This window comes from Lissotriton helveticus, chromosome 11 (assembly GCF_964261635.1).
Source record: "Lissotriton helveticus chromosome 11, aLisHel1.1, whole genome shotgun sequence".
Lineage (NCBI taxonomy): Eukaryota > Metazoa > Chordata > Amphibia > Caudata > Salamandridae > Lissotriton > Lissotriton helveticus.
In genome coordinates, this window is record NC_136072.1 from 567,594,569 (window position 1) to 567,666,657 (window position 72,089).

Consider the following 72,089-nt stretch of genomic DNA (forward strand, 5'->3'; position numbering starts at 1 on the left):
GGGTTAATGGGTTTCACGCTACGTCAAATATATACACTGGCTGTACGAACAAGGTTCATACGAGTTTGGTTGGAGGGTAGTTTCAGTTTACGTTCCTGGTGGTTCGACGGGAACATACCCACCTCGCCGAATGCAGATCCAGACAGAAAAGGGCCGAAGTAGTTGTAAAATCGGGCACAGGGTTCCCGCTCGGGTGCAGCGTATTACTTAGTTGAACGACGGGTGGGGCTAATGGGTTTGCATACGAGGTAGCTTCTGATCTCTGTTGTACGCTCGATTTCTACTACTCCGCCGTGGCACAAAATTTAATCCGGCACGCCCAAAGCTGATTTATTCTGGTAAGTGGCGGTGTCCGAGTCTCATAAGGGTTGAGGATTCAAGAAAATCTCAACAGAGGGAAAAGAAAAACCAGAAAACCAGCAAGGTTTTGTACTTAGATCCATCTCTATCTTTTTGCAGAGATCATTGTTGAGTTTGAGTTATATAATCAATGATTATATAGCTTGGATTTTTATATTGTATATTGTGAGTCAGTTAGGTTATGGGGTTTATGGAAGGGGAGGATGTTGTGGTAATGCGTACACGTTCATATGTTCTATGTTCTATAGGTCTATGTTCTGGAACAGAATGTTAAGTTTGGATCTGAGAGGCTGTTGGTTCATGGTGCTGCTTAACTTGGACGTGGATAAATATTCTTCCGCGAAGATTCTATGGTAATTTGTTTTCACAATACTCTTGACCTTCGCCCCAAGAAAATGGTAGGAAAAGGATCAGTATCCATCCTCAGAAAGGAGAAAATGTTCATTGTAAATCAAGAGGCAGAATATATTTTAAAAATGTAAGCATTGTAGGGAGATGTATTTTTCTCCCAGTTATCCTTCAATCGCTGGCATGTCTGTAAATTAATCAAGCTATTACCTTTTACAAAAATGCACTTTGAAAATTTGAGAAATGTGTTTCAAGAGGGCCTGAGAAGCAGTGAAATGTAAATATAGAACATAATTGAGCACCATTCATGATGTTATCGTGTCTTGCTGTTCTTCTGAATGAGGTTAAATAAGGAAATAAGGAAGCAGTGGTAAACATTTCTAACAGGTAGGGCAGTAGTGATAGGTTTGAGCACTCAATTTAAGCAGGGCACTGAGGGCCAATTTAGGAAAGGTGTACCTTATCTTTTAGGGCACAGATTGTGTAAATAAAAGCCATATTTGCTTGTTAGCAAATTTTCTGAGTTTTTTTCATTTTGCAAATCACAATGCATGTGTGCATAAGAGTGACACAAACATACAGGCTCTGCTAGTATGAGCATGACTCGCCTTCGCTATATCCACATGGCTGGAGCGAGCCAACTGACATTAATGCACTCACTGCTCTAATATACATGGAAGGCCAATCTAAAACATAGGGGTGGTATTGCAGTTGAGGCCTGGCCCCTCCAATGACAATTGTCAATCAGAAACTGCAGGGACTAAAGCTGAGACCACCCGTTATGACCAGCATTTTTGCCACATAAAAATTCATGACTCTAGTTTTGTGAATCGACCTCTGCAGTCCCAGTTCAGTGCTTTTGTCTTCTATATATTTGCTAGGAATACTAAGACAGTTGGTTCAATTGAGGCAAATGAAGTCTATAACAGCTTCCACAATTTACTCTTTGTTAAATGAAGTAAACAAAAAAGCGATGGGTGAAATGTTTAACTCAATCTCAGCCACTTGTATTTATTCAGAGCTGTGTCCCAGTCCATTTGTTTTGCCCACCTTGCCACCTCAGATTAGACCCAGTCTCCTCAGACCTGTTTGTGGTGTAACTGCCTATCTGTGGTATCGATCTGGACTTTCCCTGTTTGCTCATTTGTCTTTGGGCTAAGTGTAACCCCACCTGTGAGCTGTCAATTTGTAGGATTGGGTTTAGTCGCAGGGCCTGTCTAACCACGTATCTCTGCCTTGGGTTGATAGTGAGGTCCTCTCATGTGAATTCAACAGCAATGATACAAGTTTGTTATTACGAGTATAAATAGCATGGCAGTCATTGATATCACATTTACCAATATTCTCATTATTAAACATACATTTGTCATAGCATACATGTACATTGTTTCTACTTGTATTGACATTGCTATGCGTGCATAGATTATGGCGTACATTGACATTGCATTTGCTGGTATTGACGTTGTTATACATGCATTTATCAAGGCGTACGTTGACATCTCATTCACCGATATTAACAAAGTCACAGTCTCTCTCAACCGGAACACAAGCAACCCAAAATAGTTTTCGATTTAGGTGAGGCTCTTCAGTTGGGTGCAGCTTGGTTCCAGTGGCACAGTGAGTATGGTACACATGTCTGGGCATACCTGAGCCCTGTCACTATGAGGGAAATACCTCTGTATGCCTGTCGACTTAGGCAAGGCAGAGTAAAGCACAGTGCAAATGTCACTGCCTAGTGACGGGATCCTTTACTTGGCCTGCGTAAGTTGAAGGGTTACAGAGGGATTTCCCTTGTAGTGACAGGGTCCTCATGCACCAGCAATACAAACCAGCTGCATTGCACTTTTGAGCTAGATTTAGTCCTACATCCAGCAAGTCCCAGTTCCAGGCCCTGATCTTTGAAGGGTGGCTCTAATCTTTACACAAAGGTACACTCAAAGGGTTAGCCTTGTCTCAAGAGGCTCAGTAACAGTACCAATATCAACATGTTGCCCTTAAAGCGAGCGTACCATGTAAGATATATCTACTCATGAGTCACTTATTACCATACCCAAAGAATAGGTTATATTCATCATACCTCTGACCCATGGTATCAAATCGGCTTCATAACTATGGTGCTTCCCAACCACGAATTTCAGCATTTGGCCACTGTACCATCTTGCCATTGCCTGTCCTGTTGAGATCTTAATACTGTAAATGAAGTTGAAATGTCATTAACAAATTGCTATACAAACAACTTTGCATTTGGATGCCCTGACCAATTAAATATATGAAAGCTGTCTTCTTTACATGAATACACATTTTTATAAAAAATTTATTTGAACGTATTATATATTCTCTTCATTTTTGGTGTGTTCTCACCGAGAGCTCAATACACTCTTCACTTTTACTGTAAAATCTTTATTGTATGATTCAGTCTTTACTTGTCCTTGTGTACATAGATGCACCTAATATTTGGATAATCATATGCATAACCTATTGTTCATTCATTGGTATGCATTAAACCGGTGTTTTTCTCATGATGTTCAAGGCTTGACAACACTTTATCTATTTACATTGTTTCTGCATAGTGATATTATTGCCAAGCATTACTGCAATTCAAAATAAGCTAGGGGTGAACCATTGCTCCTGTATATATTTGGAAAAGAAGATGACACAATAAACAAATCATCTAATTTTTTTTAATACTTTTTTTTATTGAGCAGTGTTACAAAGAATCATGCAATATTTACACAATACATCGACGGTAAGAAACAGGTCCAAGATACAAACCAACTAATAGTGAACATCAGTTAACACAACTTATAAAGCAAAATCCAGAAGGTAATCAAACCCCCCCAGAATAAAAAGCCACATACTAAACAATGTTACCTTCAACCATCGTCAATTTAACAATCAGTAAAATATTCCCATATCCGAGAATTTTTTTTATTTGCCTCCACCCGTTTAGCGTAGGCTTCATCGAATTGTTTCGTACGTTTCATTTTAATTACCCATTACTCAAACAAAGGTACTTTCAATGATCTCCAGTTTTGTAAAATTAGAGAGTGAGCAACCAGCATTGAAATAGCAAGAAAATACCCCATAATTTTCGACAGTATATTCTCCCTTCTAGTTATACCAAACAAACCAGCTTCTTCTATAGGTTTATACATTTTTTTTAATTGGCCTGCTAAAATATTCAAATAGTTTTTTCCCAAAACACTATCAACTTAGGGCAAGAAAAAAAAATGGGTCTCCATCCCCCTTCCAATAGGGTGCCACAACGAAAGCAGCTATTTTCCACCTTTGGATAGATTTTATTTAGTGCATTTGGGGTGTAATATGCCATCCAGTGGGCAAGGAATGCCATTCTTTTAAAGTTTGAAGCTCTCAATATCTTGTTTCCTGTAGTTGATATTTTTTGCCATTCTTGATAGGAAAAAACACATTGAGATTCAACTGAAACTTTCTCCGAAAATGTTAAGACCTGAGTGGATTCGTCTAGAGTACGCATTAAACGATACCAGTTACCAACCCCACTCAACTTAGACATATACAGGGCAATAGCTGCATTTGCAGGGGAGCTATTGAATATGAAATTACATTTCTTTAAAAATAAACTAGTTGAATACATTCAAAAAAAGGAGGTTGATTACGACCATGACATCTGGCCTGAACTTCTTACCAGGTAATCATCCTTCCTTGGATAAAAAACCGGTTGACTACCCCCAAGCCAGAATCGTTCCAAATTTTCAGCTGAATGGAATGAATATGTAAACCCAGATCTCTACACTCGATTAATTTTAAGGAAAAAAAAAACAGAAAGTCCATTCTGTTTAAAAACAGTGCAAAGTCTGTTTAAAAAATCCATTACCATTTTGTATTTAGTTTTTTTGGGAGTTTTGAGGTTTTTAGGAATGTGGGCACTTGATTTCCAGCTTCTTGAACCATTTTATTAATAAAAAAATTGTTAATTTCTTTTAGTTTAGATAAGAAGCACGCTATGTAATCAAGGAATGATGATTCATAATACAAACGCATATTTGGAAGTGCTAAACCACCCAACTGAGTATCTAATTGCAAAATCGAAAATTTTACTCTAGCGGCCTTTTTATTCCAAATAAATGATCTAATCATTGAGTCGATCCTTTTAAAAAAGCTAACATTTATCTTGATTGGAATATTGAAAAAAAGAAATATCAATAGAGTTAATATAGACATCTTAATAAGTGCCACATGACCTAATAATGTTAATGGAAGACTGGCCCATTTTCAAGTAAATTCTAAATCTTCATGCTAGCGGCCTCGTAATTCAATTTAACTAGCTTCCCATATTGTCCTGTAACAAAAATCCCCATATACCGTATGGGATCCTTTTTTAACGCCTGTTGTTTCAAATTTTCTGGCAGAAACTCGGGCCCGGTATTTAAAAATATAATTTCAGTTTTACTTGGATAAAAGTTATATCCCCCTATTAATTCGAATTTCCTGAATTCTGCCATTGTTTGCTCCAAATTTAATTTATCAGGAGACAAGTACAGAATGCATCATCAGGGAAAAGATTTATTTTGCCATGCCATCGATCAGAGCTTTAATATTTATATTTGCTCCCCATATACCGTATGGGATCTGTTTTTAACGCCTGTTGTTTCAAATTTTCTGGCAGAAACTCGAGCCCGGTATTTAATAATATAATTTCAGTTTTACTTGGATAAAATTTACATCCCCCTATTAATTCGAATTTCCTGAATTCTGCCATTGTTTGCTCCAAATTTAATTTATCAGGAGACAAGTAGAGAATGACATCATCTGCGAAAAGTTTTAATTTTGCCATGCCATCGATCAGAGCTTTAATATTTATATTTGCTCGCAATCTAATTGCCAAAGGATCAATAAAAAAGGTGAATAGAAGGGGTGATAAGCGGCAGCCTTGCCTGGTCCTGCGATTTATGTCGATTAACCCAGTTCGAGCCCCAATGACTATTAGCTGAGCCTGCGCCCCTTGATAAATATTTTGAAGCATTCTAATTACATTAACCAGAATCCCAAACCTAAAAAGTCCATAAAATAAGGTATCCCAATTAACTAAATCAAAAGCTTTTTCCGTGTCTACCATCATTATAAAGGCTGGTGTCTTATTAACATTAAAATAGTCGAGAGCTTGTATCAAATTACGAGTATTATATGACATAGCACGGCCAGCTACAAACCCCGTTTGATCGATGTGGATTACTTCCTGGGCCCAGATCTTCATAAGAATTTTGTAATCAGCATTTAAAAGATTGACCGGTCTAAATGAAATAACAGTATTAGGTGGTTTACCATTTTTTACAAAACTAATTACTGTCACCCTTTTAAACTCTGAAGATACCATACCACCAGCTTTAATATGATCAAATAATGTCTTCAAAAATGGGGTCAGCTCCTAAACAAAGGTTTTATAAAATTTGATAGGAATTCCATCTTCCCCACAGGCTTTTGCCCCAGCCAAGGATTTAATAACAACCAATATCTCTAATTCTGTAATTTCATTTTGGAGCTGAGTGACTGCACTCTGTGATATTGTTGGTAATTGGAGTGAAGTAAAATACTCATAGACCATGTCCGAATTAGTAGAATATTTAGTAGTATATAATTGTTGAAAATGTTCAACAAAAATTCGAACAATATCAGCTCTGTCAGTTACTATTGCATTGATTTTCGGATCAATTATTTCTAAAATACAGGATGATTCTTGTCGAGCCCTAGTTGACCAAGCCAACATTTTCCCAACCATTTGGCTTTCTTCATACACCTTCTGCATATAAGTCTGAGAGCTATTTATTTCTTCCAAAACAAAAAAGTCTCTGAATGCCTTCTTAGCCTGTTCCCACTGACCCCGTGATTAGGGTCCCAAAAATTTAGAAGAGTTATTCAAAGATTGCTGAAGCTGTGCAATTTTTTCTAACTGTTCTCTAGTTTTTCCCACTGATGCTGCTCTCATCCGTCCTCGGGCCGAAGCCTTAAATCCACCCCAAACTAAAAAAAAAATATCCGCTGTCCCTTCATTAATTTTAAAATACTCCAGTATCCAATGCCTAAACTGTTCAAGGCACAATGGAGCTTGAAAAAGGAGGCGGTCCATCTGCCATTTGGACCTGCTCTTTTTCAAAACACCAATTTCAATGTCAGCCTGAGCATATGAATGATCAGAAAAAGCATTAGCACCGATCCCTGCAGCCCTAGGGACCAGCAAACGTGAACTCAATAAAAAATCAATTTGAGATGCAGTCTGATATTGGCGAGAAGAACAAGTATATTCCTGAGCAGTCTGATTGAGCAAATGCCATGCATCAATTAACTGGAGATCGTCCATGAAAGCATCAAAAACTTTGTTTGTCTTAGGTTTTAATTGTTTCTTACTCCTATTTGTGGTATCTTTTTTCAGATCCTGAATATAGTTAAAATCACCCCCAACACACATTTAACCAGGAACCCCAATAAAACGTTTATGGATTGTAAGTAATGCAGATGTGTCATCGGTTATAGGTCCACAATAATTAATACAATTCAAAACCTGTTTATTTATTTTAACCTGCACCCAGATCCCCCTTCCCTGGGGATCCTGTTGTTCTTGAATGAATTCCAAATCTATTTTGCGAGAGAAATACATTGCAAACCCCCTCATTGCCACCCCTGCTGAAGCAAAAAAAACTCTAGAAATCATTACTGGTATATAGCTTTTAGGGGCATTTGTTTTCAGATGGATTTCTTGAATAAAAAGAATTTGAGCTTTTAGATTAACAAGCCACCTAAATAGTCCTCTACATTTACGTCTATTCAATATACCATTAACATTTATAGAAATGATCTAACATTTGCTCATTCTTCTGAAAAAAAACCATTTTTAACTTCAATTTTTTGCTCACTATGTTCCTGCACACTTTTTCATTTTCCTGAGAGCTACTGCTCTTATTTTCAACTGAACCCAACAATCCCCCACCCACAGCCTCCCCAAAACCTACCCCACCCTCTGGAAATGCGGCCTTCCCCGCTATCCACATTCCCCCCCTCATACAATCCACTGGTGCCCTGCTGGTGCTGCAGCAAGGGTGACCTACCTCCCCAAGCAAAACTCATATCCAATCAAAATCCAGATCACCCTAGGACAAATATACGAAAGAAATAGTCTAATTGCATCCCCCTTATTTTGACAAGATAAAGCATTATTGCAAACAGTACAAATGGCTGCCAGATCAAGTTATTTTCCACCTGAAATTGCCTGAAGCAGCTCCTAAGCTTCTTTAATGCGCGTAAATAGGTGAAACTTCCCCTGCACAAGAACTTTAAGTTTTGAATGTTGCGCAATAGAGGCTTGCGCCCCTTGAGCTTTGAAAAGATACTAAACTTCACAAACTCGTTGCACCTTCTTGCATCCACTACAGACATAGCAGAAAGAAAATCGGCATTTAACTCCATCTTCAATTTCAAATTGTCTCATCTGGAGTTATGAATGGCAGTGATGGGTGTTCCCACTGTGGGGGACTTACTGGTGGTAACAAAAGTGTTTTGTGGCTCCCAACGTACCTCAGCAGCCAAGTGGTTGTCATTCTCCAACCAAAAGTGAGCCAGGAGGCCAGTTTGCAGAGTGGTTGAGATAGGAGGTGTGGCCTCTGATGAGGTCTCAGCAATCCCACTGTGGGTGGCTTACTGATGACAACAGTAGGGGTCCTTGGCCATCACCGACCCTCAGCAGCCAAGGGTACTTTATCCCTCAACCAGTAGTGTGTCGGAGGACCGTTTGTAGAGCGGTTGTGAAAGGGGCAAGGCCTCTGATGAGGTCTCAGCAGTCCCGCTGTGGGGAAATTACCCCTGGCAACTTTAAGGGACCTGGCCTTCAGCAGCCAATGGGATTCATCCCCCACTCAGTAGTGTGGAAGGAGGTGTGTTTGTGAGATGGTTGGAAAGGGTGTGTGGCCTCCAAGGAGGTCTCAGCAAGCCCCCTGTAGGGGTCCTATGGTGGGAACAAAAGGGGTTCTTACCCCCAATGACCCTCGGCAGCCAAGAGGAATTCATCCCCTTGGCTGCTGTGGGTTACATGCCATCATTAAAGTAGTTGGCCACTAGTTCAAAATAAATTGTATTATTTACATCCAAAACACTTGTCAGGCTTAATTATGAATATTCATAAACATTAATGGCTAAGGTAGTTTCTAGCTCATGTCTGATTACTTGCAATTGCCACAAAATGTCCCTTTCATATTGCCATACATAAAACAAATTACTCAAGAATGCTCTTTAAATTGATGTCTTGAAGGGACCGTTCTGTTTGCATATGCAACCAAAGTCTGTCTCTTTATTTCTCTATCTATTTCCTCCTTAGCCTCTCACTCTTTGTACCACTCAATTTGGCTATATCGTGAAAGTAGTAGTATAGTCCTGCTCAAACCTTAAGAATCTATGGAACAGCCATCACACGTGTAACAGGAGTACAATTGCTATATATTTCATGCCGCATGCGAAATGATGGATGTCTGCATGCCGAACACAGCTTAGTATGGACAGCTGTCTCCCAAAGTCTTTGGGGTTTTTTAAGTTGCCCCTATTTCTGATTTTAATCTTTGGTGAATTTGATTGCAGTGTGATGGCCTTTCCCTATATTCTGAACATTTGAGCCGGACTACACTACCACTTTCATGACTCAGTCAAATTGAATCTTAAAAGAAGTACACTTTTGATGATTACCTGTACTTTGCAACATTTTTCTTTTTAGGAACTGATGACAATGCCACAATATACTTTTCTGCCCTGAAGAAGAGTGCAACAAGTCGAAACACATTGGCTGCTTTGGTTTATATCTTATGATTGAAAACCCACTAAAAAAAAGACAAACACAAGCAGGAGACCTACTAATCTTAAATTTACTATTTGTCTTATGTGTACTCTGTTGTGTTGCCTCTTGACTGTGTTTAAATATATCTACTATTTGAATGTCATTTTTAGTTACATTTGCAACAACATTGGCTGATTTGCATCAACAGTTTATAGCAAAAGATCGACGGGGGTCCCCTTCACCAGCCCAGTCTTCATTTGAAGGTTGGGATTGTTCCCGACCCCACTAGATATTAGCAAATTCAAGTGTTCACACCATTCCTCTGCACCAGTTGCTTGTTTACATTTTATTTTCCTTTCCTTTTTTTTCTCATCTCTTATTGGTTGCATTTATACGATATCAATGGCATATCACGACTCAACTTCTGAACAGGCATGCACAAGGTGGGCTGATATGGAGCGACTCCTTAAATATGTTATTGGTGAGATAACCTTGTATGGGTGGAGCTAACACCCTAGAATGTGGATGGTAATAGCAGGTACCATATGTTTTGCCTCCCTTTTCTTTTTTTCTTTTACGTTTCAGTCATTTTTCTTGATTGTGTTAAAATGTTTGATGTTTGCGAAATGCCAATAAAAATGTATTTTTAAAAAACTGTTTATAGCAATAGATTTTGAATTTGTCAGTAAAAAATATATGGTGACATCTAAGATTCTTGGTGGTAAGTTGCACAGTCCTTGATGTTATCACGTTGTTGTATCAAATGTCTTTTTGCTGTTGCAAATGGTGTGTCAGTCAACACAATTGTACACAGTCACACACTGCTGCATGGCTTCTGAACTAAATGTTTTGTTTTCCCTGGGGTCCCCTCCTCACTTTAGGTCATTTTGGATACAGTTTCCTGTCCTCAACTGTTGTATGAGGCCAGGTCATTCTGGATGTTGTTGTCTTGGCTTGCTTCCATTGTACTAATTCGACAAAAACACCTGAAAACAATAATTTATAGATAAAAGGTTCTGAAACGGAAACAGCGTCCATTATGGCCCGTTGTGAGATGGCCTCCATAGTTTTCCCTGACTTTCTGTGTTAATTATATTGTTTAGGTGCATTTTCTGTCTGTGTTTAATGGTAGAATGAGATTATTTTTCCATTGAGAATTGGGGCAGAAGCATACATATTTCATAGTCTTTCCACTACCAAGGAAGACCCTTATCAATGGAAAGTAGAAGCACAATCATGTAGACTTGTACTATTTCTCAAATACCCAGATAAGACAGTGTAGTCCACATGCATCGAGTAAATATCAAAGAAACACCTGAAGCAACAAATAACGTTTCAAGTTTGAATTCAAAATCAGATTTATTGAAAGATTGTTCAAATCACATCAACAATATTGGCATTTTTACAAATTGATCATAACTGAAAGAAACATTGATTTGACACACAGAAACTAAAAGCTATATTAAGATCAATCACCTCCATTCTGGAAATATTGACAGAAAAACATTTGCTAGGTTTCAAGACATATACTCTGTATAATAAACAATCCTAATGGAAATCCTCAAACACTAATAATTACATTTCACTGTTCACTGACTCAGTAATTAAAAGTGAATTTGCTATATTGCGTTTTAAATTGCTGCGTGTCAAGCACTTTAAAAACGGTGTCTTCGTAATCTTCCAGCCAGTATGGGTCCCTGCCCCTCAAGTAGAAATCAATGGTAGCTCTGTACGAAAAAACACTCTCCTTCTTCAAGATGGAGTTAAGCCAATGCTTAGAATCTTTTGTCAAAGCTACACATGTGCAGATAATGAGTTCTAATAACATCTTCAGATATCCACACACTCGTTGGCATGAAGGCCTTTGCTGTGACATACGAACCAACATTCAGCAGCTTATTAATCTTAAGATTCCTCTTTAAAATAGGTATCCCATAGCTGACAAGCATCATAGGTCCATGAGTGATGTAATGCTTCAATTCACATTTTGTCTTTGAATTCTGTAACTTGTAGTCCTATTTTAAAATGGATTAAACAAGACTATGCATCCCAGAATTCAAAGAAAAAAATCTGGACTGGAGCAGCACATCTCGCATGGTTATGAAAAACGTGAAAGGGCTGGGATTCACAATATACCCAGAGTGCTTTCTGCAGAATGAATCCCTGGGACTTTGTCAAGACTTTCTCTTATTTGTTATTCTCAAACACTTTAGTGACCGTTAGCCAACCAAAATAGTTTTAAGAATTTAGCTGGGACCTTTTGTTTATATATATAATATAAATTTCTTTATTCGGCTTTTCACGAAGGAAAACCATAAAAGGAACATTTAAAAATACAATTTACATATTTACACAGAAATACAAATTACAAAAATAAGTTCCAAAGAAATTCATACAGAGACAATTTTATAATTTTAAAAGGAAAATATCAAAACATTTCAGTTCGTCGAAATGAAATTCCAAGGTGCTCTTTACAGGTTTTTCCTATGATTCAAGATACATTTTAAGAAATTAAGGACAATGTAACAAACGGATTCAGATTCCAGCATTGGAGGCGAAGGATTGCAGGCCGACATTGTCTAAGGCCCCAACGCCTCAGTGTTGGTAGTAGCCAGATTTTCCTGTGTGCGTGATGGAATTTACAGAACATGATAACATGTATATTGGACTGGTTAGATTTCCCGTCACAGGGACATAAGGGAAGACTTGCGTCCCAGCTATTATTCGCGGGGAAAGCAACCAGTCTAAAAAAAGTATCCAATCTGAATCTTGTCAACAGCATTCTCTCATGTATGGTGACCTGAAAGGTAAGATACGGCTGAATGTCGTAAGTTGTCTGAACCAGGTTCGCGTGGGGAACCGAAGGTTTTGACGATCTCAGTGTCTCTAAATGACCGAGTGCTAGTTGTTTTAGGGCTCTCTTCGGGAGGTCAACTATGGTCTCTGGATGGAAATAATATTTCTCAAGACCGAGGTCTTTAAAGAAATTTCTGATGTAGCAGAGCCACTTTACTTTTGAGGACTGATCAAGAGCCATTGTATCAGCTACAATTGACTGTGTCAGTGCATTTTTGACAGAAGTCCAAATGCGCCGCCACAGCATCAATGGTTGAATCTTGAGCAAATCCTCTAGGTAAGGAATTCCTAGTTCTAAATGAGAGGCATAGGTTGAAGTGCCTCTCGGGTGGCTAAAAGAAATCTTAGGAAGGTATTTTCTGCTATCTGAAGAGCACTGGTATCTGTGTGTCCCCAGACTCCCGCTCGGTACAGGGCGATGGCCTGGCACTTGGCACTATAGATTTTCAATAGCTCCACTGGTGCCCTCCACCCCAATCTCTGGGAGAAGCTCATCAGGGCCGCTATGCATCTACTGAACAGATGACATCTTGTCTCTACTGCTGGCTTCCATGTCAGTCTTTCGTCTATCATGATTCCAAGGTATGGGTACTGGGGAGTTACCTCTAGTTTTTGGTTGTCGAGATAGATGTCTTATACTCCTTTTTTCCTAGTACCTTTTATCATGACAAACGTTTTTTTGACATTCACTTGTAGATCCAGACCGCCCATAAAAGTTGTGTATCTATTCAGAGACTTCTGCAGTTCGCGCGGTGTACGCGCGAGAATGACAGCATCATCCGCATAGAGAAGAGCGGGAATCAGGCGCTGTTTTACAAGTGGGAGGTCCTGGGCCCCCCTCAACATCTCTGGCTCCAGTCCATTAGTGTACAATGAGAAAAGAAAGGGGCCCAGGACACACCCTTGCCTGACTCCACGCTCTACTCCAAAAGATGCCGTCAGCTCTCCGTTCAGGCCAAAGCGCACTCTTGCCGAGGCGCTAGAATAGTGTTCCCTCAGAAAATCTAAAAGGGGGGGTCCACTCCCATTTGCCTTAAGACCGTCCATAGTTTTGCATGGGAAACGCAATCAAAAGCTGCGGACAGGTCTACGTAGACCATGTAGACCATATTCTTCTTTGCCTGTACGTATTTACCCATAATCAGACTGAGATTAAGGGCCTGCTCTACCGTTCCGAACCCCTCTCGAAAACCAAACTGGAGATCGGAAATAATGCCTCTCTCCTCACCCCATTGCTGAAGTGGCTCAAGGATTACTCTCCCGTCAACCTTGCCAAGCGAGTCCAGCAATGAGATGGGGCGATAGCATTTCACGTCCTGGCGGTCCCCCTTTTTGAAAATGGGGACCATGATAGACTTGGTCCAGGAATTTAGCAGTCCCACATTTGCAGCGGCTGTGCACACTCTGGTAAGAATAGGGGCCCAGAGGTCCAAGTTGTGTTTAAAAAGGTCCACCGGGACCCCATCTGGGCCTGGGGCTTTCCCATTCTTGCTTAATTCCAGAGCCACTAATAAGTCGGGTATGTCAAAGGGCAGCGGAATTGGATATTCTACTTTTGGAAGGATGTTGGCAGACCCAACTGTAATTGAGTTGTTTTTAAAAATATTAGTGAAGTGTGCCACCCATGTTTCTTCGTCTATGGCCACTTCGATCTTAGGACTATTATTATCAGTGAGATAAGGAGATCTAACAGTTCGCCAAAAGGCCTCGCTATTTTTTGAGACGGCGCTTGTGTGCAGGTCTTCCCAGAGTTTCTGTTTCAGTTCTTTAGTTCTTAGTTTACGTTCCCTACTGTATTGGCACCTAAGGAGTTGGATCTGTCCCACGTCTCTGGGTTTATTATGTAGGGGGAGTTTTAGTTTGGAAAGGGCTATGGTGCAGCTATGATTGAACCACCCTTTTTTAATAGGAATCTTGGGCGTCGATTTTGTAGTGAGTAGTCCCTTAATTTTCTCTAAAATTTGTCTAAAATTATTTAGGACTTCTTTGTGGTTTACCGAGAGATCCAAGCATTTAATTATATTGGGGTATGCCGCGTCAACCAGTTTTTTTGTGATTTCATTTGGATTAATTTTTCCCCATTTTATTGTGTAACCATTCTGTTTTCGTAGCTCTAGCTTGTTCTGGGAAAGAGTTTTTGCTATTGCTATATTTTGGGGCTTATACTCAGTTAGATAGAGGTCTATCCTCAGCGCAGAATGGTCGCTCAGTGAGTTGGCAATGACCTGAAAAGCTTTGGCTGTATCTAGCAATCCAGGGGACAGGAAGATGTAATCAACTGTCGTTTGAAAACCTCTGCCCACGCAGGTCGGATGGAGGGAGTTTAGATCCGGACTTGGACGATTAGCTATTACAACATCCAAGTCAGAGAGCAGATTGTTCATAACATTCCCCACCTTGGTGTGAGCAAAGTGCACTAATGGGGCCTCAAAATCATCCACTATCCCACAGCAGTGTGATTTCGCCTGTGGGCATGGATGGAGGTTAAAATCCCCTCCCCATAAAAGATGAGTTGCCCCTTGTCCATCCTTCAACTGATAGAGTTGAGTCAATCTCTCCTGTACGTTGCGCAAAAGAATCAGAAAATGATCTTCCTCTAAGTTGTTATAGGAATTGACCAAAAGAATAGACTCCTTATTCGCAAAGAAAAAAGAGAGAATTTGACAATTTGGATCGGAATGGACAATGGACACTTTTAGATGGTTCAAGGTATTTGCTATGTACGTTATCAGTCCACCTTTGGGCCTACCTATTGAGCCGCGCACAGCTGGGATAAAATAAGTTTTATAGCCCAAGAGGTGAAGTTCTATTGTGGACCATGTCTCTTGAAGACAGATTATTTTACATGGTTCCAGAAAATTCGGGGCCGTCCCGTCCTCAATCTTTGGGCGTAAACCCGCCACGTTCCAATATAGGGTAGGTATGGGCAATGTATCAGCTTTTTTTGCTGCGGCTTCAATGGTTACCGGAGATGTTCTTATTTTAGGGGTCGACTGGGGTGAGCTAGAGTTAATAGATTCAGTTTCCGTTGGTGGTCAATCGACCATTTCAAGGCCGCTAAATCTATTACTCAACGGGATGTTATACCAAGGGTCCCAGCGGGGCGGTTCTCTGTGTACCGTCCTCTGCGTATGTGAAGCCCATTCTTCCCAGCCTCTGCCCTGATAACGCGATCCCACTAAATGCCAAGAATGATCATACTCGTGATAGCGGGGCCCCCGTATTGTCTAGCGTTAGAGAAGTCAACCTGACGGGGGGGTGGTGCAGCCCAGGGAGAGTCATGATCATGATAAAAGCCATTGGGTTGTCTTGAGGGGTAGAAAAAGGAGAGTGGTTTAGTACCTATACCTCCAATTGCATTCGTGTTGTCCCAGGAGCAGATATAATCTGCTACACGGGGGTCTTCGAAAGTAATCACGTTGCAATCTCCTGAAATCGTTTTTCTACCTTTACCCACCCATGGCGTCCTACGTACTGTCAAGATCCTTCCATGCCAAGTTGGAGTCTGTAGCCAATGTTGCGCCTTGTTTTTCAAGGACCACGTAGGTTCAGCGTTATGGTCCGCTAGCTCAGGGGCACCAGTCATTACCACTACGTAAGGTGATGCATCCGGGGGCAAATCTACAGGGAATCTAACCTCACCGGGTCCTCTAGAAACATTTCTATTAGCTACTGGGACCGAAGGATTGGAGGCTAAAGTTTGAGTCACCGGAGTTTTAGCTGTTGCTTTATTTGTTGCCACTGTCTTTGATGCAGGTGTTGTTGTTGACAGGGCATTTCCCTGTAGCGGGGTAGTGGCTGCATTGATAGTTGGATTCAATGTGCTCTTGGTGTTCGTTGATATAGGTGTTACAGCCAGGGATACATTTTTTTGAACAATTGCGGGTTTCGGATGGATATTTACAGGCTTAAGGGAAGGTTGTTTATTATGAGTCTTTCCCCCCGGTTTTTGGGGCCCTACCAGATGGTTATGGTGTGGAAGGTTGAGAAGCTTGGATATCTGAGTCTCCAGCTGCACTAACTTTTGTTCTACTGGTTGAAGACATTGTTTAAGAAGGTCAGCAATCTTGTTTAGAAGCTGTGAGTTGTTACTATCTATTGGAACCTTACTAGTGGAAAGAAAAGTGGGCGATTCCAAATTGATAGGGGTAGGAATGTCATGATCAAAATGGTGGATCAACGCAGGGACTACTATCTGTTCTACTCTAGGGGGTGGGTTCTGTGGGATTCTAGAAGTATGATCAGTCTCATTAGGGGTAGGGTTTTTCTGATCATTCTTTCTTTTACTTATTGCACCCTCCCTCCTCCCCCTTGCTTGGATTCTTTCCTGTGATGACATTTGTGGGAGTAATAGCTCGGGTGTTCTTTCGAGATCTGAACTAATCTGTGAATCTGAAAGCTGGGACGCCGACAAATCCACGTTGTTAGGCAGACTGTGTCTGCCCTCACAGAGCACCCTTGACCCTTCATTATTATTGCCAGGTGCAGGTGTTCTAGCGTCTGCCAAATTACCCAAAGAGGATCTTTTGGCAAATGCTAAGTCCAGAGAAACCCTTTCCTCCATCAGTGAAATGCTTTGGTCTATGAATGTATTAGCCTTTGTAATAAAATCGTCCATAGGACCTAGCAATTTACCCACACTACCAGGGGCCTTAGTTTTGTTTCCTCTAGTCAACACCATGTTACTTAAAAAGTGACAGAAAAGGAAATGAGGTGAAAAATAAAAGGGGTGGCCCAGTCCAGTCTCTCCAGTCCTCGAACGGCCTCAAACGGCCCGCCCTTTGCCCGGGCTTCTCTCCGCGCTTCGACCCGCGTACGCGGGAAATAGGCTGTATATGTACGTGTGTAATGAGGGCGTGTCAACAGGGAGAGCAGGCCAGGTGGTGATTATCGGCCTCGCAGGGACTCCTGGAACTTCGAGTCCCTGCCTTCACGCTCGCAGCCCTGGATTCCTCACAAACCCCCTCGGAGTAAGTAGGTGAAGCGGGACCCGCGAAGCGGGTCCGGCGAACTGTAGCGTACTGCACAACGCTCTTCCCAGCAGTAGAAAACACTGTCCACAGCTCCGTTATTTGGCAACCACAAGCACACAAGACTTTTTGCATTGTTGACTATTTCAGCTCCAAGGAAATTGCAAGGAGAAACATAAGACCTTTGCTCACTGTTAAAGGTTGATATACAAATATCCAATGTATGGGCCTTATTTATGAGACCCCTTATACCGTCATTTCATCGCTTTTTATGATGCTGCGGCATATTTACAATGTGGCGCATCTAGGTAGGTGCATCACTTTGTAAACCCCTGCACTACATTATACCCGAAACAGATTTAATGTATGCAGGGTGGACGTTACTGCCAGCAAAGGTTCGTAGAAGTGTCTCAGTGAAATCTGAGATTTCACTGCGCCACTTCTACTGCCTCACTGTGTCTAATCCTTATGCCTGCTTGAAGCAGGCGTAAGGGGTGATGCAGGCCTTTTCACATGGGACTAGGGACTTGCCCCATGTGAAGTTACACAATGCCGGATTTGGGTGTGTTTCCGGACACACCCCAGAAATGCTCCATTTTTGCTTTAACAGGCAAGTCAGGATTCCTGACGTATCTGTCAATCCTTGCAGAATGGTGCGCCGTACAGTAAATACGGTGACCAGAATTTAACCTACCTAATTAATATTCATTAGGTAGGCCACAAATTGCAACTGACTCCGGTGGGATGCCATCACAGAAATGGTGACCATCAATGGTTAGCAGACCACCAAGTCTATGAGTTCATTTACATGAAGAAGCAATTGAATAAAGAAGGTCTTTTTTGGAAAACAGCCCAATTTTCTTTCAGAAAAAGTGGCTACTTTAATTGTGTTTACATTTTTTTGTAAAAGTTTCTCTGAGAGTGGGCAGTAGTCTAACCACTGCTTCCTCCCCTCGAATTGTTATCAGCAATTCACAAAAATAAAAGGGTCCAAAGACAACCAACTTCCCCTTTGCAAATGAGCTAGACCCTCAACTTTGGTGGACCAATAGTTTTAAAGTCTTTTGTGACCGAAATTCAGATAGCAAAATATTAATACATAGACATCTGAATTGTAATTTGGAAGGGAGACCCCAAAATACTCCTTCCAAATTGCAAATTGGTTCCCATTTCTAAACCCATTTTAGAAACCACCAAATCCTTATCAACTCCTAAAATGGGTTTAAAACATACAAAATCACTTTTAGCAATTACAGCCTCTAAATGTGGAAATCAGAGTCTTAGTGTGTGCTAGAAACTTAGGGGTATATTCACAAAAGCGTGTGCTAAAAATCACTAAAAAATGCCAACCCACCTTTACACATTGCAGCCTATTGCGGGAAAATAACTCAGTGTTAACGTTGAATTCACAATAAGGCGGTAGCATGCGATAGTCTGCCGAAACTGCGGCCAATGTCTGCAATACAACCACGGCAATGGAGCTAAAAACACAAACCCCAATGCATAAAAAGACACGATGTGCCCAAACGCGATAAGAAAACAGTGACAACCAGCGAGAGGCCGGCAATACCCACGCGTAATGCGGGAAAAAGCACAAGAACACCAGACGGAAAGTGCCACTAAAAACGACATCAACTGTGGAGTACCACGAATGCAACCTGACTCACTGCAGAGGACAACATGAACCCCACATTCACCATGGAGGAACACCCAGGAATACAGGGCCTGTGGAAGGCCAATGAGAAGAGGAAGACGGGGTACAGTCACCAGGAAAACCCGATCATTGCCACGGATGAACCAGAACACCACCACCAACTGGACGTCACCTCCAACGTTTTTGGAAAAAGGGGGTGGTGATGGACAGAGTTTCTGAATGATGCAGAATACTCTTACCAAGTCAAGAGATCATGGTTTTAATCCATCTCCTGTTTTTTAGCTCATTGCACCATCCCAGCTCAGAACCTGGCTATATGCAAATTAGTATGTTCCTGTCCCAGTGCATGATGGGAACAGGGCAAACCAAACTACCAAGCCAATTCTTATACTGGGAAGGAAACAAGCTCCCGGGGACCGGTTTCTGTCACCTCCAACGTGTCATTGGCAACAAAGAGGTAAAGATGGCACACCACATCGGAGCATGTGAATACCGTCACATGGCAGAGAAGGACAATGGAAGAGCACAAGAGGCCCTGGACTGATGTGAATGGCAAAACCAAGCAGAAACTCGCTGCCAACACGGAAGCAGTAATGCACCCGCAGGAGGGGGGCCAGGAGAACACCAGGAACTGAATGACAAGGAGAAGTTGGTGGTCACAGTCACCAGGTGGGAGATGGTGACAGGAGTCAGGGATCCGGATACTGTCCAACATGACCCAACACCACATCAACAGGTTGCGCACCGACCAGGGAGTGGGTGGACAGAGGCAGACGGGCCTAATGGCACACATGCACAATTAAGCAGAGCACACTACACACCCACAATGACTCAGGATCAAGTCCCTGATCCCACAGTAACACCTCAGCACACACATAAACACCAAGTAGTCCAACGTACACCATGTGCCCAAAGGGGTATCCACACAACACATCAACAAGCACACAACCAACACATGCAATCGTGCAAAACACAGCAAACATGCATTTTTTAACCCTTTAGGTGCTGCCGTCGGCCAACGGTCGTCACGGGCACTACCTCCCCAGTGCTGCGTGCGACCGCTGGACGTCCAGTTCAGCACTGGATAATGGACAGCGCAGCACTGGGGAGGTTTGTTTACGAAGCTCCTAAGGTGTTAAAAAAAAAATAATTTTAACTCTTTATTCGTGACTGTAACAGGGCGTTATACATTCCAATCCAACATTATATTGCATATCAGTCTTTTTCCATTTTCGTCATCGGCAACGTTTATGTTATATCTTTTTACAATATGTGATGTCTGTCTTACAATACTTCGGATGGTTTCCAGTCACAGCTTTGAAATATCTTATGCATGAGTTACATAATTTGCTAAACCCCAACTCCCCTCCCCCCTCGCCCTCCCTCCCCTCGTCTCCTGGCCATTGTCCTTCGTACACTCTACACGACGGGGCTGGGTGTGTCCGGCTATCCAGAGAGTAGTCTAGTGCGTAGGTCTGGCTTACCCTGCCTGTCCTGAGGTCGCGCTCGTGTGCCGTGGCCATCCCCCTCTATATGTGGGTAGTCACTCCACCGGGTCTTGTGATATGGTTAGGTCCATCTCTTTTACGTCTATCAGCATTACATCCCAGTCTTGTGCTATAGGGTATTTGCGTAGACCCTTCTCCTCCTCCCCCCGCAGCGCCGCAGATTCAGCTTTGCCCCATTTCAACAGATCAGATCGCCACACAGCAAACATGCATATACGTCAGCCACACTGACAATGCAAGAGACACGTTATGACGAGTAGCAAGGCTGTTGTCCTATCACCATGACAATGTACACGGCATGACACTGAGGTGGACTACAACCGGAAAGGAGCAGGTCACACTCGGACACAATCACCTGCACAAACAACCCCTAATGTCAACAACACATCTGTGGACAAACCATGCCCAAGAGTCACAACTCGACAAATAGCATGTTATCCACGTCTGCAGCATCTCAGCACCGTGGAAGCACAGAACTGACAGGCACACCACCTAAAAGGGACCAGTGGCAGACAAATCAGAGCCGCAGAAGTGAATCAACCACTGTGCAGAATACGCACATAAGTATAAGTGCACCTCGACATTGACAACATCCCGGTACAAACAGCAACACCTCCACAGCAGAATACCGGATACTACTGGTGCCGCAAATGTGCACAACATGGCAAATCACATCTGGCACAGCAGGAAACTGTGACATGACAATGAACAAGTACAACCTGTAACCTGTAAATATGTTTTATTTACACGTGCTGTGTTTTTGGACATTTTGTACTGTCCCATGATTGCCAGGGACGGCCACAATGGCATGTGCTCATGAAAAGTAATTGTCAATGATGGTGTTCCTACAGGCCATTCCTGCCGCAGCTGCAGTGGGATGTGGGCCACCTGCCCCACCATCTCCATCATCATCACCCGGTACTTCTGGAACTGGGATCCATGGGGTATTCGTACATACATTTAAAATCTTGCACACAATCTCTGGGCTGTGCAGGAGCTTTCCACCTGTGCCATCCAGGCACCTGAAACATGACTTCAACGCGTCAAATGTGCGTTCAACGATGCCCCTGGAGCGTATGTGGGCCGCATTGTTTCTGCCTCTGGGTGGGTGTGTTCGTTTTCGGAGGGGTGTCATCATCCATGATCAGAGTGCGGAGCAGGTTTCCGTAGATGTAATAGGAGCTCGTCGCAGAGTGTCTCAGCGGACAGTGGAAGGTGTACCCCCAGGGCATGATGCAGAGGGCACATGCCAGCTGTATCCAGCAACATGAAGGATATGAATGCCACAGACTCATGCCAGACACCAAGTTGGTACCTGCCCGTTGCTGATGACAACCTCCAGGCCACAGGTTCAGACACCAACAATGTTCCCCTGGAGGATGACAGTCACTCACGGCGCACAGGGTTAGTGGCACCACATGTCGATGGCTTGCATTGAACAGGGTTAGTGGCACCACGTGTCACCGGCTTGCGTTGAACAGGGTTAGTGGCACCACGTGTCACCGGCCTGCGTTGAACATGGTTAGTGGCACCACATGTCGACTGCCCGCCATATGGAATTATGCCTCGCTGATCGAAGAGAGTCTGGTGCTGTAGCTGCTGCCACAGACTTGGGGTTACTGCCATTCAGGACTCAGGACACAGTTCCACAGGTGGGACCTACTGTGACGACGGGGACGCCAGTGGAGTGTGTCAAAGAGAAAGGAGTACTGTTGGCCATTGTCGTGGAGGCCAGCGATGGTCTGCGGGGGCTGCATAAGTTGCAGGACTAGGGCTTGGAGCTTGCCCTGGCACGTGGCGGGCCCTCGTTGACACACGATGGTGTCGGCAGGTGAGCAGTGCAGCCTTGGGGCGCTGGGGTGGGCAGTACTGGTCTGGGCATCAGCGTTGCTGGCCCCACTGCTCACGGCGTCAGCCTCATGGTGGTCTGCGAGGCACCGCCCTGTCATTGATGTTGGCCTTTCTGGGAGAGAACCGTGCTCCGCGCCACAGGATTTTTGCCCACACCCCTGCGCAGCCCTGGCATACTCAGGGCCCACCCACTATGCTCACCCACACAGGGGGGAGGCAGCGAGCGACATTTCCGCTATCTGAGCCACGGCCTGGTGTGATATAGTTGCATCCACTGTTCACTACTCTCCAGTCACCAGCAGTTGTGGTCTGCATGGACATATCTTCGGTTTGCCCACCCCGGGCCTGTCCTGCACATCCACGCCTCACTTGTCGTTGTGTACATTGTCATTCACGGGTCACCTGCATCCTTTGCACGTGGCTGCATTCCACATCTACACACGTTCAGCTGTTGTGTGGCTGTGGTGTCATAATATGGCTGTATTGTGTGCAGGGGTAGCCCAGGATCACAATGGAGTGGTGTCATGTCTGGTAGGTGGGCATGTTGATTGCTTGTTGAATGTGGTTTGGTCACATGTGCATTCCCACAGTTGTACGTTGTGTGATGGTGGCTTTGATGTGTGTGGTGTGTTGATTTGGCACTTACCAGCGAGCGGTCCAGTTTCACCTGGAAGCGCTGGTTGATGATGGACTGTCGGAAGATGTAGGAACTGTGCACACTGCCGAGATAGTTTGCGACGACATTGCTGAAGAGTCCCCGGTGGTCCACTATTGCCTGCACATTGATGGAATGCGTGTGCTTTCTGTTGCGGTAGTGGTGTGCTGTATCTTCAGGGGGCAAAAGTGGGACATGTGTGCAGTCTATTGCCCCCAGCACAGCCGGGAATCCAGCTACGGCCTTGCTTGGTCTGCTGCTGTTCCTGCGCAGTGTGGGGGGAGTGAAGGTACTGGGGTATGAAGCAGAGTGTGGCATACAGGACAGGTGTAATGAATTTTGATAGGGCTGGCTGTGAGACCCCTCCAACTTTGGTAGTTGTAGGTTGGAAGGTACCAGAGTGCCAACAGGTGTAGCACAGCCAGCAGCCATGTCTGCTGAGGGATTTTGGTTCTCCGCTGTGTTGGGACTGTCATTCTGTGGTCAATGTGGGTCATGATGCGGATGATGGTTGTCCTTTTGAGCCTGTAGTGGGCAATGACTTCCCCGGGTGTGAGGTCTGTGAGACTGGTGCGTTTTCGGACGGTCTGCTGACTTACTCTGTGATGGACCGAAGGGGGATGGGGGGGGTCTGGTCCGGGTACTGGGGGTGGTGGTGGTCCTGGGGGTGGTGGCGGTTGGGGCGCCGAGCTGCATGATGAGTAGCTCCATGGCGTCGTTTGTTCTTTGGGTGTGGCCATGTGTGGTGCTCCGTTGCCTACTGCAGGTAGTCGTCTGCTTTACACCTGTAGGAGGCAGGTGTTAAATACCTGCTGCTACTGCGGCTTATCGTGCGGTTTTGACTCGCATCGCGGATCTGGAATTTCGTTCTGAAAGTGGTGTTGTGGTTTTTTCGTGTGTTTTTGCACTGGAACTCCTACTCTGCATCTCATTAGGGTTAGTTGGTGGTGTCCACCGTGGGGATACATTTTGGGGCAGTTATCATGGGAATACAGGCGATGTCTGCAGTTTGCATCAGCTTGTGAATGTGGTGTTAGATCTATCTCCACGTTTGATGAGTTAAGGCGGGAATAAATCGGAGTTAAGTCCTTGTGAATATCCCCCTTAGATTCATTTGGTCTCAAGTCTGGAATGGAGAGGAAATGAGCTCAGCCCTTAATATTTTAACATTCTTGGTTATTAACATCAGTTCTTTACCAGATCTCCTTCTGACTTCACTCATGGGCTGAGATCAGTAGAAATGCTGTGGGAGGCACCTAGAGGGGCACCTCAAATTATGGTGGGTTGTGTAAATTAATGGGAAATGGTTGGACAGCTGTATACTTTCCACTAACAGTGCAGTGCTGGAACTGTAGACTCAGACAGATTGAGACCCAACGAAAAAGTTATATTGAATAGGGAAAGAATTTGAGATTAATGCATCTTTGCCTTAATAGCCTGTCTGCTTGATTGCTATGTATGATACACCCCTTTGCAAGGCTGTCACGTTTTCAATGTGTCTCTATACTTCGTGACATGTTTGTTGTTTTGCAGTGTAGTTATGATTTTTTTTGTGTCTAATGGATCATAGTCAAATAAGAGGCTTCACCTTGCTCACCGGGAATGTAGTGCCTGAGCACCCCCTTTATGGTTTCCCTATTTGGATGCACAAACATCAATGGACCTCATTTAAGGGTTACCAGGGGTCGCGTTTGTGACCTCTGGCACTATCTATGCAGTCCCTAGCCCCAGAAGTTGCAAAAGGAGTATTGGGCGCAGAAGGTAAACACTACTCAAACTGGGATACAGGAATATAAAATGAGTAAATTCATTAGAGTCGTTATTAAATAAATAACGTGAAACAAAAACATACTTTGTTGAACAATTTATCATTTTCCTTATTCTGAATACATGAAAGATTAGCATATCCATTTGCACCCTGGACTAACCGGACCCTGGAACTTTGTGCTGGGACCAAGTTGCTCCCCTTTGCCTCCTGAGACTGTTTGCCGGACCCGCTCTGCGGGTCCTGCTTCACAAGGGTATTCAGCGGGGTCTGTGGCAGCGCAACAGGGCTGCGAGCGTGATGGCAGGGACTCCATCTACCAGGAGTCCCTGTGTGGCCAATAGTCGACACCTGGCCCGCTCTCCCTGCAAGCCACGCCCCCAGCGCACCGGCTGCCTGAAAGTCAGCCCTCCCTTCCTGTCCTGGTGGGACTCTCCGCATATCCATTTGCACCCTGGACTAACCGGACCCTGGAGCTTTGTGCTGGGACCAAGTTGCTCCATTTTGCCTCCTGAGACTGTTCGCCAGTCCCGCTCCGCGGGTCCCGCTTCACAAGGGTATTCAGCGGGGTCTGTGGCAGCGCAACAGGGCTGCGAGCGTGACGGCAGGGACTCCATCTACCAGGAGTCCCTGCGTGGCCAATATTCGACACCTGGCCCTCTCTCCCTGCAAGCCACGCCCCCAGCGCACACGTACATAATCAGACCTACACCCGCGTACGCGGGACGCGCGCGGAGCGAAGCCCGGGCAAAGGGCGGGCCGTTTGAGGCCGTTCGAGGACGGGAGAGTCCGGGACTGGGCCACCCCCCTTGGTCGGACTTTTTTACCATCCCATCCCCCATAAAGACCGGATCATATGGACGTCGGAATGTGTACCAGGGAAACAAGAAGCAAATCTTTGCTGGTGGCGGCAGGAGCCGCTAAAGGTACCATTGATAACTATTTTGTGAAAGCAGGATCACTTCTGATAGAGGACATTGCTGTGCTTGAGAGACGTATTTCCCAGGAAATCGATTGGGTGAGGAGATCATCAATGGGTCCACTGGCTCTAGCCAAGACTCCTGATGGAAGGCTAGAGGCCAACAACTCTAACAACGGGGCATCGGGGGCCAACCGGTCACTTATTAACCTAGACCTCACAAAGGAGGTCCTAAGTGATCTTGAGGATATGAGCTTAATGACCCTACCGACGGGCCAAATACCACAAACCCCACTTCCAACCTCTGGCCATGACTCGACCATAGCCACCATTAGCGAGAAAGTTTCCGATCTTTTAAGGGGAGCTAGGGAAGGAGCTATCCAAAAAAGGAAGAAAGGGGGGCAAACTAAGGGAGGGAGCAAGGCAAAAACTCCTAAGTCCAATTCCGTAACGGACGCTGCTAGTCCTGGCGATACCAGCTCGGGCCATTCATCCGAGGACAGAGCAGTGGCCCCACCTATTGTCATTGCATCTATGGATATATTATCCCACTCCAACAACACCTCAATGGAATCCTCCAGCGAGGATATCACACTCGCAGACATAGGTGCACTCCTTAGGTCTCTTTTAAGCCCTCTAGAAGCCCGCCTGATAAAGATTGAAGCTAGGCTGGTTAATATTGAAAAATCTACAGTCCAGCTGGCAGATAGCTTGAAATCAGAAAGCAAGGGAGCCAAAGGGGGTTAGATCCAAAGCCTAAAAAGGGTGTTGAGCCAACAACCATGACGAAGAAAAATGGCCCAGCTACCTCTCAACATACCCAATACAAACCCAATCAAAATAAGATCCCTCAACCTTTGGCTAACGCTAACACGATCAACCCACCTACACAAACCCAGGTACCATCACTTTCATCCCCAAATACAATTACACACCCTAAAGATAATGCCATTCCCTCTAACAAGCCACAGAGAGAGCTGCAACCCCCAGATAATACGCAAAATAATGCCCGCAAAGCTAAATCTGTGAACTTACCACCTGAGGCGTCCCCCTATACAGTAATTTTAGCGGGGGTACCCGAGCTAAAACCTACCGCCATAGAGTCGACCGCCTCCCTTAAGAACAAAGTTATCAACTGGCTGTCTGTATACAGACCTCTCCCACAAGGTACAACTAGTGATATTCTTATGGCAAGACGGGCTACCTGGGTGGGAAACATGAGAAAAACAATCAGTGGCGACTGCGTCCTGGTTAGCTTCAGAGAACCCAGGACAGCCTGCTACATCTGCAGTTGGGCCCCTAACGATCAAGGGAACCACATCCAGTCTCTCCCTCTCTCATTCTTTTACCCATCGAGTATGTATACATCAGAAGAGCAGAGATGGGGGTATCATCAAGAAATGCCGGGAGAATGGGAGAGTAACTGTGGAGGGAGGAGGGACCCCTACTATCATAGGAGAATGGCGCCCGAGTATCTACCCTCATATGGCGATGAGGAGGGCTGGGAGATCAGCCCTAGGAGGGGGGGCGGATGGGGGGGAAGAATGAGAGGAGTTCCTAGGCCCTATAGAATCCACCTGCCAGTCTACCTTCCCACCTTCAACAGGTACAGTAGCCTTGAAATGGTGGATTGACAGCTCAAACCCAAAGGCAGGGACCAGCACCATTTCTATTTCATAGATGGCAGTGAGGACAGAACCATCCCCCATGTACAAGCCCCGGTTCCATGTGAACAGATAGCCTCTCCCAACGAGCTTGCACACTATCGAGATCCCGTCCACTCTATAGCAGATACATCTGGTAATGCCAGGAATTTACGGGTTGGTCAGGGGGAATTGCTACAACATTCAATGGCAAACTCGGGCACAAACGAGAATAACCATTCTGACATCCAGCCACCATCCACAAGGCCTCCAACACTGAACCTGATTTCATGGAATGTAGCTGGGTTGGGTAACAAAATGGATTGTCAGGAATGGGCTTCCTTTATCAACTCAAAAAGCATCTGCCTGTTTCAGGAAACTTGGGCAAGAGAGGAATACACGTGCCAGGGGTTTGCAGTATTTTCAAAACCCGCTAAATGGGGGGTCGGGGTCGACCGTCAGGAGGGCTGGCAATTTGGGGAGCTTCCCAATTGGGTTGTCAGGCCAGATGCCTAAATGTGGATTCTGATGACATATTAGCCGTCCTGTTAGAATGGCCAAATTCCTCCAAACTGGCGATAATAAACGTCTATTCGAGACCAGTCGCCATAGCACGAGAATCGAATACTATCGAGGAACTCTCTGCTTTCTTGAGCGAAATTCCAAGGGAGCTCCATTACATGGTTGGAGGGGATCTGAACTCGCATTATGAGCCATTGACTGGCCTTCTTGATGGACCCTCCCTAGAGGAGGACTCAAGATGGCTGGTACCTGCCACGGTGGCACCCCCACCAAGAGCTTGGACCTCCCTCGCTCTGCAGATAACCGCCCTTACTCTCAATCATGGCCTTAGGGCCTGCAGTGGGTGTACTAAATCAGATATGCCAAGCAAATGTACCTTCAATAAGTCAGGAAGTGAATCCAGATTGGACTACGTCCTAGTCCAATTCTCATCCTGGTCATGAATTATTGATTTCAGGGTAATTGAAAGACTGGACAGTGACCATAACGCCCTGGAACTTGAATATGCCATGCCAGGTAATGAGGACATGGGACAGGACGAACAAAGGGCAAAGATAGGGCTACTCCTGGAGAACAACAGAAGGAGAGTAAGATGGGGAAAATTGGTCACAAGTGGCGTTAAGTTACCCAGGCTCTATGCCAGAATTATCCCAGCGCTGGAAAAGGCATTTGCTCTCTGGGAGGAACTTAGCAACGAAAAAAACAGAGAGCAATTATGGCGAACGCACGAAGATCTAATAAACACTATGGATTTAGATCTTTTCGCAAAGGGTGCAGGTAGAACTAGCGGGACACACAAGAAGACCTGGTATAATGCCACCTGCCGGAACTCCAAACGAGAACTTCTACTCGCAATTAAGGCGTGTAGAAGCCGGGAGGAGATACAAGCCAGAAGACGGGCATATAAGAAACTGCTGGCAAACGCCAAGGCCGAATGGGACCAACAACATTGGGAGGAACTCTCTGGAGCTCTAGCTACCAGAGACTCTCGTAAATTCTGGCGGGTAGTTAATAACAGATCAGAAGATCTTCCTTCGGCAATTGAACCCAATATTGCCCCAAGCATATGGCAAAACCATTTCCAGTCCTTATATGCATTAGAGGATGAGGCCCTGAGTCCCCCCATGCACTTTAGCGAGTGACCCGGAGGGCAAACCTTTCACTGAAAAAGAAGTTCGGGCAGCTATTGCAGGGTTATCAACAGGCAAAGCCCCGGGGCTGGATGGGGTGCCAGGCGACCTATTCAAACAGGAGCCATGGGTATGGGTCCCCTATCTACTGTTGATATTCAACGCGCTCCTTAAGGGAATGGAGGTTCCGGATACTTGGCTGGGTGCAGAGGTGGTTCCAATATTTAAAAAGGGATCTCCTCTGCTTCCAGCCAACTATCGTCCAATAAGCCTTATCGACGTATCACAGAAACTCTTCGGTAGGCTAATACTGGACCGGTTGCAGAACTGGCTGGAGGAGACGGATACTCTGAGCCCATACCAGGCGGGATTTAGGAGGGGGGTGTCCACAATTGACCAAATATTCCGATTAAACCTTATTTACTGGAGGACCGCACTGATCGAGGGCGGCACTTTGTACACGGTTTTTGTGGATCTACGTGCCGCCTTCGATTTGGTGCCAAGATCAAAATTGTGGAAGGTAATGGAGGAGTTAGGCGTCCCGAAAGACATCCTCGCAATCCTGATGAAATTCCACCAAAATAACTTCGCACGTGTCAGGTGCGGGAGAAGCGGCAATCTAACTGAAAGATTCCCCGTTCGCAGAGGGGTGAGACAGGGTTGTGTGCTTGCACCGACCCTGTTCTGCCTCTTTGTGAATGGGGTAATCGCGCACCTGACAAGGATTGCCAATATTGACGCCCCAAAACTGAGCGGCAGCAGGGTGCCCGCAATTATGTTTGCGGATGACACCCTGCTGCTGTCCAAATCCCCGACGGGCATACAGCGGGTGTTGGATGGTTTTCTGGAATTTTGTACAGAAAGGGGACTCGAAATCAACCCGCAGAAAATGAAATTCATGATCCTAAACCCAATGCCCTCTAAACGCCCCAACCCTTTGCTTGGTACAGTGCGCTTGGAAAGGGTTTACACAATTGAGTACCTGGGGATAACCCTAAACCAAAATCTAACGTGGGTGGCACACCGGACAAAAGCAAACATGAAACTGGCCCAGAGGGCGGGAGGCATTTTGAAAATTGCGAGTAAGTCACCATATCGCCCACTTGGCCCTGCAATCCAAATTTATAAAGCCCAGGCGCGGGGGGGAGTCACCTATGGGGGAGAGTTGTGGGGCCACATTCCGTTGCATAACTTGCTGACCACAGAAAATAAATTCCTCAGGCAGCTGACAGCCCTTCCCCCAAGCACTCCACTCCTGCCCCTGAGACTGGACCTGGGTTTGAGGCCCATTACCGAGGAACTAGGGCTCAAACCACTAACTTTTTGGCGTCGTCTTTGGAGCAGTCAAGATCTCACCACCTATAGAACCGAGCTACAGGATTTTTTATCCCTGCCCAATGCAACCAAGACGCCTTGGTTAAACTACATCAAGAGAACCTGTGAGACCCTTGGACTACCAGAATTATGGTCAGACCCGGAAAACACAAGCAATAGGATTCAGAGGAAAGCGCTGTCCACAGCGTATTATGACCACATGCTCCTTCGAGCTCTTGATAGCACTCGCGAAGGATCCCTAACACACCATTTCATTAAAACTAAAGACGCATATAACCTCAAATGCGTTTTGGATGGCATGACTCCGGCTCTAACAAGAAAGCTATTCCTGCAGTGGAGGTACGGGACCCTTCCTTTCAGGTCTTTTACCAAACTATGGTCCTGTCGATCAGCTACAGAGACATGCCCTTCATGTGCCCACACAAAGGAGAACGATGTGCACGTGGTTTTCTTCTGTCGAGCCTATCGGAAAAGCAGGAAATACTGGCTTGTCCCCCTCCTTAAAAAGCTGGGATTTAGAAAATTCCTACCTGCATACAGAGTTCTAAAGACTGATTTATCCCCGCCAATTGTGTTCGCTATGGCAAAATTTTTAACTGCAATGTGGTATGCCCGCTCCCGACTGATAAAAGGGGTCGGAGATTCGTGACAAACTTTCATCCCTTGACTAACTGGCACCATTTTTTTTTTTTTTACTTCTCTTTTTTTACTACTTTTTAATCTCTAATGTATTTTATATTAATGACATATTGATATTCCGGATTTTAATTGATGTGGTAAATCTTGTACATCTTTTATGATCATGTGATCGAAATAAAGATTTGGAATTGAATTGATTAGCAGAGCAGAGATTCCTAATAACACTGTAGCTGGTAATTCTATACAAGATTGATGCATGTGAATTATCCTGCAGAGAGTGGTGAAGTGAACATCATCCATCTGCACTGGAAATTTCATCACTGGTTTCCCACCAAAACCATCTTTAAAAGAAAGAGTCAGGCAGAGTCAAAGAGTCAGACAAGAAGACTTCATTCCCCATCATATATCTGCACGGGTCGGAACATCACTAGTTTTCCACCAAAAACATTTTTTTTAAAGAAATAGTCAGACAAAAGCACATCAGCCACCTATTCTGGTTGTGACATCACTGCATTTCCCATCATTTAGCTACATTTTTCTTTTCAACAGTCAACTTTTGCATGTATTCCATCACCCGGACATCCTCATCAAACTGTGGAGATAAACAAGGGAATTGTCAGTCTGGGTCTGTTAAGGCCAGGAAGGACTGTGTGGCACACCCAGATTCAATGAAACTTACAAGGTAAGAAATAATCATGTGCAGCATCCAGCTCCCCATACTGGCAATTCCCACATTTACACTCAGACCAACCTAACATCCTACACCAACACACTTCCAAATATTTTCAATGTTTTTTGGGGCTATATGTGTACATCCACGCTCTATCGAAAACACTAATGTGCACACCAAGAAGGTCAGTGCTCTGGTGAAGACCTCACTGAGAGTAAATGCTCTACCACAGACAGGAAAGAAAATGGACAAAAAACATAACTCCAGCTGACCACATATTATTGAAGCCTATCCACACAATAGGCAGGCCGCCCTATCACATCAGCCAAAGTAAAGTGCATATAAACATCATCAATAAAAACCCCAATAGAAGCAAAACACTTTCAAGACAATCAAGCGCTGCATCAAGTCTTTGCCTGAACATCTATCCCACACAACACAGACAAGTGCAAAGCCATCACTCTCCTCTTCAGTGAAAAAATAAAGAAGATTCATCATCACATCATCAACACCAAGTGCACTTCTCCTCCTATGCCTACCCTTTCTCTTAGTATCCCACAATGTTTACCCTTCAAAGGCTTGTCTCTCACAGGCCTTGCTGATATACTCAACTCCCTTTTTGCCACCTCCTATGCTGATGATGTTTTACCCTTGTCCTTCATCAAAGTTTCCTCCAGGAAAGCTCTCTCATCACTAATCACTCTGGCCAATGCCTCCCTCACTCAATGCAACTTCCCAGAAGCTATCAAGAAAGGCCAAATTCTCTCACTCCAAAAGAATGCTAAATTAGACCCTGATTACTGTCAGCCCATTACTAACATACCCTTCATCTGCAAGATCATTGAAAAAGTAGTTTATGCTCAACTCCAAGATCACATCAGTGTTAACCATGTCCTGCATGCCCACTAATCTGGCTTCAGATAATGCAACAGCACGGATACTGCTATCTTACTCATCACAGATGACACTCTCTGGCCACAGGTGCAGACAGCTCCTGCGTCCTAATATTGCAGGACCTCTCATCTCCTTTAGACACAGTCAGCCATCCAACTTTCACCTACACTCTGTAGTCTCATATAAAATTCACTGGCTATACCCTTCACCGGTTGTCCTACTACAATTCCAGCTTTCACAAGTTTCTTCACATAGGCATCTGTGGGTCCCAAAAGATCCCTATTGCCTGCAGATTCCCGCTAGTGTCCATACTATCTCCCGTCTTCTTCAACCTCCGAATAAAGTGCCTTAGAGTGCTACTCACAGATAACAACTTCAAGATTCACCAATATGCTGATATTACACAAATCTACCTGCAAGTCTCCTCTGCTCCAGACATCTAACACCTCTGACACTGCTTGCAAGTCATCTAGACCCAGATGTACAATGCCTACCTTATGCATAATCCAACCAAGACATAACTTCTGCTATTTTCCAAGAACAGAAGCAAGAAATAATGCAAACCTGATGCAACGACCTGAACCTTAACTGCTTTGAACCCCATCTTTGACCAAATTCTAAGTCACTTTGATTCATCTTGGGCACCAAACTATCCATCTAGGAACATCTTGCCCTCACTTCTAAAGAAGACTGCAGTTCTAGTCCTTGTACTCTTGCATCTGGATGGTGGTTAAGTTCTGATCAATGCCTCCTAAGCGCCACACTTGCACCACTTAAGGGCATCCTACATGCAGCAGCACATCTCATCCAGGGCTGGATCCCGAAGTATCTCCATTGGTTCCCCTTCCAAGCCTGCATCATCTTCCAAACCAGTTGCATCTTTTACAAAGCCATCATGCCCAGTAATCCTAGTTATCTTGCAGTCAAGCTCACCATTTCGGATGGTTCTCAGCATAAGTGAAGCCAAGTCTAAAGACTAGGAATAGTCAAAAAATGAAAAACAAGAATCAGGCCTTTTTTTATCTGTGCAACCAAGTTCTGAAACATCATCCCTGCATCCATAAGAAGTGCCTCAATGCTGCTACCATTTAGTAAAACATTGTAGAACACTATATCACAATGAAGTAACAATCCAATAATCAGTGACCTCTTTTATCACCCATTGATTATATACTTGCTTTTTACCCTCTACAGTGCTCCCCTAATTTATGGCTAGGTATCCACTATAACACTGCCATATACATGACAACATACATAGTGACTTGAAAAATCACCCTGTTATGCACAGGTAGGAAGTGTAATTTACCCAGAATCAGTTTGGCTTGACAGGTACCTCAACTACTATCCTAGCTACTTGATTTCACTTGGAGCAAAGTGTTTTAATACCCAAGTAAACACTTTTGCAATAATCTAGTAGAGATCCTATAATGGCTGGCATGCAGACCCATCTGCATTTATAAAGAGGCATAGGAACCAGCAGTTGAAGGAGACAAATATCAAATGTACAGGAGGATACAACAGCAGAAACGTTGCTGTCCATCTGAATTAAAGTGTCCACTTTCATTCCCATACTCTTCATCCTGGTGGCAAGAAAAGAGACAGTCCAAAGTAAAACTGGTTGCTTGATCTTCAAATCCTTGCCTGGTCAAAATCCCAAATTCATAAACAACCAATACTCAGGTACACCCCCCCTTGCAAACTGCGATCAGCTCACCTCTCGCTCCTTTCCAACCCCACGTTCAAGCAGAAACGTCAGGGAAGCTGCAGATTCGCAACCCTTTCCCCTAGACTGTGGAACTCATTCCCTTTGGAGTTCCGTTCATGCACTGACCTACTGAAATTCAGGAGGTCCCTCAAAACATGGTTATTTTCACAAGCCTACAACTGACTCCTCCATAGGTAACGGGCAAGACCTACTTCAGTGCCATGAAACCAATCGGTGTACGTGCGCTTTACAAATCATTCTTAATATTAACATTAACAAAGTCCGGAGGCGAAAAGCTGGGTTACTAGTGGGTATGTTTCCCCCTTGTGCTCACAATATCAGCCTTATTGATATTAGGGGAGTCATTAGGTTGGCGGGCGGTACTGTGGAATGGGACCGCCCATCATTGATGCGGGGGTCCCATTGCTGACATTAGGAGGCGCCCACCACACTGGCGGGCGCATCCTGCATTCCTGACATTGCGGCAGGCGGTGCACTCAGAACCGAATTCCACAATGCCAGGAAGGTATGTTGTGCATGGAACTGCAGGGGGGTACCATAGGTACCCGCCATGTGCACCTCCCAGCCCCAGAATCCCTGGGGGCCCGTTACGGGCCCCCAATGGCAAAAACCGCATGCCTTTCTGGGGCGGCATTGCCGCCACGGAAAGGCACATCCCTGCATTCATGCTAATGTGGATGGCAGTGTCTCCTAGACACCACCACCATGTTAGCTGCTTTTCCGCCCGGTCTACTCTGCGACCGGGCAGAAAACCGGCGGACGGTCTTTCCATCCGCCGGGGTCCCCCCTCGCCATGGTAATCTGGTGGGGGGAAAATGCAGAGAGGGTGGTGGTTTTTAGTGGGCGGATCGCCACCACCATACGGGTGGTGGAGATCCCCCCACTAACCTAATGTACCCCTTAAGTTTCAACCAATCGAGGCTCAACCAATTACGAACTGCAGAAAAACCGTTCTGTAGACAATTGTCCTCAATGGAGAAGTTATTGAGTCTGAACAAATGATGGGTATTATCTATCTAAGTATATATTTTGAGACCAATTGAATGCACAAGTGTTGCAAGGGGAATCCAATACATATTAAATAGACAACGTGGATGCCTACTGGACGCATCCAGTGAATTTGGCTAGAGGGGAAGGGTTGAGTTCTACCTGTTAAGAAGGAGGTGGGCAAACCAAGGGGTATATTATCAAGGGGTTTTATCTCCGCTTTTTTGGCTTTAAAAGCCAAGAAAGCGGAGATAAAATTATCTCCCTATTACCAAGCTGTCGCTAACACCAGTTAGCGACAGCTAATAGGAGATAGCGACCATCATGGGCCCCACTTTGCATGTCAGTGATATTTATCACTAATGACATGCAAAGTGGGCGTGCCAAGATGTTAGCGACTGGAAACAGTCGCTAACATCGCTATCTCCTATTACCAACTTTTGGAGATATTCGCGCTAAGCGCGAATATCTCCAAAAGCTAACACCTGCCCTGAGCAGTACTTAGCCATGTTATCCAATGGGAGGTGGATAACATGGCTAAGAGCATTTGCTCGATAATGCATGAATATCGCTGACTTTTCAGCGATATTCATGCATTGCGGCCGTTTTTTATCGCATTTGCGATAAACCTTGCTAATAGCAAGGTTTATCTGCGATAAAAATCGCCGGTTTGCGGCGATAATTTTTGTCCAAGTGCTTTGGTTTGTATACAGATAGCCTGGAGTTGGACTGTATGAATCTCCTGGTCGATTGTATCAAATGCTGATGATATATCTATACAATCGGAGCATTAATGTGACTGCCATCAGCTTCAATTGTCATCCTACACAGCAAGCATGGCTAATTGTTTGCTACTATGACTGCATAAGTTTATTTAAGAGTTGTCCAGTATGTAATTGTTTTCAAGGTAATGGCACAGTTGCTTTGCACAGCGGTTTCCAGCATGTTGTTGCTGCTGATATTAGAGCGACAGGGCTGTAGTTCCAGTTAATGAAGGGTCGGTTTCCTTTAAAAATAAAAAATAAACATTGGGAACATTGTTTAGAGATAGAGAGATTTTGACGATTTCTCAGAAAGCTTGATCCCAACAATCCTTAAACATGCACATGTTTTACTCGAATTATTATGCCCTTTGTGAGATATGACATAGTGGTCTGCGAGAGGAATATTGGTTATAGAAATTCAAATATGCTTAATTTAATCTTTTGCTTAAAACAGCAGAAAGGTGGTCACAAAAATAGATGAGAAAACAAGGAAGCATGTGGAGAGTTATTGATAATAGATGATTCTCTGAGCAGTCTAATAAGATCCTTTTGCTTGCTGCTTTTGTTAAGAATGAGCGAGTTCTATAAATATTGCTTCGCCTCTTTAATACCCAGTTTATATACAATACGTTTTTCTTTATATTAAATTGCCCATGGCGCCTTAAAACAAAGGGGTATATTACCAACAACTAGCGATAGTTTTTGTCTCTAACTTGTTTAGAGACAAAAATTATCGCCGCAAACCGGCGATTTTTATCGCAGATAAACCTTGCTATTAGCAAGGTTTATCGCAAATGCGATAAAAAACGGCCGCAATGCATGAATATCGCTGAAAAGTCAGCGATATTCATGCATTATCGAGCAAATGCTCTTAGCCATGTTATCCACCTCCCATTGGATAACATGGCTAAGTACTGCTCAGGGCAGGTGTTAGCTTTTGGAGATATTCGCGCTTAGCGCGAATATCTCCAAAAGTTGGTAATAGGAGATAGCGATGTTAGCGACTGTTTCCAGTCGCTAACATCTTGGCACGCCCACTTTGCATGTCATTAGTGATAAATATCACTGACATGCAAAGTGGGGCCCATGATGGTCGCTATCTCCTATTAGCTGTCGCTAACTGGTGTTAGCGACAGCTTGGTAATAGGGAGATAATTTTATCTCCGCTTTCTTGGCTTTTAAAGCCAAAAAAGCGGAGATAAAACCCCTTGATAATATACCCCATAGTCCCCAGGGGCGTTCAGAACATTTCAAAGTCTTTTGTCTTTTCGTTAGTTCATCGTTGAACTATGGGGACGAATTGGACTGAGTTTTAACATGTTTTATCTCATAAGGAGGAAACTAATTTACAGATTCAGTTATGACACGCTGTTATGATTCATATTTAAAGGTAAGGTTAAGATTGGTAGGATTGAAGAAAAATATTTAGCTGCAAACTTTCCGTGTCCAGAGAGATTTTTCTCCAGTCAGGTATTTTGTCTTTATATTAGATGTAATTGATTTGGCTATATTTAATTGTGAGTTCATGTTTCACTATGTTATGGTTAAACCATTCAGAGGGCAAAATGTGTCGTGCTTCATAAACTTCTAAATTTACTGATTTAAAAATGTGCATGAATTATATATTGCAGTCCTGCTGAGCAGATTTCTTCTCGGTTACCGTGATGAATGTTAAATGCTCCAATTATGGATGGCATATTATAAGTAATTCTTAGATTGGCAAGCACTTCAGTGAAATTGTTAAGAAAGGCATTTGCGATGCCTTGAGCATTTTCTAAAATAGAAAGTGAACATATTTGATGTGGTGAAGATGAAAAATTAATGTACAGCACCTCAGAATTCACTGAAGAGTGTGCAGGGGCGAGAGTGTGAGGATCTTTTAATAACAATAGCTACACTGGCATTGCATTTGTTGCCAGGGCAGGCTAATCTAATTGAGTTAAAATAATCGAGACAGGTAAACCCATCACAAATTCAGGTTTAATCCTGATATCTATTATACAGAAGAGATCTAAATTAAGATCAGAGAAAATGCCGCAGAGTTCTGATGAATGCTTTGGTATTGATCATAGGAAAAGGTGTGCAACTTTGAATCCCTACCCCCTAGGGGGCCTATTTACAAGCCGTTGTGCCACTTTTACGCCACTTTTCCAATTGCAAATGTGACGCAAAAGTGGCGCAAGGAACTTGTAAATAAGCCTCTAGGTCTTTATTAGCAGATGGTGTGGTTCGGGGACCACAGAGGGGTTAACTTGGTGCAAGGTGGTATACACTCAAAATATCGAGTTTTTAATATCGATTTGCATTAAAATCGATTAAAAAATATTAAATGGACACAATATCGACTGGACAGAATATAGACTACAAAAATATCAAATAGTATAGCATTAATATCGAATCAAAAATATAGAATGGACATAATATCAAATAGACAGAATATAGACTACAAAAATATAGAATGGACAGAATATAGACTACAAAAATATAGAATTTGAGGTAAGTAAGTTAATAGTGTTTTTTATGTTAGTATATGTTTTAAAAGTGTATATTTATTTTATTATTTATATTAAAATAATTATTTTTATGGTATTTAATTTTTGCGTAATTTAATTCTGTAGCGGGTTGTGGGTTTATAGGGGAATAGGGTGGGAAGTAATTTAATTATAACTAATTAAATATGTTATTTTAATTATTGGTATTTGTTTTGAATTAATTGGTAATTAATTATTAAGTGTTAATTAATTAAAATATAATTGGTCATTAATCTTAATTAATTGATTAATTGATAATTATGTTAATTTTAGTAAAAAAAATTCTGTAGCGGGTTGTGGGTTTATAGGGGAATAGGGTGGGAAGTAATTTAATTATAAATAATTAAATATGTTAATTTATTTATTGGTATTTATTTTGAATTAATTGTTAATTAATTATTAATTGTTAATTACAATATAATTGGTAATTAATTTTAATTAATGCATTAATTGATAATTATGTTAATTGGATTAATTTATTTTCTGTAGTGGGTTGTGGGTTTATAGGGGAATAGGGTGGGAAGTAATTTCATTATAATTAATTAAATATGTTAATTTATTTATTGGTATTTATTTTGAATTAATTGTTAATTAATTATTAATTGTTAATTAATTAAAATATAATTGGTAATTAATTTTAATTAATGAATTAATTGATAATTATGTTAATTGTATTAATTTATTTTCTGTAGTGGGTTGTGAGTTTATAGGGGAATAGGGTGGGAAGTAATTTAATTGTAAGTAATTCAATTTTTAAATTATTTTTTCATCCAATTTTTTATTATTTTTTAATTGTTAATTAATTTATTGTTAATTGGTAAATAATTTGTATTAGTAGGTAATTATTTTTAATAATTAATTTTAATTTGTATTTTTAATTGATTAATTAATATATTATATAAAAGTGTTAATTACCAATTTGTAATTGGTATTAATATATATATATTTTTTATTTATATATGAAGTATTTACTTTCCCTACTGTTGCACTCACTGGAGTGGGAATAGTAATTTTTACCCTCCTGCTATCCAACGCTTTCCCTACTGTTGCACTCACTGGAGTGGGAATAGTAATTTTTACCACTACGCTATCCAACACTTTCCCTACTGTTGCACTCTTTTGAGTTGGAATAGTATTTTTTTCCCCTACGCTATCCAACGCTTTCCCTACTGTTGCACTCACTGAAGTGGAAATAATAATTTTTACCCCTAAGCTATGCTACGCTTTCCCTACTGTTGCACTTTCTGGAGAGGGAATAGTAATTATTACCTCTACGCTATCCAACGCTTTCCCTACTGTTGCACTCTTTGGAGTGGGAATAGTAATTTTTACCTTCCCGGTATCCAATGCTTTCCCTACTGTTGCACTCACTGGAATGGGAATAGTAAATGTTATGCCTACGCTATCCAACGCTTTCCCTACTGTTGCACTCCCTGGAGTTGGAATAGTAGTTTTTACCCTCCCGCTATCCAACGCTTTGCCTACTGTTGCACTCATTGGAGTGGGAATAGTAATTTTACCCCTTCGCTATCCAACGTTTTCCCTACTGTTGCACTCACTGGAGTGGGAATTGTAATTTTTACTCCTACGCTATCCAACGCTTTCCCTACTGTCACACTTTCTGGAGTGGGAATAGTAATTTTTACCCTCCCGCTATCCAACGCTTTCCCTACTGTTGCACTCACTGGAGTGGGAATAGTCATTTTTACCCCTACGCTATCCAATGCTTTCCTTACTGTTGCACTCTCTGGAGTGGGAATACTAATTTTTACCCCTTCGCTATCCAATGCTTGCCCTACTGTTGCACTCTCTGGAGTGGGAATCGTAATTTTTACCTTCCCTGTATCCAATGCTTTCCCTACTGTTGCACTCACTGGAGTAGGAATAGTAAATTTTATGGCTACGCTAGCCAACGTTTTCCCTACTGTTGCACTCACCGAGTTCGAATAGTAATTATTACCCCTACGCTATCCAACGCTTTCCCTACTGGTGCACTTTCTGGAGTGGGAATAGTAATTTTTACCCTCCCGCTATCCAACGCTTTCCCTACTGTTGCACTCACTGGAATGGGAATAGTAATTTTTACAACAACGCTATCCAACGCTTTCCCTACAGTTGCACTCACTGGAGTGGGAATCGTAATTTTTACCCCTACGCTATCCAACGCTTTCCCTACTGTTGCACTCTCTGGAGTGGTAGTAGTAATTTTTACCCCTATGCTATCCAACGCTTTCCTTACTGTTGCACTCACTGGAGTGGGAATAGTAATTTTTAACCCTACGCTATCCAACGCTTTCATTAATTTTGCACTCACTGGAGTGGGAATAGTAATTTTTACTGCTATGCTATCCAATGTTTTTTCTACTGTTGCACTCACTGGAGTGGTAATAGTAAATTTAACACTCTCGCTATCCTATGGTAAATATATTGTATATGTTGCAGTAGCTTATTATTATCAAGGTCCTGACGAAAGCCGGATAGAGTTTCCATTGGGCTGAAACATGTTGACCGTCCTGCACAGTGCCATAGTGTAGTTATACGTTTAGTATACCTGGCGTGGTTTTCACTTTGACACTTAGACAATGCTCATAAAACATATTTTTTGTCTAAGTCGTTAATTTCACTTCACTGGAGCACTGCACCACACACTTTTAGCATTACCCTCTGAGTAACATTCTGGCTAGAGTTTCTGTTTCACATCCATATCCGCACCATCATCAGATGGTTTTGGGCGGCTTTTTGGATGGATTAACAAATCCCACATGATGAGACTCCGCCAGAAGGGTGGGCTGATGGGAATATCTCAGCCAGTTGGAACTCATTCACTTTTTGCATGAGTCCTGTTGTTTTCTTAGTTACTAGTACAGCAACACACACAGAGGACCGGTCATTTCTGTTCAGTATGATGAGACTATAATGTATGGAAGTGAGATGACAGGTCGTTAAATACATTCCCTTGACCCTCTTTAAATTTAATCTTTTGGTATCAGATGCTTTCCTTCATGGAGAGAGAGAGAGACCATGTAGGTCAGTTCTGAAATCAAGGCGGAGGCAGCACTGAAGACTGCAGACTGACCCGGACAGATAGCGCTGTAACCTGTTGGAACCTGGATTTGTTGGAACCTGTATGTTAAGTGTATTAATATCATGCGGTATATCATGTAATCCCATCAACTTACTGGCCCCGATACTTAAGCAAACTGTATATATCATTGTAAATTGTTTAGCATAAAGACAAACTTCTAATTATTGTTTATTTATTTTTAGTATAACGATGGTAATGTCCTGAGGAAGACACTCCCACATGTCAAAACGCATAGACAGGAAACCATCCCTCCATTCTTTTTATCTTACTGTATAAACATTATACATTTATTAACAGAATGTGTTTTATCATGTTTTATCAATATGTCAATGATTTAATTCATGACACTTTTTATGAAATTTATTGAAATGTACTTTCTATGCTAAATTCAGTGTTTCATCATTAATTTTGTTCTGTTTGCTAATTGAATTGGGCCAGTTTCTTTTGCCTGGGTACGTTACTTTACATATATTACTTGCCCTGACCCAGGAACCTTATCCGAACCAGGGGGTCATTGTTTCTCTACATAGTCATGTGGCATCATGACAATTGTAAGAGTAGTATTGAATGAGATCATTTACTATATAAGAACATGTATAGGATTGTGCACTGCAATACAACCCAGGAGCTATGTGGAAAATAAAGGATTAATAGGGCTAGAGGTAAAGTTGGATCACTGAAACAATATCGATGGCAAAAATATAGAACTACAAAAATATTGAGTAAAAAATATAGAATGCCAAAATATCGACTTCCTATCACCAAACAGGTAAGTACCAGAATATCCAATCAAAAATATTGTTGTAAAAAATAGATAGTCAAAATATTTAATTTTTTAAATAGCTAAAAGTAATTTTAAATTAGTGAAATAATTAATATAACTAACTTAAACATACTTAAAATACTTAAATAACATTAAAATTGATAAATAATTCACATAAATTAAAAAAATGTTTAATACATACACATATATATATATATATATATATATATATATATATTACCTACTGGCAGTCGCCAGTAGGTATATATAGTTAGGATTTTTTCTCTATGGGATTTTTGAAAATTCTATGTCTAATAACTTTGGCGTTTGTGGACGGAATTGGCTGAAATTTTCAGGAAAATGGCACATTTTGTTTCTGAGCAGCCCTTGAAAATTTGGGGGGGGGTCGTCAAGGGGGGGCCGAGAAAAAAGGGGGGTCCCAAAACGTGTTTTTAACATTGAGTTTTCCATAGGGCGGTTGGCCTCACTTTTAGCCCGAACGGCTGAATGGATTTGCACGAAACTTGGCAAAATTGTAGGGACTGGTAGCCCGATGTGCCTTTGCTAGGTCTCAATATATGTGCTCCAGTGGATTTTGAGAAATTAACGTGCAAAAAAAGATATATATCTGTAACAGCGGACCGGGCAGCGCTCCGGTTCGCGGACTTTTCGCGGTACGGAGCTTTGTGAAGCGAAGCTGATTGGTTCTCCGGCGTCTGTGAACATTCCAAACAGTCCGTAGCGGCCGCCATCTTGTCTCTCGGTAGGATCGAGAGACAAGAGGAGGCCAAAGCGAAGGGGCAAATGACCATAAGGAGGCATAGTAGATCCTCGCTGACCCCCTAGGTTTGATGTGGAGGTTTTAAAAGGGCCCCGCGGGGCAAAAAAAAAGAAAAATAATAATAATAATCGAACGGCTGAATGGATTTGCACGAAACTTGGTAAAATATTAGGGACTGGTAGCCCGATGTGCCTTTGCTAGGTCTCAATATATGTGCTCCAGTGGATTTTGAGAAATTAACGTTCAAAAAAAGATATATATCTGTAACAGCGCTCCGCTTCGCGTAACGGAGGTTTGCGAAGCTGATTGGTTCTCCGGCGTCTGTAAACATTGCAAACAGTCCGTAGCGGCCGCCATCTTGTCTCTCGGTAGGATCGAGAGACAAGAGGAGGCCAAAGCGAAGGGGCAAATGACCATAAGGGGGCATAGTAGATCCTCCTTGACCTCTTAGGTTTGATGTGGAGGTTTTAAAAGGGCCCCGCGGGGCAAAAAAAATAATAATAATAATAATCGAACGGCTGAATGGATTTGCACGAAACTTGGCAAAATTGTAGGGACTGGCAGCTCGATGTGCCTTTGCTAGGTCTCAATATATGTGCTTCAGTGGATTTTGAGAAATTAACGTTCAAAAACAAGATATATATCTGTAACAGCGCTCCGCTTCGCGGAGATAAAATTATATCTGTATTACCTAGCTGTTGCTAACACCAGTTAGCGACGGCTAGTAGGAGATAGCGACCATCTTGGGCCCCACTTTGCATGTGAGTGATATTTATCACTAATGACATGCAAAGTGGGCATGCCAAGATGTTAGCGACTGGAAACAGTCGCTAACATCGGTATCTCCTATTATCAACTTTTGGAAATATTCGCGATAAGCGCGAATATCTCCAAAAGCTAGCACCTGCCCTGAGCAGTTCTTAGCCATGTTATCCAATGGGAGGTGGATAACATGGCTAAGAGCATTAGCTCGGTAATGCATGAATATCGCTGAGTTTTCAGCGATATTCATGCATTGCGGTCGTTTTTTATCGTATTTGCGATAAACCTTGATAATAGCAAGGTTTATCTGCGATAATTTCTGACGATGCTTAGCGGTAAAAAAATCGTTGCTAAGCATCGTTAGGGATAAATATCGCTTAACTTTGGTAATATGCCCCAACGTCTGTTAACGTTCGATTCGAAGGAAATCAGGAAGTGTTGAAAAACATTGTCTGCGCCATCTTGCCTTTTTTCAAATGCCACACTTTTCTCGTGCACGGCAGTCATTTTAGATGCCTTGACCAGACCCACTCTGTGCACGCTGTCGATCCTTAGCATGGCTCCCCACCCTCGCAAGCATCTCCCCCAGGCAGTGGTCACCCCCGCTCTCTGTCTTATGCATGGGTAATAAACCACCCCCCATCTGGGCTGCTCTTCCCTGAGAATCACACCCTGTGCCCGCCCGACACCTCCCTTTCGCCCTATTCACTACCGCACCCTCTGACACTCCTTTTCCTGTGTCCGATTGTCCAGGCCGGTCCCAGGGTATCAGCTAGCCCTGCAGATGTAGTTTATGGCCCCAGCTGTAAAGAATCACCCCTCTTCAAAGGAGTTATAGTAGATCAAGGCCCACACTCGATGAGATCCGTCACAGCAGACGCGTTCCTATTATCTGAAAACCATCCTGTATTGTGATTGGGGAGGGGACCGAGCCTGAAGCGGAAGATTCCAGGGATGACTCTTTGTACATCAAAGTTTTTACAATTATGTGTCACATTAAAAATATATAGCACTCCGACAAAGTAGTAAGATTATAAAACTTTAATAACTTATAAATATATACAAGAAAACAAAAACAGTAATAACATATAAACATTTTTAGGGAAAAACAACGAAGTAGCGGTCGGCTGTGCGAATAGTCCCAATGCAGCACAACGTCCAGATTTCTGGCGTGGGGCGTCGCGGGGGGTGGGTCATCAGTAGCAAACTGTTGTGCGAATAGTTCCAAGGCAGCAGAACGATGGCACCAAGGTGATGTCCAGTAAGTTGCCGCACTGGTTTTGGTATCCTACAATGCTGCTCCGAATAACGGCGTGGGGCGCCCCGGGGGAGGCGGCGTGAACGGGCCTCTCCAGGTGGAGTCTTGTCTGTTGTAGTGGGGCGCCCCTTTACCATTTCAGTTGCCATTCCGTCCGCTTTTGGTCCACTGTGTCAAAAGCCGCAATTCAGCTGAGTTGCGCCCACTCTTGCGGTGCAGCGATAGGCGGCTGTCACAGGACTCTCAAAATGGCGGCAGGCTGTTTCCTTTTTGGGCCTGGTCCACTGAAATGGCCCTGGGACACCTTGGAAATTGGACGCTTGTCTGCTAGGTCTTGGACCCCATTCTCGAAAGCGTCCCCTCCGCCTTGAGGATTCATCAAAAGTTTTGGGGGCCCCCGACTCCTGTAGGCTTCTGGTGGGGAGCGGCTGCCATGATTGCTCGCGGAATGACCACGACGGAGCTACGAGATGGTGGTGCTCTCATGCTGACGCCAGCTTCAGTCTGAAACATCCAGAAACAAGGTGGGGCTTTCATCGTTTGGGAAAAAAAAAAAAGTTTTCATCCAATGAAAAGTGTTGTTTTTAGGTCATATGATCAAGCCTTCCATCATTAGGAAACCAAAAGTAAAATGAACCAATGAAAAGTTTTATAAACAAGTCACATGACCTGTTATGCGGCATAGGGTATAAAATGCGGAGAAAATACGTTGGCACGTGAGGCGGCGTCAGTAGCGGACCGATGTGCGAATAGGCCGAAGGCAACACAACGCGCCAAGATCCGGATGGCACCGAGGTGGTGTCCAGCAAGTTGCAGCACTGGTGTGGCCATCCTACAATGCTGAAAGTCGGCGTGGGGCGCCCCGTTGGCCTGTGAGTTTGCGTCAGTAGCGGACCGATGTGCGAATAGGCCGAAGGCAGCACAACGCGCCAAGATCCGGATGGCACCGAGGTGGTGTCTAGTAAGTTGCCACACTGGTGTGGCCATCCTACAATGTTGAAAGTCGGCGTGGGGCGCCCCGTTGGCCTGTGAGATGGCGTCAGTAGCGGACCGATGTGTGAATAGGCCGGAACCAGCACAAGGCGCCAAGATCCGGATGTCACCGTGGTGGTTTCATAGTTGAGAGGCACTTCATCTGCAGTGGGGCGCCGAGATCCGGATGGCACCGAGGTGATGTCTAGCAAGTTGCTGTACTGGTGTGGTCATCCTACAATGCTGAAACTCGGCGTGGGGCGCCCCATTAGCCTGTGAGATGGCGTCAGTAGCGGACCGATGTGTGAATGGGGCAAAGGTAGCGCAAGAATATTTTCTGAATAGAAGACACCACAAGGCGCTGAGATGCCAAGATCCGGATGGCACCGAGGTGGTGTCTAGCAAGTTGTGGCACTGGTGTGGCCATCCTACAATGGTAAAAGTCGGCGTGGGGCGCCCTGTTGGCCTGTGAGATGGTGTCAGTAGCGGACCGATGTGCGAATGGGGCCAAAGGCAGCGCAACAATATTTTTGGAATAGAAGAGACCACAAGGCGCTGAGATTCGGTTAGCACCGAGGTGGTGTCTAGCAAGCTATGCAGCTGAGTTGCGTGCGCACTTGCGGCGAATAGGTCGAAGGCAGCATAACAATGTTTTCTGAATAGAAGACACCACAAGGCGTTGAGATTCGGTTACCACCGAGGTGATGTCTAGCAAGTTGCCGCACTGGTGTGGCCATCCTACAATACTGCTCCGAATAACGGCGTGGGGTGCCCGAAGGGGGGGGAGGCGGCGTGAACGGGCCTTCCTAGGTGGAGGCTCGTCTGCTGTAGTGGGGCGCCCCTTTACCGTTTCAGTTGCCATTCAGCTGAGTTTCGGCTGCTCTTGATGCTACAGCGACAGGCGGCTGCAACAGGACTCTCAAAATGGCGGCCTGTTCTTTGGATTTGGGCCTGGTCCACTAAAATGGCCCTGGGACACCTTAGAACTCGGACGCGCGATTTTTTTTTCCTTTCCTGTACATGCAAAAAAAGGTAAATGCCCGGTACGTTACACGCTTCATCTGCCACGATGAACTCTCCAGAGGAACTGAAAAAAAATATAGTTATGGTAACTATACCATGCATCGTCATATGGAGAGGTGGCACCAATTAATTATAGTGCTGCATAAAAGAGAGATTTGGAGGAGAACCCCTGACCTGCTAGTACATTCATCAAAGAAGTGGCACTGACAGCATCAGAGGCAAGGGAAACGGTCCCAAATATTTAGAAGAACTTTGGAAAGATTAAAATGACATGTTTAGATTGTGGCAAATTAATTTCATGTGGACAGATGAGTGTTACTCTAATAAATACAGCATATGAACATCATCATAGTCGATGGTTGGTAGAGACATTTTGACTATATCCTGGACCTGCCCGTCCTCGCCCAAAATGGCGCCGGAATAAATGGGACTCGTAACTCCTTGTTGTGTACTGGTTGCAGAACCTTGAAATCACGAGATACGTATACAGTTTTGAAGCACATGGCGGGCGGGGACGAGAATTGATTGAATATTTCGACATCCCTATTGATATTAAGTTCTGATGTGTTATTGATTACTGTACTATTGAAAGTTCGAATTAACGTCACCCATGGTACTTGCCCGCAAATGTATATCTAGATAATTTTATTGTAACTGGCCCTGTCGTATTTTTATTATAAAATGTACGTCCACCGATTCCGTAACTGTTAGACACCTTAGTTCTTGCAACCTAATGGCCCGCCCGTTACGTTCCTCTACAGTGTAAATGTCTACTCATCATATACGATTACAGTTTGCTCCGTGGCTGGCCCACGTGGTTATAGGCTCGTATTTGTATAATGAAATTTTCACAATAAAGGTTTTTAAAAGAAAACATGGTAGTAGTATATACATTGGTAAAGTTTTTAATAATAGTCACTGTTTTAGAATCATTAAAAGGCAAGTGAAATAAAGCAGACCAATTACATGAAGGGTAAAAGGTATAATACGAAGGAACGCAGTAAAGATAAATGGTCAAGGGCTGTTGTGTTTTCTACTCCTGCAACATAAAGTGATCGATAAGAATCTCATATTCAGGCGTATCGGCGACTAAGACAGCAGGTCGACCCTCTTTTGCTCAACGGCTCCGTCATGGGACGAAGAAACGCTCTTTTTCTCGAAAAAATAATATATTTTACTTGCAGGACAGTTGTAAATTTTCCGGGAAAGTACGTTAGCCTGGAACATTATAACATATATTTAAGAAAAAATAATGTTCGGAAGTAATAAAAAGCGTAATTTTTAGGTCATATGACCAAGCCTTTCATCATTAGAATAAGAAAAGTAAAATGAACCAATGAAAAGTTTTATTAACAAGTCACATGACTTGTTATGCTTACGTTACGCGCTGCGCGCCCCGGATGACTTCCGGATGCGCTAACGCGGCGCGTCATATGACGCATTACGTGACAACGCAGGTCCAGAATATAGTCAAAATGTCTCCACCAACCAGCGGTCGGAACACAACCCCTTTCAGCAGGCTAAATAGTTCTGTTAAATGACAACAGAAGGGACAGGCAACAAGAACCATCAGTCAAAGAGGGGAGGGCTAGTTCTTCTCTACCGGGTTACATTGGGGCGCTACCGGAATTGATCGAATTGGTAGTCTACAGTGTTTCTGGATGTTTCAGACTGAAGCTGGGGTTAGCATGAGAGCAGCACCATTTCGTAGCTCCGTCGTGGCCATTCCGCAACCAATCATGGCAGCCGCTCTTTATCGTTATTTTGGGCGGGGTGGGTGGCGGAGCCGAGCTGTTTTGCAGCCATCATTGTGTGGAGTTCAGTTCATCTCACTAGTTTTGTATTTGTCATGAGGGGTTGTTCCTAATGTTTCTATTTTAGCGAGGTCAAAAAGAGATCCCATTAGTGGCCTACTGATTTTGCTCGATTCCTTTTCTTTTTTTTTTACACGATTTTTCGTTATCTGCAAAGACTAAACAGAGTATTGCGACTCTGTGTTTGTTTGTAAATAGAGAATGAACCAAAGAGAACCAATTCTAAAACAGTAAATACTTGGATAACAATCAATCAAATGGAGAGAGAAGCAGGCACGACGTATTACAACGGGGGCAAAGGCCTGCGTTAACTACCCTTCACTATGTGCAAAGAGAGAGTACTCCTAATAGAAATGAGGGGGGGGGGCACCATTCAAAGCAGATCAGTGTGCATAAACACGAAAATGTTTTCACTTACCACGTACTTGACATTCGACAGCTTATGATATTTGCTATTAAAAAACCATTGAAATTCACTGAAAAAACCATAGGTTATAGACCATATATAGTTAGGAATTAGCATTTACAAAACCTTGAAAATTCACTGAAAAAACCATAGGTTATAGACCATATATAGTTAGGAATTAGCATTTAAAAAACCTTATTTTACTCACACAAAACCATTGAAATTCCATATATAGTTAGTTGCACTAACTATATATCGCGCACCCGCAATCCACTGCTGATGATGTCACATATTACATCATTCATGACATGGTCAGTGACATCACTGATGACATCACTGATGACATCTCAAATGACATCACTGATGACATCACTGATGACATCTCATTTGACATCATTCTTGTGCTAATACGATAAACCTCTTCAGACTCTAATATAACCTTAGATACACTCAGTGTATATATATATATATATATATATATATTACCTACTGGCGGTCGCCAGTAGGTATATATAGTTAGGATTTTTTCCCTATGGGATTTTTGAAAATTCTATGTCTAATAACTTTGGCGTTTGTGGACGGAATTGGATGAAATTTTCTGGAAAATGGAACATTTTGTTTCTGAGCAGCCCCTGAAAATTTGGGGGGTGTTCGTCCAGGGGGGGCCGAGAAAAAAGGGGGGTCCCAAAACATGTTTTTAACATTGAGTTTTCCATAGGGCGGTTGGCCTCACTTTTAGCCCGAACGGCTGAATGGATTTCCATGAAACTTGGCAAAATTGTAGGGACTGGTAGCCCGATGTGCCTTTTCTAGGTCTCAATATATGTGCTCCAGTGGATTTTGAGAAATTAACGTATATCTGTAAGCGCGCTCCGGGCAGCGCTCCGGTCCGCGGACCTTAAGCGTACCGGAACTTCGCGTAGCTAAGCTGATTGGCTCTCTGGTGTCTGTCAACATTCTAAACAGTCCGGAGCGGCCGCCATCTTGTCTCTCGGTAGGATTGAGAGACAAGAGGAGGCCAAAACAAAGGCGAAAATGACCATAAGGGGGCATACTAGATCCTCCCTGACCCCCTAGGTTTAATGTGGAGGTTTTAAAAGGGCCCCGCGGGGCAAAAAAAACAAAAAAAAATTTTTGGTTTTTTTTTGCGTGGGGAGCGCCCGGTCCGCGAACCGGGAAGCGTTCTGGGCAGCGTACTGCAATGAAAAATGAATGATAGACTTTTCAAATGCTGTATGTTAATTGATTGTTGTTTTTGTTGATTATTTTTTATTTTCTTTATTTTTTAAGCATTTTTTTTAATGTGATTGTGTTTCATAATTTATTAAACTTTCTAACATTTCATTGTCAGAAATTTCATAATTATCATGGAATATACATTGTAGTCTCTGAGGGTGTAAAATGTCCTCATTTGCAAGGAGGTTATCTACTGCTTGTACACATTGCAGTAGTTCATTGTCCCAAGTTTCATCGAAAAATTCAATGTCAATTTGATCAATTGTATCAATCAATTCTTGGCTGCTCTCTTGCAGGTCCATTTCAAAAGAAACTTGGTTTTCGCCTTCCATTTTGCCTGAAATTTGGATTAAAAAAATATATATTAGTAGAGATAGGGCAATGTTGGGAATAATTTTAGATAGGCATTTTTTATCAGTGAATTTATCTTTGGGCAGTGTATAGTATCAGAGTGGAAGTAGGAATATAAAAAAGTGTATGTGATTTAACGTAAGTAAATTCATAATTATACAAGAGAAGCCTAACTCCATCCATAACTATAACAGAGAAGTCTCTCTAAATCTATAACTACTACAGAGGGATAGTATATATCTATCAGAAAAAGTTTACCATATTAACTTATAGTGCACAATATACTTCAGTTTTAAAAATAAAAACTTACCTTTAGAAAGAAGTTGAAGGAATTAGTGAAAATACTATTGAAATGTACAGCAAGAAGTAGTAGTCACAATGGCTGTGTTTTCTTCTCTTCCTTTATATATATTCAGGTATATAACCAATGAAATGTCAGGTAAAAAAAATAGAAAATGAAAGTAACATTTTCATTGGTTGTCAATTCCAACACTTCAGATGTGTTTTGTGAAGTAATTTACCTCAGGGTATTTAGAGAGGTCTACAGGCTAAATGACTAAATGGAATTCCAATCAAATTTGTGAAAATGGTAGGGATTGGTATGTAGTATGAGCTAATCTATATTTGGTGAAATTGTCTCCAGTGGCTTTTCTGTGAACTACTTTCCCACCTTTTTTGATGGTGCGCTTCCCAGAGAGCGACCCGGTACGCGAACCGTTGAGCGCCCCGGTTCGCGAACCTTAAGCGTTCCGGGAGTCCACCATTTTGTGTTTCGGTCGAATTAAGATACAAGATGGAGGGCAAATAATGTTCAGAATGGGTAGAAGGGGGCACGGTAGAGTTATCTTGACCCCCTAGGTTTTCTGAGGGTGGCTGAGGAGGCTTATATGTGCGAAAAAAAACCATTTTTAAAAAAAAATTCGCGAGGTTAGCTCCCGGTTCGCGTACCGGGTAGCGCCCCAGGGAGCGTACTTTGTTGGAAATTAGTGAAAAATGTTAGAGTAAAATAATAATTGTGAGTGATCAGATGTAGGGTAGCTCTGAGAAGAGCTTTTGGGTTTATGGTACATTTAGGTACTTATAAGTAGGTACCAATGCACATTCTTAAATTCAGAGTGAAAACTCTGTTGCCCTCATCTGAGAAGTGAACTCCATCTCCTCTGTAGATATCTTGCATGTAGTAACGCAAGGTATTGTTGTACAGGGAGCCCATTCCATGGTCTCTCATGTAAGCTGAAACAGATTTGTTTACATGCTTCCTCGACTTCTCAATTTGTGGACAAAATTGGTTTGACCACCTCCATTTCTGTCTTTGACATATATTTGAATATACCAAGGCAGTCTGAGGAAAAAGTGCCATTAATTGCTCAAAGGTGTCCTTTAAAAGCATTTCCAGACCTACACCAGTCAAAGTGCCCAAGTCATTACCTCCACAGTGCACACTTAACAGGTCAGGTTTGGGCAAATGCATAAAGGTTTTCACCAATGGTATCAATTGGTGACATTTTAATCCTCTGTGGCCAAACCACTTAATTTCCACATCTTGTAAATTGAGGTTAGGTAATTTCCTGTTTTCAACGTACCTTTGAGCCCAGTGAATATAACTATGTCCAACAATCCAGACAGAAAACATGGTGAGAGAAGGTTCTCCTGCAGTCAGATGAAGTGTGGCAATGAAATGGCAGTTGAAAAAATGAGAGTTTAAAATGAAAAAAACTGTGGAGTTTCTGTGTTCATGAAGCAGTAACAGTGATTGGTGGATTTTGATTGCTGAAAACAGAAAGTTAGGGTGCACGGATGTGTTCTTTGAAAGATGTATTTTGAATGGTCAATAAAAAATCATTAAATGAAAGAATGCACTGGATATGCAGGTGCACTGAGAGTTCAGAGTTCAATTGCAACAAAGTTGTGTGAACTTGCAAACACCAGAAGAGGTGGTTGCCATGCAGAAAAGACAGAAAGGGCAGAGGGGGGAAGGGTTTTCATTTGAAAAAAAGTGAGGGAAGAGTTTTGATTGGGTGACATGAGAAATATGTGTGAAGAATTACAGCATTTCTGTGCTTTTGATAGCTGCAGACTCTGGAGTGCATACCTTTTGCTCTGCTGAAGACAAATTGGTGTGTTTCTGAGACTGTTTTCAAACTCAAAGTATTTGCTAAGGTGAGAAAATATTTCTTTAAGTTAGATAGAGAATAGTGTGCTTTAAGGAGAAAATTTTGAATTATGTGGCGCAAATTGCTTGTAAATATGCTCCCACCTGTGCATGGAAAATTTAGATTTTGAATGTTTGTGTTACATAGCCATGTTAAAAGTGACCCAACCATGCAGGAAAGGCAATCAAAAAACGCTTTTATGTGTCTTAAGGACATTTTAAGTAATGTTCCCATGTGCAGTGTTTTGAAATTATGATTTGAAAATCGTTTTTGAGGTAAAGGAATTGTTTTTAAATTTATGACAAGGACATAATGGTGTATGCTTCTTTATAAGGCAATTGACTGTCCCTGATGTTATTTTTCCCATTTTAATGTAAGACTTTTCTCTGTGGCGCAAATTGCTTGTAAATATGCTCCCACCTGTGCATGGTAAATTTAGATTTTAAATGTTTGTGTTACATAGCCATGTTAAAAGTGACCCAACCATGCTGGAAAGGCAATCAAAAAACGCTTTCATGTGTCTTAAGGACATTTTAAGTCATTTTCCCATGTTCAGTGTTTTGAAATTATGATTTGAAAATCGTTTTTGGGGAAAAGGAATTGTTTTTAAATTTATGACAAGGACATAATGGTGTATGCTTCTTTATAAGGCAATTGACTGTCCCTGATGTTATTTTTCCCATTTTAGTGTAAGACCTTTGTCTGTGGCGCAAATTGCTTGTAAATATGCTCCCACCTGTGCATGGCAAATTTAGATTTTGAATGTTTGTGTTACATAGCCATGTTAAAAGTGATACAAACATGCTGCAAAGGCAATCAAAAAACGCTTTTATGTGTCTTAAGGACATTTTAAGTAATTTTCCCATGTGCAGTGTTTTGAAATTATGATTTGAAAATCGTTTTTGAGGTAAAGGAATGTTGTTAAAATTTATGTGCGCCATATGCCCCCAAATTTCTTTTTCAGGGGTGCAGCAGGGTGTTATTGAGACACCCCTGCAGCTTTGGAAAAATTCCTAATTTGCGATGAGCAAATTGTTAATTGCAAATTGCACCTTCATTTATATGAGCCTCCTAGCCCATGGAAATGAATGGGTAATTTGCAATTATCAATTTGCTCATCGCAAATTTGGAATGGTAAAGAATCGCTATTTATTCCTTAAAATTCGCTATTTTGGAAATGCAAAATAGTTATATGATACATATGGCGGTTGATGTCTAAGAAGATAAGAAGCTTAGGGATACATTTATGATGACTGGCGCAATGAAGTTGACATCACTTACTTCATTGGTAGAGCTTTACATGTATTATGTCCTCTGTATTCTTCATCAAGCATAACTTTAATCTGCAATCCTGAGTAGGCCTCACCTTAAACAAACCTCTGGATAGGCCACATCTTATTGTCATCCTGAATTAATCATTTAAAATGCTAGGGACAGATTTATGATAGGTGTATGCCTCTTTTGCGCCACTTAGAAAACACTGTCCATGGGGAAATGACTTAAAATGTCCTTAAGACACATGAATGTGTTTTTTTTAAACGTTTGCAATTTTTTTGGGTCACTTTTAACATGGTTATGTGACTCAAACACTCAAAATCTAAATTCGCCATGCTCAGGTGGGAGCATATTTACAAGGAATGTGCTCCATGGGGAAAGGTCTTATAATGTAATATGGGAAAAATGACATCAGAGACACTGAAATGCCTTATAGAGAAGCATACACCATTATGTCCTTGTCATAAATTTGCAAACCATTACTTTTCCCCAAAAACGATTTTCAAATCATAATTTCAAAACACTGCACATATGGAAATGACTTAAAATGTCCTTAATTCAAAATTTGCTATTCCTTATTTTGCGATTGCACTGAAGGATTTGCAAATTTTACGATTCCTTAAATGCAATGTATCAAACAAAAAATATGTAAAAAATGATATTAAGGATTTGGAAACTACCACCAACTTCTAGTTTGTGGTAATTTGCGAATTCTTTTCAAAAAGCATTTTTTTCTAAAAAACAAAAGGTCCCATATGACGCCCATACATGTCCTTAGGGCATGTATGTGTGCCATATGCCCCCAAATTTCTTTTTCAGGGGTGCAGCAGGGTGTTCTTGAGATACCCCTGCACGCTTAAAAAAATTCCATTTTTTGTGATGAGCTAATTGCTAATCGCAAATTGCAACCTTCATTCCTATGAGCCTCCTAGCCCATGGAAATGAATGGGTAATTTGCAATTAGCAATTTGCTCATTGCAAATTAGGAATGGTAAAGAATTGCTATTTATTCCTTAAAATTTGCTATTTAGGAAATGCAAAATAGTTTGATGGTACATATGGTGGTTCATCTGTAACAAGATAAGAAGCTTAGGGATACATTTATGATGACTGGTGCAATAAAGTGGACATTACTTACTTCATTGGTAGGCCTTTACATGTATTATCTCCTCTGTATTTTTCATCAAGCGTAACTTTAATCTGCAATCCTGAGTAGGCCTCAACTTAAACAAACCTTTGGATAGGCCACACCTTATTGTCATCCTGGATTAATCATTTAAAATGCTAGGGACAGATTTATGATAGGTGTATGCCTCTTTTCTGCCACTGTGCGTCACTTTTATGATGCAGCGGCGGTGGAAAAGATTTGCTATGAGGCGACAACATTACAAATTGATGCATTTAGGCAGATATGTCATGGTGTAAAAAAAACGTACCACATGAAACCGATGCAGCAGTGATGCAAAAGATGCACCATGTCGAAAGACAGGCCTCACTTGGGGCCATATGTATCAAGCTAAATAGCATTCGCAAAGATCAAAATTCTACGAATTTCGGCCTTTGCAAATGTAAATTAGACAAATGGTATGTATCAAACAAGTTTGATGCAAAATAAGGAGTAGCAAAATTTGCTATTCCTTATTTTGCAATTGCACTGAAGGATTTGCAAATTTTGTGACTACTTAAATGCAATGTATCAAACAAAAAATATGTAAAAATGACATTAAGGATTTGGAAACTATTGTGGTAAATTGGTGGTAATTTGTGAATTCTTTTCAAAAAGCTTTTTTTTAAAAAAACAAAAGGTCCCATATGACGCCAACACATGCCCTTAGGGCATGTATGTGTGCCATATGCCCCCAAATTTCTTTTTCAGGGGTGCAGCAGGGTGTTCTTGAGACACCCCTGCACCCTTGGAAAAATTCCTAATTTGTGATGAGCAAATTGCTAATCGCAAATTAAACCTTCATTCCTATGAGCCTCCTAGCCCATGGAAATGAATGGGTAACTTGCAATTAGCAATTTGCTCATTGCAAATTAGGAATGGTAAAGAATCGCTATTTATTCCTTAAAATTCGCTATTTAGGAAATGCAAAATATTTTGAAGATCACTGTTATTGTTTTACTGTTTGGTAATAATGGTTAATAACATTTTTTAATATATTTTACCACAGATTCAACTGCAGATTATTTCAAGATTTCACCATGCCTACAATAGAAAGACAGAGAAAGGCTGCAAAACGTCAAAGACAGCAGGTGAAAAAAAATAAGCAGCAGTCCTCTAACAAAAAGATTTGTCAAGTCACGAAGAAAGCACCGGGTAAGAGCACAAAACAATTCATAAGAAATATGTGTAGTAAAAAAAATATTACTACAGAAAATGTTTCAGTCCATAAAACGAGAAGGAAATCAAATGGAAAGGAAAGGCCAATGAAAAATGTTACTGCTAGAGCAAGAGATAACTCTGTGCATGATAATAGAAGGAAACAACAGTTTAGGGAGATTCGTAAACGAATGTTCCGCAACAGGATAATTGGCAATTTGTTAAAAAATATTAAGAAACGTCAACAGAAACTGGTTTTTTATAAGAGAAAAAAAAAAGTTGAGAAAGTTATTGATCAGGCATTTGAAATTAAACGTAAGTTATTTATTTTGATAATCAATAGAATTAGGAAGCTAAACAAGGCAATTTATGATTTCAAAAGAAATAGTAGATGGAAGAGAATAGTTAATCGTAGTAATTTTTGTGAAGTTTTTTCTGGAGAATGGATGCATAGTTCAAGCTGTGAGGCATTTTTTAATGAGGAGAGTTATTTCCAGGATAATGATTTGGTGCATGCAGTTGACACCAGTGGTCGTGCTTATGAAGTGAAAGATGGTTGTCCAGTTGAAAAAGAAAAACTTGTGACAACAGAGGCAGAAGAGGTGTTAGGTAATGAGGTTTTAGGAAGACGTGCTAAGGGTCCTGTGTACACCTGGAAGTGTAGTAGTATTTGCAGTGTGCGACAGGATTCCATCAATTTGCTTTGTGATTTTGTACGGTCATTTAATAAGAAAAGTTTGAAGCAGAAAATAAGGTTGTTGCAAGAATTAGATCCTTGCAGAGTGAGAGAAGTGACAGGTTTGCATGGTCATTCACTGGCTTGTCTTTCCAGGAGAGTATGCCAGAGTGTTTTTCATCATTTCAGGATGCTAGCAGTGCATCATAATAAAGTGAGGAAATTAGTTAGAATGTTGTATTATGCTAAGAGTCCAGCAATTATGCTTAAAAAATTATGCGCTGCTCTTTTGCATGGTTCTGAAATAGATGTGAAGAATATATGTGAAGAAATTGAGTTTTGTTACTTTGGAAGTAAAGAGGAGAATGTTGAAATTGAGCAAGAAGAAGAGGGTCATGTGGAAGATAGTGTACAGGTTTCCAGTACAGATAATTTCCAGAGGGAAATTGCGACATTTGAGGTGAAATCAAGTGAGAGGCCTAATTTCACTTGTGTGTGTTGTCGACGCACTTATTATAAGAATCAGACTAAGTTAGTGGATTTATATGCAAAAAGTGAAAGGGAAAATAATAGTGAATGGAAGGATTTCGCAACATACTTGATGGTAGAAAATTGTTTTGATTTGGGATTGGATCAACGTGTGTGTACTTATTGTTGTTGCAAATTAAATCAAAACCAGATGCCTGCTAGAGCAGTTCATAATAATCTGGAATTGGTTGAGATTCCTTCTGAATTGAAGGATTTAAATAGTTATGAATCTATTTTGATTCAAAGAGTTCATCCCTTTCAGGCTATTGTAAGAATGGAGCCAACGACAGGGAAATTGCCTCCATCAGATTTACAGAGAGGATTAAAGGGAAGAGTTGTTTATTTGCCTCTAGATTTGAAGAAAAACATTAACACAATTGGAGTAGAAAAAGTGGAAGAGGAACCTCTGGTTATCTTAGTTAATGGGGTTCCGACAAAGAATAAGAAAATATGGCAAGATTTAGTAGATGTTAGGAAAGTTAAAAAGGCAACATTGTATTTGAAAAAAATAATAAATACTATAAGAATGTATATGTTGCAGAAGAGGAAGTAAGTGAGGAAGAGGATAGCGATTTGTGTGCTGGTCAAATTGAGAAAGTAGAACCCTCTACTAGTGAAGAAATATATGAACATTATAGTGTTCATCCTTTGCATTCCAAGGAAGTCATGGGGAATGCTATTGAGTTGTTTCAAATGAAACAAGCCAGAGGGAGTCCCATTAGTGTTTGGGAGGAAAGTTTGGAAGCTCGGTGTTTCCCACAGCTTTTTCCAACAGGTCAGGGAGGAAGATATGATGAGCGACCTCATCAAATTCCTGCTTCTGAATACCGGACTTTGCGATTGTATGCAGGAGATGCTAGGTTTCGACAATGCATTCCCTATTTGTTTCATCTCCTGTTTGAAAGCGATCTGTCTGGACTGTCATATGCAGTGAACCACATCTTGAAAAGTGGTATACACATGCAAAACATCTCGGCAAGTGACTTTATGGATAAAGTCAATGTCCAAGACAGTATTTTGGATTCTCACCTGATTAATCTCATGGCGTGTCAGCGTGGTACTAATGAGTACTGGTACCGTCGTCATGGTGATTTAAAATGTATGCTGAGGAACTTAGGTACTCCCACATGGTTCCTCACTCTGAGCTGTGCCGAGTATGGCTGGGAAGACTTACTTGAATTTCTACGAGAGGCAAATGCTAACGTAGATAACATCGAATTCAAGACACCTGGAGAACTGTGCTCTTTGGATCCAGTCAATGTATGTAGGTACTTCAATCATAGATTTGAAGCTATGATGTCTTTCATCATGAATAAGAAGAATCCACCTCTTGGAGAGGTGTTGGATTTCTTCTGGAGAAAGGAGTACCAAGCAAGAGGTGCTCCTCATATACATATGTTGCTGTGGATCAAGGATGCACCTAAATTTGGAACGGATCCAGAAGACTCAGTGATGAGTTTCATCCAACAGTATTCTACGTGTGCTGTTCCAAACGCAAAGGAGAAGAAAAGCCTAAGAGAAAAAGTTCTGCGTTTCCAAAGCCATCGATGTGGAAAGTACTGCCGTCGTAAATTCCGAAATAAGGACAAGTTCTACACTAAATGTCGTTTCGGCTTTCCACGACCGGTGATTTCTAAAGGAAGAGTAAACAGTTTGATGTCTTCGCTGCGACACAATGTCATGAAGAAATCACCTAAAAACACTTACAATTTGAAGAGGAACCAAGAGTCCAAGTACATCAACGACTACAACCCGGTGATTTTGTCCATGTGGAATGCTAACATGGATATACAGTTTGTGGCTGATAACTGTATGGCTGTGGCTCGGTATGTGACGTCTTACATCACCAAAAAAGAGAAGACAGAATTGAAGGATATGTGGGAGGACATTTCCCATGAAAAGAGCCTCAGCAAGAAGTTGTACAGTTTCAGTCTGAAGATGTTGTCGCATCGAGAAATCGGAGCGTACGAATGTTCTGACCGGTTGTCTTCAGCAAGTCTCTATGCCAAGTCCAGGAGTATCGTTTGGGCGAGTCTTGGTCTTGCAGCAACGCGTAATCGAGTTCTCAAACCTGTGCGGGAAATTGAGTATTTGGCGGAAAAGGAGCCAAACAGTACCGACATTTTGAAGACAAACATGTTGGATACATATTATCCAAATCGAAGCAGTCACCTCGAGAATGTTTGTCTGTATGAGGTTCTGCAAAATTACATATTCAAGAGGAACATCAAAGAAGATACTGAGAAAGGAGTGTATGCTGTAATAGGAAGTGAGGGATGTCTGGTCAAGCAAAGAAAATGCCACTTGGTAAACCATCGAAAATTGAGTGGCGAATCTCCTGAAAAAAAGGAGTTTTTCTATTTAGCACTTTTGCAACTTTTCAAGCCTTGGCGTGCAGAAGAGGAACTGCTTGGAGATTTCCTCTGTTACGAAGACTCTTTCAATGCCGCCAAGGAGACCATAGAATGTCCTGCTTTTCCCAAATATGTAGAAATGTTGAATGCGGAAATTGAGCAGGAAGCAACGATTGCAGCCGAGATTGCCAGAGACAGTTCTCAGGACAGTCAGAGTTCTGCTTCATTGAGTCAGGATCCACTAGGAGGACCTGTTATCGAAAATGAAGCTGCCACTGCTATGAATGAAGTGGAAAGAGCCATGGCACATGCTCAAGAGGATGCGGTTAACTTAGAAGAGTTGGAAAGACAACTCAACGTTGAGCAGAGGAAAATATATGACGAAGTTACCATGCAAATTGATCATGGATTAAGTCATGATAAGAAAGAGTGCTCATGTACGTCGTTGAAGCCTGTCCGACTGTACGTGAGTGGAGAAGCGGGAACTGGAAAAAGTTTCCTCATTAAAGCAATTTCATGCTATTTGCAGGAAAGGACAGAGTCATCGCTGTCTTGTGTTGTCACTGCTCCAACTGGACTGGCAGCACATAATATTAAAGGGATTACTTTACATCGTTTACTGATGCTGCCAGTGGAGCATGACAACAAATTACAATATCACAAGCTATCTGGAGATGCTTGTTTTGAAGTTTCAAGAATCTTGAGGAAAATGAAACTTCTTATCATTGACGAAGTAAGCATGGTTTCCAATGTCATGCTTGCCTTTGTGCATTTGAGGATGCAAGAAGTTCTCAAAACAGAGTATGATGTGTTATTTGGTGGCAAACACATCATTGTTTTCGGAGATCTTCTGCAGCTGACACCAGTGAAAGGGCAACCTGTGTTCAAAATGCTCACGCATGAAGATACCAGGAAGTGCCTAGGCAGCATTGGCAACGTCAATATATGGTTAAACTTCAATTATGCTGAACTGCATGAAAATATGCGTCAGGCGAAGGATGAAGTTTACAAGACTATTCTACAAGATGTTAGAATTGGAAAAGTGACCTAGCATGGGAAAGAAGCTTTACATGCACTATTACTGTCAAATTTATATCCAGAACAAGATGTTGTGCCTGAGAATATTTTTCAGAAAATTACTGAGAAGAAATCTGGAATATGTTTGATGCCAACTCTTGCAGAATGTGCCAAATTTAACAACAAAATGTTGCATTTAGAAAAGCAAGAGATTGTGAAACTGGAAGCTATTGATAGAGTAGAGCATATGGGATCAACAATTATTTTGTCTGAGAATCTGAAAACAAAATTGGATTCATTAGAGAAGAGTATATCTAAAACTGCAGGTTTTGAAAAGACTCTGAATGTGTGCTTGAACTGCCGTATAATTTTAAGAAGGAATTTACATGTTGAAAGAGGTCTGGTAAATGGATCAATGGGTAATGTTGTTGATTTTGTGAAATACAGAAATAGAGATGGAATTGAATTTTTTTAAATTAAATTTGATGGCATTGAGGAAGTACAGCTAATTGCTCGTTGTTCTGCTAGATTTTTGCTTGTAAAAGACTTATATGTTCGCCGTAAGCAGTTTCCTGTTTGCTTGGCATATGCGGTGACAATTCATAAATCGCAAGGTTTAAGTGTAGACAGTGCATTGGTGAATATTGGCAGTTCTGTGTTCAAGGAGGGTATGGCATATGTGGCATTGTCACGAGTTAGAACTTTATCGGGATTGTACTTGATTGAGTGTGATGTCACAAACATTTGTGCGGATCTAGATTGTGTTAAGGAATACAATAGGTTAAGAAGAGAGTATGCGCCACATTTGCCTCAGTATCCTTTGTTTGAGAAACGTGTGGTAGGCCGGAAACGAAGAAATGAGAACAATACTGGGGAGGTTGTAGCAAAAAGACAAAAAGTCAATGAACCTAAAATTACAAGCAGAAACAAAAAGGATTCTGTTGAAGATGTTGTTGGTTTTCAGTTTGAAAACAGTTCTGGTGTCAACTGCTATGCTAATGTAGTGGTTAATGTTTTGTTTTCTCTAAAAAATGTAAAAGAAGAGATTGTGGTCAATTCTGATCAAAGATTTTGCAGTTTGTTAAATTCTGTGTTAGAGAAATGTACCACTGATCGAAGAAACATAGAAAGTGTGTCTGAAATTCGAAATCTGTTAGACAGATGTTCAGGCCAAACACAATTCTCTCAAAATATTCAGCAAGATTGTCAGGAGTTTTTAATGTATATGCTTGATGTATTGCATGCTGAAGGTGTAGATGTAGATCAGCTGTTTGGGCTTTCTTATCAATGGCAGCATGACTGCGAGAACTGTATGGTATCAAGTACTACTAGTGTAGACTCAGAAAGATTTATATATTTAACTTTGCCAGACAGTAAATCAGTCTCCTTTAATAAGCTAGTAAAAGCAGCTGATCACAACATGGAGTGTAGCCAATGTAAATCTGAAATGATGTCCACATTATTTATACGAACATATGGCCAGTATGTCATTTTAATGTTCCAACGATGTAGGCCTGATGGAACAAAATTGACAACTTTAATTAAAAATTTTGTAGCTTCGCAGTTGTCAATATCAGGAAGGACTTTTGTAACTGCAGCAATTATATATCATGACGGCCCTTCAATAACATCAGGACATTACACAGCTTATTTAAAGTCTAGAAATGGCTGGTCATTCTGCAATGATTCTGTTTTAATTTTCAAAAAAAATTGCCGTATGACCTTAAAAACTCTTACCTGGTGTTTTTAAAACCAAAATTTTAGGGAAATAAGCTTGGGATGTGCTCTGTGGAATTTCAAGAAGTTCTAATGGCTCCTACACAATTTGGCCTTGAGGATAAGTGTAGTTCAGAGACATAACTTCTAACCATAGGACTGGACGTCATGGAGAAATACATGCACTTTCAATGAGTTCAGAAAAACTGTTTCTTTTTATAAGCTAATTGAAGCAGCCAATCAAAACATGGAGTAGAGGGAATGTAAGTCTGCAATGCTGTCTACTGTTTTACATTGCTTTGTGATTAAAAGTGATGTAGAGAATTAAATAATTGTAGTAGTCATAGAGGTAGTGTAAGTCTGCTTCATAGTAAGCAGTATCAGTGTCATAGGAAATGTAGAACATGACTGAGCAAGAAGGGGAAGATATTACTATTCCAGGATTGTGAAAATGATCTTCAACATTTTAATTCTGAAAGTTGCGGAAATGCCAAATGACGGGATTGGCTTACAAGAAATCCAAGAGTTATAAATGGCTCTGACCAGATTTGGCCTTGTGGAAAATTGTGGTAGAGAGCAAGAAGTCATTTATTGCATGTAATGTGTTTTTAAAAACGATGGAGATTTTCTTTCAGAAAGTGGCGGGCTGAAAGTAATAACAGCACAAAAGAATGTAAGCTGTTCATAGGACATCCTTGGACGTCATGAAAAGTAAGTTAACTTTAACGAGTTCTGAATTTTGATTTCTGATGTTGTATGGGTTTTTTAAACACAATCATTTTGATTGTGTTTTTTTTTCCCCGCTGTTACATGATGAATACCTTCAAGTCACTGTTTTTAGTGAAATTTGATACATTCTGAGAACAGCAAAAATAAACCATTTAACATGTATAATTAATTCTGTACTGTTTGCATTTATGATGTATATGTAGAACTGTGTAGGAGGCATGGAGAAGGTGAGGCTTCTGTAAGTGTCAAAGTTGTTGCATGCAGTGCTGCACTTCTGCGTATTCTTTCATATGCTAGACTACATCTGCACAATGAGATACCTAAGCAAAGGAAACACAAGTGATGTGATTGTGAAATGAGCAAAATAAATTGCACGTATTTCAATTACATCACCTGTGTTTCCTATCATTATGAATCACATTGTGCAGATCAAGTTTAGGTCTGTCCAGGGAAACATAGGAGATTTGGACTTTGTTGAAGAGTGCAGTGGACATGACTCACTTCATTGGTAGACCTTCACATGTATTATCTCCTCTGTACTCTTCAACAAGTGTAAATCTCATCTGCAACCCTGAGTAGGCCTCACCTGAAACAAACCTCTGGATAGTAGACATCTTATTGGCATCCTGAAGCAATTATTTAAAATTTTAGTGTCTTGCGACACTTTTCTGAAACAACAGCAATGCAAAAGATGCACCATGTTTTAAGATAGGCCTCACTTCATCTGCATCAAGATACTGTTAGTTTAAAATGTATATCTTTAGGACTGTGTAGGGGGCCTGGAGAAGCAGAAGCTTCTGTAAGTGTCAAAGTTGTTGAAAAACTGTTTGACCTTCAATCTTTTCCCTTGTCTTTTCTAATTTTTAAATACATTTTTTAATATTTTTCAAATGTTTGTTCTCTCTTTCACAGATTGAAAGTATAAAAACAAAAAGTGAGTAATTTAACGACAATTATAAGGTAAATATTTTGTACTGTTTTCGTTACATTTCTATCACATTTAACTACTATTAGTTCCACTGCTTCATTTCTTTAACCCTCAGTTTCCTGCCTTTGCTACTTCCCTCATTCCTTTCTCTATTACCTACTTACTCAACTCCTTCCACTCTTTTTCTCAGTCCCTCTCTTCTCATAGTTCCTCACTCTTGTTCACTCACTGCGTCTCTATTACTCTTAGTGTCTTTGACTGATCACTCTATCACTACTTGTTCATAATGCTTTCTCTGTGTAGTTGAAGCACACTAAGGCTAATATTATGAACACAGCCAATAAAATTATTGCTCTTTTTATTGGCAGAAAACTGGTGCAAAAGTGGTTTTAGGGGCAGTTTTCTGCCACAAAAGCAGCTTTAGCGACACATTTCTGTCAATAAAAGCTGCAAAACTTTTATTGCCTATGTTGATGATATGGCTCTATGTTAATTACATTTCTTTGCTGTTTCAATTAATCTTTTTCTATTATTTTTTGTTTTCTGTTTTCTATTTTCTCTCTCTGTTATTCCTCATTTTTTAATCTTATTTTGAACATTCACTCACATTCTCCAAGAAACTCTTCTTTGTTAATGTTATACTCTCTTTTTTTTTTCTTTCACTTCGTTATCTATTTTGTTTTTCACAATTATACCCTCTTCTGTCTTTTCTTCGGTAAATAGATCTATTAAACAGTATCTCTTCTTTACTCCCTATAGCTGTCTTTCTTTTAACATCACTCTCTGTTTCCTTTCCTTATACTTACACTTTTTTTTTTTTTTTTTGGTTAGCTCCCGGTCCGCGTACCGGGAAGCTAACCCGAAAGCGAACCAAAAGAAATAGAGCTTGCCAGAGTGCTAAACATTCTATCAATTTTTTTGGAAAGGGAAGGTAGTTCTGAAAAGAACTTTTTTTTTATATTTTTGTTGTTTTATATTTTTTTTTTATTTTTTGAATTTTTTTTGTTTTTTTTGTATTTTTTGAACGATTTTATATTTTTGGGGGGTTTTTTTGGAGGGGGGAAACAACAAAAAACAGGCGTTGAAAAGGGCTCAACAGGAGCAAAAAAAAATTACTGGGGGCGGTTAGGGCAATCATGGTGTTCATACGCCAGGTTCAGTGCATTGATGCTCATGTTGCCACAAGCTAATAATGCACGACAGTGCATACATAAGTGGATCATGTGCCCAAAATGTTGTTGAATATTTGGCACAGTTTCCCGTGCCTCTTCTGGTGATAGAGAAACCGGTATTGTTGGTCTGGCCACAGGAGTTGGTCTGGGATTGTCGTGCATATCCCTTAATTCCGCCCGGCTGTAATTTAGGGGATGTTTCCTCGTCATGTGCCTGTGCATAGTGTGATTGCCAAAGCTATATTTTTTGTCCGTCCCTCTGGACAATTGTTCCTTGCATATCAGGCAGGTGACATACCTCGCGTTGACTTTTTTTTGCCCACGAGGTATTGAAAAAAACTGCCAGATGAAACTGGCTTTCTTTCTGGAAACCCGGGGCAAGTCTTCTAAAAATTGTGGTTCTTCTCCCTCCTCATCCATTTCTTCCTCTTCCTCCTCAGTGTTGGTAAGGACCTGGGGAGGTGGTCCTTTCTTCCCATGAGGAGGTGGTGGTGGTGGTGGGGGTCCACCAGCTGAAGCTACCAATGAAGCCATTTTCCAAGAAGCAAAATAGGTCTTCCTCTCACAATGATGAAAGTCAGAGTGAGGAAAGAAGGAGGGGTTTTCATCATTTGGGAAAAAACAATACTTCTCAACCAATGAAAAGTGTTATTTTTAAGTCACCTGACCTAGCCTTCCATCATTATGAAACCAAAAGTGAAATGAACCAATGAAAAGTTTTATTAACAAGTCACATGACCTCTCACGCTCATGTTACGCGCTGCGGAACGCTCCCCGGTTAGCTTCCGGTTCGCTCCGCTTCGCGCCTCGGTACGCGCCCCGGGACACTTCCGGGTGCGCTAACGCGATACGTCACAAGACGCATTTCGCGGCAACGCGATACGTCGCGCTTTCGCGCCGCGGATCGCTTCCGGGGAGCTGCGTTTCGCGCCTCGGTCCGCGCCCCGGGGCACTTCCGGGTGCGCTAACGCAGTACGTCATAAGACGCATTACGCGGCAACGCGATACCGTCACTATGTTGATTTCTTACCGGTTCGCGGACCGGGTCGCGGAATCAAAGTGAGCTAACGGGAAGCTTCCCGGTTCGCGGACCGGGAGCGAAACAAAAAAAATATTTAAAAAAATTATTAATAAACATATAAAATATATTTTTGGATTTAAAGAAGAATAAATTTTACAGCTATAGATATTAGCTTTTAAAAAACCAATGAAATTCACTGAAAAAACCATAGGTTATAGACCATATATAGTTAGGAATTAGCATTTACAAAACCTTGAAAATTCACTGAAAAAACCATAGGTTATAGACCATATATAGTTAGGAATTAGCATTTAAAAAACCTTATTTTACTCACACAAAACCATTGAAATTCCATATATAGTTAGTTGTACTAACTATATATCGCGCACCCGCAATCCACTGCTGATCATGTCACATATTACATCATTCATGACATGGTCAGTGACATCACTGATGACATCACTGATGACATCTCAAATGACATCACTGATGACATCACTGATGACATCTCAAATGACATCACTGATGACATCACTGATGACATCTCAAATGACATCACTGATGACATCACTGATAACATCTCAAATGACATCACTGATAACATCTCAAATGACATCACTGATGACATCTCATTTGAAATCAATGGTCACATCACTGATGATATCATTCATGTGACAATACAATGCATCTCCTCACACTTTAATATAACCTCTGTTACACCCAGTGTTAAATACAGAACATATTTTTTTAAACAATTGACACACCAATACTAGTTACTACATACGCACTCACTGATTCCTACGTCTACACACACATTCACTCATTCACCCATACAATCATTCATACATACAATCACTCATCTTTACAACACTATCATATGCACTCATACACCCTATACAGACACTCACACTCTGCCACTCATCCTTGGAGTTACTCACACACCTAGTCAGTCCTGTAAAGAATCAATCACACTTCTATTTTCTAATCTATACAGTTAAACATAGAGTACCTTACATTTTCAAACATATTCTAACACATACTTACTCTCTTATAAATCATTGATACAAGAATACATTGATCTGCACAGAGTCACACATCTCCCAGCCAGCCACACACACACTCAGTCTCCCATACAAATACTTGGACAATCAATCAATAACCCATATAGTTACTCATATAGCTACTGATCAACACATGCAGCAGTTTACAGAATACCAGACATAATGATGCACAAATTAAGACAGTTTAGTCACTAACCTATGCATTCAGTGAGACACATTTAATCACTCACTCATACAGTCAGTCACGCACCTACTAAAACCTTCATTCAGACACTTATACATCCACTCATTTAGTTGTGATGTGATGTCATCAGTGATGTCATTTGAGATGTCATCAGTGATGTCATCAGTGATGTCATTTGAGATGTCATCAGTGATGTCATCAGTGATGTCACTGACCATGTCATGAATGATGTAATATGTGACATGATCAGCAGTGGATTGCGGGTGCGCGATATATAGTTAGTACAACTAACTATATATGGAATTTCAATGGTTTTGTGTGAGTAAAATAAGGTTTTTTAAATGCTAATTCCTAACTATATATGGTCTATAACCTATGGTTTTTTCAGTGAATTTTCAAGGTTTTGTAAATGCTAATTCCTAACTATATATGGTCTATAACCTATGGTTTTTTCAGTGAATATATATATATATATATATCGGCTCCAAAGGGTCCTACCCCGCAATCATGCGGGAACCAGGCAGCAGCACTCCTCCCACCACCCCACGACTTCCTAAGATTCTGTCTAAATAACAATATCTTTCTCTTTGGAAAAGACCTGTTTAACCAGCTTACGGTTGTGGCGATACTCAGGCAGGCTTTGAGTAAGGTTTGCAACTTGGAGAGGACAGGACTGCTCAAAAAAGATAAAGACATTGAAAACAAAAAATCTGTTGGGGGCACGTTCAGATTGATAACGACCTATTCCAGCAATGCTATTGACCTTAAACGCATTATGCGTAAACATTGGAACATTCTGATGACAGATACTGTCATCAAACAAGATCTACCCTCCTACCCTCTAGTGACTTTTAGAAAGGCCAGAGCATTAAAAGACTATTTAGTCCACAGCCATCATGAAGAAACTACACCGAAATCGAAGTCTGAACCCTTGAAAGGCTTCTTTCCCTGTGGCAGATGCAAGGCGTGTAAGGGAAGTAGACGCACTGCACAATACATGATACCAGGGGTGAAACAACCTAGAAAAATATCAAAGTTTCTCACATGTACAACACCCTACGTTGTGTACTGTCTAACATGTCCTTGTGGCAGAAGGTATGTTGGCAGCACAACGAATCCGGTAAAACTGAGAGTTTTGGAACATCAAAGAGCGATCCAAAATGCAGATGTAAATTATCCGGTAGCTAGACATTTTGACAAAGAACATGCACGTAACAGGGACCTGTTAACGTACTTGATGAAATTCAGATATGTATGGTGGATAATTTTGCTTCCTTTCTTCCATTTCCATGAACTATTGCCAGTATTATTTTACCTTCATGTATTCTCGACTGGAATGAACATTTGCCCATAGAGGGGGTATAACTGTATTACAGGAGTAAAGTCATTTGATAATGTAGTGCATATTTGATAAGCCCATCCGTGGGCATAATGAAAATACGTATGCATCGGGATATTGTATGATCGATTTCGATCTAATATGCTCTACAGACATTTATTAATATACAATTTATATATTATACATTATTTGGGCTATATTGTATTTATCGCAATTGACATCTTACTAGTTATAGACCCATTCCAAGATGGCGACTATGTTTCCATCAGTGTGTCGTATGTCTAAGTCGAGTTGAAATTTACACGTGATGGTTTAAAATGCAATGCGACTTTTCGTTACTTTGTTTCATTACTGACGAAGGCCGAGTGCCGAAAGCACGTTTTGATTTAATAAACTGAACCGTGAAATTACCCTGGAGTGCTGCTTCCTGATTCCCGCTTGATTGCGGGGTAGGACCCTTTGGAGCCGATATTGTCGTCGGGTGCACCCCGACTAGCAGGCACCAGCCAAGGAGTGCGACAGGCAGGTGCAAGTGGAGCTTCTATATATATATATATATATATATATATATATCCACTGTAAGGCACTCCTTCTGGATCCCTCCGACCCATGGAAGGTGGCGTGCACGCCGGCGGAGTAAAGCCGGTAGTAATCACTATTGTCCCAAAGAAGAATTCAATAAACACGCTCTCAGGAAAGAAAAGGAGTATGCCGATCAAATGAAGTGCTGTTTAATCACAACGCGTTTCACCAAACAAATGGCTTGATCACGTGATTGTATGCTTGTTGTTCATAGGTTAAATAACATCAACAATGTACTGAACATAAACATAAACATAGGACTGCGGCCAAGAGGGCAGACATTACTGGAAGGTCAGGCATAATCAGGCAGAATGCGCGCGATCAATACATGAAATGTAATATATTAAGCATGATTCAAAAACGTAGCACAAAACCCATACTGTGGTAAAGGTTGCGTTAAATAAAAAATTGGGTTAAAGTAAAATGAACCAAAGAAGTTTAAACAGGCAGATGAGATGACTGCTCTCATCAAATAACGTGGACAGAAATCCGTCCTGCCTAGACGCGTGTGTCGCGCTAAGTACATCATGACCACATAGGCATAATCGAGTCAAACAAACGCTGCACAAATCCTGACAGATTAACATCTGAAACAATGCATCTAAGAATACAGGGCAAGTGCCCGAGTCCTGTGATGATGCCCTTACTGTACGAAGTCATTCAGCTACCCTCTAGTGCCGCTCTCACGTCTAACAAGCAAACCAGTGCCCCCGTGAACAGGAAACAGGAGAAGGGGAGAGGTCCCGTGATCGTGAAATATAAGTGAAAAAGGGGCCCCTTCTCGTGTGTTTCTGTAAATAAAACAAAAAATACAAACATAATTACATACAATTCTGCTAGAAATGCTAAAAGCATAAGCCTTCATTAAAAACAACAATCAGGTTAAGAGGTACTGATTAAACAGAAAGGAGACAATGTTAGGAGGAAAACAATACTGTTCTAAACATCTCAATAATATCATGTCATGATCAATCAGAGACACCAGAGCCCTGGTATCAGGAGGGGAAGATAACATACACATAGTTATTTCTTGAGATGTACTGATAAATCCTCATTTTCATTCATACCTCCCGGGGTTTTGGTTTGGAAATCAATGATGAGTTTGGACTCCCTTTGACGAAGTTTCAAAACTCTGTTGCCCCCCCTGGGATTCTTAGTGATTTGTTCCAGGATGATGTACCTTAGATCCCGAACATTGGAGAAATGAGTTTCTCTAAAATGACGGGCCACCGGATATTTGGGATCAAAATTGGTGATCGCTCTGGTGTGTTCCAATATCCTCTTTTTGGCCATGCACGTAGTGCTGCCAATGTACCATTTGTTACAAGTGCAAATGATTGCATAGATAACAAATGTGGAGCTACAGGTCAAAAATGATGTGATCTTTTTCTTGACACCATTGTAAGTGACTTCCTTGCATGACTTGCTATTGGCGCACGCTTTACAGTGTCCGCAAGGATAGAAGCCATCAATACCCTCTATGTTGGTAGGGGGATATACCGTGATGTCACTCTGGACCAGCATGTCCCGTATATTCTTGCCACGTCTATACGTGATACTGGGTCTGGTGGGAAGATCTGCTCCTAGAACATTGTCACTTTTGAGTACGTCCCAATTTTTGGTAACAATTCTCTTTATTGCTTTGGCATCTGAACTGTATGTCAGAATGAGTCTGGTGGTTTGTCCAATCTGGACATCATCATCTGGTTTATCACTGATGGTTTCGGTTCTATCTATGGCGTTGACCCTCATTCTGGCTTTCTTCAGAACCCATTCAGGGTAACCCCTTTCTCTGAATCTTGACATCATGGTCTTGCTTTCATCCTCGAAACTTTGAGTGGTATTGCAGTTGCGTTTTGCCCTCAGTAATTCGCCAAACGGAATGCTCCATTTGAGATTTTCCGGATGACTACTGAGGGCATGCAGCATACTGTTCCCTGTGGTGTTCTTACGAAAGAGTGAAGTGTGAACCTTGTTGTTTTTGATTTCCACTCTAACGTCGAGATACCCTATGGAAGTGTTGCTTTTGTTGCCACTCAAGACAATGTTCCTGTTATTG